The sequence below is a fragment of the Gavia stellata genome, unplaced genomic scaffold, assembly GCF_030936135.1.
Source record: "Gavia stellata isolate bGavSte3 unplaced genomic scaffold, bGavSte3.hap2 HAP2_SCAFFOLD_134, whole genome shotgun sequence".
Lineage (NCBI taxonomy): Eukaryota > Metazoa > Chordata > Aves > Gaviiformes > Gaviidae > Gavia > Gavia stellata.
The window spans coordinates 1-67,718 of NW_026776641.1; the positions used below are offsets into that span (position 1 = coordinate 1).

Genomic DNA, 67,718 nt, shown 5'->3' on the forward strand with positions numbered 1-67,718 from the left:
GTACTAAAGTACACAAGAGGTAATCCTCAATTCTCAGTCCTGCAAAGCCACATATCATTATAATTACAGTTAGATTTTATTGTGTCTTTGAAAACTTAAGTCTCAAAAAGTTACCTCTAAACTCCATATTGGGAACAATAACCTTTTCACAAATGCTTGTCAATGTATTCTGGTCTTCAAACAGATGCTTGTAATGTGGTCTCTCACAAACTGAGGCCAGAAACTGGACTGCATTACTAACCAGCTAGAACAACATAAACAGAACACATACAGTTTTAGCATGACTGACCAATTTATAATTCATTATTAAACTTGACAAGATCAGTTTATAACAACTTACCAAGTCATATTTCACTTCCTGGCCTGTTGTGACTAACAGATTCCAGATTGCTGTTACAAAGCGTGGCAGGTAGGGCTGGAATTCTTCATCATATTTTTGAGCATATAAAGCAGCATTATCGCAAATTTGTGATTTCAAGAGCTCCAGTAATCCGGCTTCCTCTTCATCCTCACATAAAACAAAACTAAGAACTTAAACATCCAAACTTCAACACTACTTAAATATTAAAAGTATCAGCATATTTGAAGGAAATAGTTACACTATTAATTTACCATGTTCTAAACAGAAAGAAATCCCTCTCACGTCCCTAGAATTACTGTATTTTGCTGATTTGTACTGGAACTGCACTGCAAGTTATAAATCATACCTACATTTCAAATTAAAGCACCATGCACTTTAAATCATTTCGATCTGACAAAGTTTGACATGAAGTTAATTTACAAATGTCATAGGAAAAAGACAAGACAAGGTGTTGAAAAAAATATGCTTAGAAGACCTCATATCTTGCTACTTTAAATCGGGATAGTTGTAAAAGTAGTTCCCTCCCCTTCCCCATACCAGCACAGATGCTTGGGAAGCCACAAAGCAAAGTGAATTGGGAAATTAAGCTGGAATTAAAAACAAAACAGAAAAACAACAACCAAAAACCACCACCCAGTTCCATCTCCGCCACCCCCCCCCCCAGTCCCCACCTTTCAGTTTTAACGCATATCACTTCCTGACTCAGTTCAGCACACAGCTGCATGAATGTCTGTGCTGGGCTATGGCCCACAGACACAAGAGAAGAGAAAAGAACAGCAAAGCTTCTTTTAGCAGCAGCGTTAGCCTAAAACAACTGTGAAACTATAGCACAGGATACAGTTCATATGCCTCCCTATGTATTGTAAAGAAATTTATATAGTTGCTTTGGCTCCATCATGCGGCAAACTATTGTACTGTATCCGGAAGACAGCATTTAAAACGCAGAAAGCATGCACAAAATTGATTTGAGCTTTGATGACTTGGTGTTATTTTTCACCTGTGAAACTACGAATTCTTATAATTAGACAAAGACAGCAAATGCTAAACTAAAGCACTTAGGGATGTCATGCCTTCTATGTTCAACTGGTTTAAGTTCTTTAAGATACCCTGTTTTCTAAAACATAGTGCGTGAACTAGCTGAAAGGTATAGAAAACCCGAGCACTGTGATTCTAATGATCAGGTTACTTCAGCAGATGTCCTCGAAAGAATCTACTCATTGGTGATTATCTGTAATTTGTTTTCTGTGCACAGCTGGGTATACCCGTATCTGAGATACAACTTCAAGAACCGGACATCAAATTTCTTAGACCATGGGGCAACTTCTCTTAAACCCCATTTCCTTACAGTCATTCTATTCCTTTGTTTACCCAACAAAGGAAACATTGCATTGTTCAGAGTTAGACCTAAGTTCTCAATCAACTCTCTCCACTACACAGAGGCAAACCAGGAGATTTACACAGTACTCACATCAGTCTGCAAAAGTTTATTATCTAAAGTTAAAAGACTATGAAAATTTGTCATCCACGTTTCCATGTTATCTTCAAAAAACTCGGGAAGATCCTGTGAAGGAAAAGCATAAATCTACATTTTAATTTCTGACTGCACTGTTTAGATAACATACCTACATCGTAAGTAGTATGTATCCACCTTATAATCTACTGAGGGACAACAAAGTATGGAAAACAATCTTCAAAATGAAACACTACCCCCTCTTCCTCCCCAGTGAAAACCCTCCAGACAGAGGCTTTGGAATACACTATTTCCAAATAAACTAGTTACTTACACTCTATACAGCCTACAGTTTTATAAAGAAGGAATCTTATTGCTTCTTACCCTCAGAGCAAGAGAGCACATGCCTCCCTTTTAACTCCAGCTTGCTCTTTTGCCCAATATGGAGTAACAGCCCAAGCAATCAAGGCATGATCATCACACTTCACAGACTTCTGTTCATGTTGAGACACTAAATACATGTCGCCTCAGTATCTTTTTACCATTTTTCATATAGTGCATTAATTTAATCATGTTAGAAATCTAGATCTGATTTCAAAACTAAAAACCCCACACTGCTACCAGAATAACTTGCTACCATAGTGCTATAGAACTACTAGTTTTGACTGACTTTTATCTACATGACTGAGTTAATGTCAGCACAGACATATTTATAAAGGAGCACGGTGAGTACAAACTCAGGCATTTGACTCGTGTCTTTCACAGCTCATACTCAGACAGCTACCCATACAATACCTCCTTGCTATGACAAGAGCTTAGACTCCCTTGAACTGTTGCTTAGATAGGGCCAAGCTAACATGTTAATTAACCCCATCCTTACTGTGCCTTTACTCCAGCATTGATGCAGACTGTCAACTTTTATTTTTGCAATAAAGCATGGCCTTAAAGGCTGCCTCAAATGAATCCTATAAATAAAAGCATAATAGCTTTGTGAGATCAAAGTGAAACTATTAGAAGAACAAGGAGATTCACCTGAAAATTTAAACTGTAGAACAGCTTCGCAATTAGAATGAGAGAAGAAAAGAGAACCTTCAAAGCACTAGCATCATTTGCATGTGTGCTGCAAAGTTCAATAGTTGCCTAGAAAAAGACAGAAGATTCAGTCAAGTAACACACACACAAACCGCATTAACAAGAGGTATTGAAAAGTGTCATGTAACTTTTTTTTAAACCAGAAAATACAGTTCCTTTTCCTCCCCTTATCGATCCTGTCAGGTCTCACTTCATTACTTTAGTTTGAATCTCATTAACAGTTTCAAAGCAACTATTCTTAAGTTTTTGTTTTGCAGGCATTCACAACAAGCAATTCAGAATGCTAAGCTTGTTTTCGAAATGATTAGAAAAGAAATACCTTAAAGAGATTGGTCAAGGGCAAAGCAAAGGCATCAAGGACAAGTTTGATCTCTGTCCATAATTCATTTGACTTAAATTCATGGCGGTACCTGCCAAGTGAAAGAGAAATACATGAAAAATAGAATACAGTCTTCACATTTATTACCAAATTAACTTGCATACAATTATTTTTTGTGCTGAACCTTGAAACAAATACTGTCAAGTAAACAAGAACTAAACGACCTGGTTCAATACCATGCAAGGTGTACAATTTGACAACCACTTAAATTCTTATTAAAAAGTCAGTAAGCATAAGTAGGAACCACAACTGCAGACTTTGTAAATCTAAAAAATTAAGTCTAACAGTAAAAATTTCGAGTTGAACAGAAATTTACAATCCATATACTAAGTCCCTTATTTCCAATACCTTTTAAATAAAGAGTGAGCAGTGCGAAGGACGCCATTAATGACATGAAAATCTCCACTTTGAAAGCGATTCACCATTTCTGTCAGTAAGTCTGGCCATTTCTGAGGAAAGTCTTCCCGACCAATAATACTAATAGCATCACTTAACTGGAAAGGAAACATAACCATTACATGATATAATAGCAGGCTCCTCATTACAAAAACCACAGTAGTCATGACAGATATTGCAAATATTTAAAGAAAAATGCTTATTATTCTTGTCAGATTAAAAAAAATCCTTGGGTTAAATATCTACTAGTTTTCACCACAAATAAATGAATCTCACTTTAAATCCAACGTATAAATAAGTCTCACTTTCTGGAAGTACTATATTTAACTGCCTAATGCTAGAACTTAGCTATAACATTATACAGTAATTGCCTTTTAAAAAATAGAAATTAAAATTAAAGTAGGCAAAAGTAGCTGTGACAATATATTCCAAGCTACTTGGATTGGGATGGCCTCCTTGGTAAAGAAACTGACTCTGCCAATAACCAGAGCCTCTAGACACACTTAAGATACTCCAGAAATCTCATGGACATAACCAGGAATTGACATATTACCTGCTTTTGAATTTGTTCTGGGCTGCTAAGCATCAAGGGCACTATGTTGGCTTTAATGGCTATCCTGTCTGATTCACATATTTTGTTCGGTTCATCCTCAACCTAAGATTAAAACAATAGTTAAGTCATGGGCATATCAGTATACTCTAGGCAACAAGTGAATATCAGCATTTCAGAAACCAATCGCTTATGCTGGTTTACAGTTAAAGAAACTAAGAAGATCCGTTAAAGATATTGCCTACAATGAATCTGTAACAGTAGTACCTGAAAAAAGCTGAAAGAAATTACATCTTTCTGTAAAACCTTGAACTAGTTTTCTCCTTCTCGAATGGTGAATTTTCAAACCAGCAATTCAGCCATAATAAGGGTGGATGCATATGCCAATAACATATCTAAGTTTAATCAATAGTCTCCTCTTCCACCACACCAAACCACATCTCTGCCCTCACTTCCGCCAACCTCAAAGGTTTACTTTGTGCAAGCTGCCTCAAGCCATACTTTCTAGAAACTACATGAAAATGGGTGCAGGTTACACCAGCAAAACCATAAGACTGAATTTAAGAGTTATCTAATCAGTTCAAAGTATCAATCAGTTCAAGGTCCAGTCAGTCAATAGTGCCAAGTGGTAGTAAATTACAAAATTTCTACTAAACAAATAAAATAATAAAGAGGCTTGTCACCAACCAGTGACAGCAGTGATAGTCACACTATCTGTGATGACAGCACCGAAGTCAGAAACCTAGAAATTATCCAGCAATTAAAAGAGGTAGCCACCTCCAGAGATTCATTCAATGATCTTAAGATGCTTAAACCAGGTGGCACTACCACCCTCCTCTTTACCTCCCTTTCACCATCCTCCCATAAACGTAAAAGAAAGTTTAGTAATTTCAAAATTTCAAGAGTTATGTTTAGCTATGAACAAGCAGTTACAAAAATAAGCACAAAGAACTTGCTTTTCCACTTCTATCACATTGCACTGAATCAGAAGAATGTACAGAATCACTATATATACACATGAAAAACCACAAAAAGGTGGTGACCTTTAAAACCTGAGCTTTATAAGTTTATATGATGTGAAAGGCAGCAATAACTGTACTAGGCAAGCTCCAAGTAGGGAGGCAGGGCTCACTGCTATGCATTTAGATAGATGAGGACAAAGATGGTGGAGAGATCAGCAACAACAAATCCTTCTATGGAGTTATTTTTGAGATTTTTTCAAAGAAACGAGACCTTTTTACAAGATGTGAGAGGCAGCACATAGGTTAGTATTCTGTAGATACTTCAAAAATTAATTAAAAAAAAGCAAACCCTTCCGTCTCTCCAGAAGGGCCCTGTATATCTAGCTCTCCAGGCTCTACCAAATCGAAGTCCTTGAGTAGGCAAAACCCTCTTACTTCCACTGAGCTTTGTATCAGTCAAGTCCAAGGCTGGTAAATTAAACCATGTGATCTAGGTAAGCTAGCCTTAGGGCTGTATTTTCTGTTGATACAGCTGCTCTTGAAATGAAAGCTCCAATTTTGGGCAAAACAATGTGCTTGAAGCCACACAGCAATCGTAACAGTCCTCTGGATGCACTTACTGCATAGCATCTCCACCTACTCCAAAACAAAATCTCATGCTGAATTACCTCCACAATCCATAAAAAGGAAGACACTTACAAATTTTTCCATAACAGAACATTATTTCTACTTACAATATACTATAGATAAAGATGCAATTTGCGAGAAATGACAGAGAATACAATATTACAGAAACAAAGTTCTAGAAATTTCATGCCAGACTGAATGCACTGATCTTACCAAACATAACAGATCTAGAACTGCTATAGCTTCTTAATATTAGTATGGGGGGGAGGGGAGAAATAAAATGCAAATTTGTAAATAGGTACCAGCTAAGATGCAATGATGAAATACTTACCAGTTTCCCTGTAGTAAAGCAACATCATACATTTGATATTTTTCAGATACAAACAGTGCTTTCAGCGAGACAAAAGTGTAAACAGTATCAATTAAAACCTCTCATTGGTGAAGGAGTTGAGCTCTCAAATGTAATACTTTCTACCATAAATTAAAATTTATGAATGCTGAAAGCCCTGAATCAAAAATGTTTCTGACCTCTTCAAAACAAAGGATAAAACACAATTAAACAAGAATATTTCTATCTGATGTCTGCAAATACTTCCAAGTGTTAAACTGGTAAGGCCACTAAAATAAACTGTCCCACACTGTTCTATGCCCCAGAAGCATTTACATGAAAGAGAAGCTAGTATCATCACTTTCAGCTGCAGTGCTGGCTTGAAATGTTTCTAACATGATGACAATAGATGCAGGCCAAATTGGCCAGCTCGTGTGTATAGACACTTCACCATCATTTCAGTTTAAGTAATATTACTGTCAGTTAAATGAGCTTTATATATTTCGCTTCTGCAAAATGTGCATATAATATTAGAGAAAACTATTTGTTCATCATTTTATCACCCAGCTCTAGTGCTTTTTAAGGAAATGGACTCCAATGGTCCAGGTTTTAGTCCCTCACCAGTAAATTATGCCTTGTGTTTGTTCTCCGAATGATCTACTTTCTTTCACAGAGTACAGACATACACACATTCTCCAATATTACTGTAGAATATCTTATTGTACCTTAAAAGGATCATTAACTCTTAGCACAACTACGCACTAGGATACCTACAATTCTCCAGTTCCTTTTAATATAATTCTTGAACGTTACAGATGCACAAACTTTGATGACATTTTCCTGTGATTTCTCCAGCAGTGTTAAGAGTAACAACGGATAATTCTGGCTTCCTTCAACTGACTCAAGAAACTTTTCCGCTGTAAGAGAATATACTAAGGTTAGCAAAAGCTGAACTGATTTTTCTAATGGGAGTCTTATGATTCCTCAAGTATCTATTTTATTGTGAACGGCAGCACTGTTTTAAATAACAACAATTAAAAAAAAATCAGGAATACAGGAAAATAACATTACAAAAAGCAAACAAAATAAATTGATATTTATATCCATCCTTCATTAGGTTTTTGTTTTAAAAGGTCACTGAGAACTTCTGCAAAGAGGTTATTGCATAAACATCCACTGAAGTTTGCTATACACAGACAGAAGAGCCAAAAAGAAACTAAGCTTTTTTGGTCACTCATGAGAATCACTTACCAGGACGCCTTATGGCAGGATCTGGATCTAGTGTTTTCTTTAGATACTCAGTTAAAGTCTGTAAATTGGCATCACTCAGCTCCATTTTGGCAGAACCTAAAACCCACAAGTAGTTTTGTTATAAATACAGATCAGAAAATCTATCCTATAAGCTACACATATATAAAAAGAGATTCCACAGAAGACACACAGCTCTTTTTGACTATACCTCATAAAGCATGGTCCTATCTTATATGTCTCACACAATAAAACAACAGCTAGTGTGCACCAAGCACAAAACAGAAAACATTCCATTTCTTCAACTACGTGCAACTGTTACTGTCTAGTTTATTGAAACTAAACGCCTAAAACCGGATCACTCATCCAGCAAACCATGAACTAGGTACAGCCAAAAGATGATCTCTTGCCCTTTCAGGACAACAGGAGTTTGTTTTTGCTTTTGAGAACATCTGTCAGCCCCAGAAACATTTTCCTAATTGAAAAAGCTGAATACTCTTGTCCTACATAATTGTAAATAGAACAATTCAAAGTGTATTGGAGAGTCAAGGCTCGTTTAAAAATAAATACTCATTATCAAAGAAAACTCTCAACAGAAAATTAGTTTTTCATAAAGAGACAAAAGACTGTGCAAAGCCAGAGGGTTCGTCCACCCTGTAAAATTAACTTAGATTAGGGTGGGAGTTAATTTAAACTGCAATACTTATTACAGAATAACTCTGTGCAATAAGTCTAAATCACTCCTCTCTAGTAATCCTCCCACATGCATTCTCATGTTTACCACAGTGCTATATTAACTTCATAGCTTTGATTGGAATAATTAAAATTACAGTAACACTAAAACAGCAACAAGACATGCTTTAGTGGACATGTTGTTGCTCAGGGTATCATCATCAATTCTGCCCATCTTTCTTACTACAGAAGTAATGAGGAAGCAAAGACTTCCATTTTTTCTCTGGAGTTTCTAATTAGTAATACATACTGAAATTACTCTGTCCCACTTTGGATTTGTTTTATGTTGAGTATCAGTGCAATATAGTTTCTGTTTAAGCACGCTTGCAAAGGCAGTGAGTTTTAATGTAAGTAAAAAGTAAAATTTTTACTTTAACTATGGCATCTATATCATTAAAAGATTAATTGAGATACCAACATATTTTGCAAGAAATAAAAATCCACTTAAAGAGTCCTGCCTCCCATGTTTCACCCCCCTTCCCTTTTGGGGGTTTACTTGTCTCTAGTCTTGTTCACCAATTCACATCAACCAAGAAAATCCCAATAAAGTGCAGCATAAACAAACAGCACAACTAATAGCTGGCTCATCTGTTCTACAAAATGGCCTCACACATCATTACTATGATGTTGCAACCGATATTTAAATTCTTCATAATTAAAAAAATGTAAGTTATCTGCTCCAGGGAAGTTTGTAAGGCTGAGGTGCAAACCCATGCAGAAATCATTTATGAAGGCTAAACTTGACTCAAGCGGGAAACCAAACTGAAAGAGGAGATTGACAATCCTGAATGGCCTTTTACAAATACCTCACATACGTATGTAATGTAGGGGCCCATAGAGAAAATATATACCTCAAGCTGACTGTGAGTTTACTTCGAAGGCCAAACGTGAAGATTTGAATCCATTACTCAATCCCTTACACAAAAGGATAAATATTTTCACCTGCTCACTGTTTACTCTTATTTCCTTCCCTTCCTCCAGCTGTTTTTTTGTTGTTTTCCACTATAAAAAAAATAGTGGTACTTGCTAGAGTGATATGATGCTTTTTGCTATGTTGCGACATATGCCTCCTGAAAATTAGAATATTTTCAGACCACCTCTCCAGAAGAAAGCCCGTAAAATGTGCTTAACTCATTAACTACTTTAGTTAAATTAATGACAGACCACTTATGGAAAAAAAAAAAATCCCAAAGCATCTGTCCTCCGAGTCTTACACCATGAAGAACTTCAGAGAACTCTGTTCCTGCGTTCACTCACCACAGCACTTACAAACACCATCTACGCGCCTAAGGATGTTTATGGTCTGGACTTTATGGGAAAGATTATCTTCACACCAAACTGCTGCGGAGGATCTTTACACTCACTTTCCACTTCACCAAACCGCGGGGGTCGGGAGACAAGCACCCACCGGCCACGGGAGCAGGAGCGAGGACCCACCACGCCCCCCGACAGCCCACTCACGCCGTTTCCCTGCGGACCAAAAGGCGAGGCCACCCGTGACGCGGGGCGGCCGCCCGGGAGCCCTTCAGCAGGGACGGGGAGAGGAGCCCTCCAGGCCCGGCCACGGCCCGGCCACCAGCGGGGCTGTCTCTGCTCTTGCTACCGCGGCGGTGGCCCAGCCCCCTCCCACCGCCTCGACCCAGCACAGGCCGGCGCTTCCCCGGTCCCATCCCCGCCGCGTGCCCGGCCTGGAGCCGCCGGGCGGTTTATCCGAGGGACGGGGACGCTCCGTCCCGCCCGCCGCCGCCAGACTGCCCTCCCCCGCAGCGGCGCTCTCGCTGCCTCATGCGGCGGCGGCCCGGCTCGGCCGCGGCCCCCGCAAGGCGGGCCCAGCGGCAGGCCTGCTTGCCCGCCCCCGCCGGGCCGGGCCAGGGGCAGCGCGGGCTGGCGGCCGCGGCGGGGGAGCCCCGAACAGCACCGACCGCCCTCAGACTAACTTGCTCCCCTCCCCCTCCCCCTCCCCCTCCCCGCCACCTCCAGACTGGCAGCAGCGGAAGCCAACGAGGGGAGCACACTGCTCAGCCCCAGAGGCCGCGGGCCAATCGCGAGCTACGAGAGGCGGGCCGAAGCACCCCAGCAGGGCGATCTGCGCCTCTCGCTGCGCCGCGGGCCCAGCGCTCGGGCCCAGCGCTCGAGCCCAGCGCGGAGCGCAGCGGCAGCCGGCTACGGGCCATGCGGGCCGCCGGGCTGTGGGGCCGCCCCATCGCCAGCATCGCCGCCCGGCGCGGCCCAGCCTCACCTGGCGACTCCCCCCGGCGGTAGCGCCAGCAACGGCGGCTCCGAGCGCTCCGGCTGCGCTTCACATTCAAACCGCGGTGCGAGGGCGCGGCGGCGGCACCGTGACCGCATCACGCAGGGCGGTGACACCGTTCGGCCGCCAGGCCAATCAGCGGCCTCTCCTTGCCCGACGCGCTCCGCTGCGAGCCAATCCTTGCCGCGCTTCCCAGGGGGGGCGGCCGACCAATGGCTCGGCACTTCCCACAACGCCCTGGGGCGCCTCTCGGAGCCGCTGGGGCGCCGCGGAACCGGCTCGGGCCTGAGGGGACTCGGGCTCTGCGGCCCCGGCTGCCCGCGGGGAGGGTGCGCGGCTCCTGAGGGACACGGCGGGCGGAAGCCGGGCCGCGGGTGCGAGGAGGCGGCCCTGGGCCCGGCGGGACGGGGCTGGGCATGGGCTGCGGAGCCCAGAAAGCAGGGGCGGCCGAAGAGCAGGAGCCCCTTTTATTAATTAAGGGGACGTTCCCACGGAGGAAAAGAGCAGGCAGAAGGAGCGAGGAAGGGGCGGAGTGGTGCATTAATAAAAAAAGAAAGCCTAGCAAAACCAAGTAAAGGCCCCATAATCATCATCAGTGATAGAATAGAGCAGGCTGGAGGTTCACAAGCCTTCTAATAAACTAGATGAAAAAAAACTACACAACACTTCTTAAAACTTTATTGATTTACCACTTGATTAAAGCATGGAATATTATAACAGTATTATACATTATATCTTCATGTAGAAAACTTTACATAGTTTTTCATATTATATAATTTTGGTATTCTCTCAAAAATGTATACATCCATTGGGCAAGGAATGCTCTTTTAAATTACTGATATTAAATGCACTTCATATGGAGATACTAAAAAAACTTAGGCATTTTAAATATATGGAAACGTACATTTTACACAAAAATAACATTAAAGGCGCTGAACAAACTGAATTTACATATTAAAGGGAGCTGCACTTGTGACAAAAAAAAAAACCTTAGTAACTTAGTCTGAAGTACAACTATTTTTAATCTTTCTCATTCTGAATAGTAAGACGGAGCTAAAATTTGGGGGGTATTTGCTTGTATTAGGGGACATCGTTTTAGATTGTTCTGTTTACAGTTTAGAAAGTGAGATATGAGACATGGATAACAAACCACTGTAAAAATAATATTTTCTTGTACTGTAAGACACAATAGAATCCACATGAAAGGGAATTTTTAGGGTTTTCCTCATTAGCATCCTCCCCCTGCCTACCTATTTCCTAGAGGGTTCCAAAATAACAAGTAGTACCAAATATCATGCAGTCTCCATACTTACACCATTACAGGTAAATCAGTTTATAGTTTAATTTGTTGCCTAACACTACTTTAAAAGTCTAAGAGGTTACTTTTTATTACTCCATGTATTGCACAGATGTCTCGATCTCGACCAGGATATGCTGGCACAGAACCTTGTTCTCATCCATAGTTCCACTAAAGCCAATAAAACCACCAGAGGCAGATAAAAGTCTGTGTCAGCAGAGTCAGAACAAGATCGGAACCAGCAGTGACTACTGCGGGAGTTTTGGCTCAGCATTTTTAGCTTCGTTAAGATGTCTATGGGTTATGATCTTTCTGACTGTATAAGGGAAACCAAAACAGCTGATGTGAATACAACCATTTCAGGTATTACACTTAACATACTATTCTTACTGCTTTAACATGTACAACCAATTCCAGAAAATTGACAGGATTAAGGCTGTTATAATCCAATTGCATTCCAGTCCCCTTTCTCCTTCAAGCACTACAGTCTAGGATGTTTTGACGTCACATACCTAATTTCAGCAGTTTATAAATGTATAAATACAATAAAAGCTTTAGTTAAGTAAAAGAACAGTCTCTCAGAACTAAGGCTGAAGGAAAGAACTGATTGAAGGCCCTTATTCTATATGCAGACAGTACAAATGTTGCGCATTACAGTAAAGAAAGCCCACAATGCAACTGTAAAGTAATTTAAGATCTGAAAATTAAGAGACGTGTTTCAAGACATGAGTTGTAAGGCTTTCAAAACTGTAAAATACAGAAGAAGCATGCAACATTAAAAAGTTTGTGTTTTGACTGGAGATAAGGGTATACATTCAATGAGGCAGTGACACATTCAAAAATCTGAAAAAAAAAGTTTCAAATATTTTCTTTAGCACTATCTAGAACCTGAAGAAAAGGAATAGCCTATTCTTACAGATTTAAATAGAATTAAAATAAATACTTCATTTTTACTGTAACTGATGAAGTGACATTACCAAGGAATGAGCAACTATACTAAATGCAACACAAAAGGACATTTTAAATGCAGCAAGTATCAGCATTGCTTATTTTTCAGTCTTTTCTTATTGTAAAATATAGCCATATATTCCTTTCTACTAAATATTAGTGTATAGATTTAATCTAATGGGCATTTAAAGAGCCACAACCAGCATTTATTTTTCTTTGGTTAAAAATAAAAAGTAAAAATAAAAAAGTCAAAGCCTTACCACTACTATTGACTGCAAAACCATTCCCAAACAATGCTCATGTAGAACAAGCCGATATACTGAAAAGCACCATATGAACCCTTTGGAAATAGCTCACAAGAAAAAGAAAGAATCCCAACAGCTCTGAGAGTGGAATATCCCAAGACAACCTCAACTACAGCCACCCTACCAGGAAACTCAACTTAAAAAGCAAAATAAACAGGTTAAACACTTAATACCATTCAAGTAGGTTGTTGGTTTGGTGCTTTTTTTTTTTTAATACTGTTGTATTTTAGGTTTGGCTAATATGGATAGCACAGCAGTTAATACAACACCTTTGTTTACATTATTTTAGGAAGTGGAACCTCTCCTCCCATCCTGCCACACTCTTCCAGTTTAGAGAAGTCTTAAAGCTTGAAATTAAAATTAGTTCAAAGGACAGACCTCAGTCCTGCAGTACTTCAGCTGTAAACTGGTATTCTATCATGGAAACAGCTGTCTTTGAAACGCATCAGTTTTGTGAAAGAAAGAAAAAGCTCTAGGGCAAGCAAAGCTGCAGTGTTAAGTCACATTTGCTTCACAGATACCTTCAAAGCACAGAAATGTATTGGTAACTGTTACAGGACATGAATGAACTTAAGTTCAATTTTCTTTTAGATCACAATAGGAACTAATAGTTGGGAACAAAAATCATTTGCACACAAAGACAAATCAGAAGTTGCAGATCTGCAGTAAAAAGAGACAGAACCTGGTATATATTAAGGACAAGAGTTCTTGCTGAACAGACACAATTACTACTAAATACATTATAGTCAAGGGTAAAAAAAGGTGGTTTTATTTGTTGTGAACCTTGCTTTTAACATTACTCTATATGCTCTGTCCATGATCTGGCAATGTATGAAAGTAAATGGAAAGTTTAAAAGTCTTTCTTTTTTTTTTTTAAATGCCTTTAACTCAAGACTAACAAGCTAAATAGAGTAACAGCTATTGCGTGCTCCTGATGTAAAACCTAAAACCTTCCATAAAACCAAAAATAAGTCTCAGAAGATGAAGCACTGGTATTAAAAAAGGCTTTAAAATTTACTTGCTAAACAGGAGGAAAACCCTTTCCCCAAATATTCCGCAGGCTGTCCACTTCAAAAACCATAACACGCTGCCTGGCTTAGTCATGTACACACAAAGAAAAACCCAGAATGATCTTAGGTGGTCATTAGCCACTGCAGTATAGTTTATTATGAACACATGTGCTAACATCACAAGGCTATACAACTATATTCATTATTCCCAAGGGGCATAACTTCTATGGAGGAATCCAGCTGATTTATCAGATTTAGCTGGGATGCAAGACTGAACAATTGATCAAAGGCTAGAAGAGAGACTTGATCATAAGGATGACTAGCATTGAAACAAAGAGACTTTACATCTACTGTATTAACTCTGTAAGCAATAATTTAAATAAAACTGCTGATAGTTTTGTAGGATGGACAGAACAGGATTTTTTTTCCTCCTCCCCAAATGCCATTGTGGTAAGAGTAACTTGCTGCTGTGTTGATACACCAGGGTCCCATTTTTTCCCATCCAATTTAATCCATCTCTGGAACATAGCTTTATGTACAAGCAGGAGTAACCAACCCTACTTAGGGCTACCACGAAGGCAAGTTCATCCCAGTTGTCCGTATCTGCTCCTCTGTTAGGCAGATTTTGAACACAACACCTATACGCAGGAAGAACTTCCGTAGCACAGCTCGAAGCTCAGGAATCAGGTCAAATTGCATTATTTCACACAAATATGGATAATATGTTGAAGCATGTGCCCTAAACTATCAAAGATACAAAAAGAGAATGTTATTCTCTATTACTACAGGAAAGTGCAGAGTTTTTCACATTCATGAGTACACCAACTTGTTAAAACACAAGGTCTCACCTGATCAAAGGCCCCCTTGGATGGCCAAAGGGCCATCAAGCCCAGTGTCTGTTTTCCACAGCAGCCTTAGCAGATGCTCTCAGGAAACCGTACACAGAGCATGCATTTGGCATTACTTCTCTAAAATAGAGTCAGACTATTTTGTGGCTCAGGGATTTCTCAGGCTAGAGGTGGGTATTGGGGCTACCTGTAGAAACACCCGCCTCTAATGTGAATTTGTCCAGTTGCTTCTCCAGTCTCTTTAAAATATCATCCACAATACATAACAAAGCCTTCCACAGCTGAACCAGTGTGTGAAGAAGTACCTCCATTATATGTCTGTTGGGGTTTTCTTCCCCTCCAGTGACTTGCCATCTCCAAAACTCTCATTCACCATCTCTTCCAGTATAAGAATTATCAGTCCTTTCCCTATGTTCATGCTAATAATGACTTTATGCACCCCTCCTTTTTATTTCTTTTCTGGATAAAAGATAACTGAGTAAAAGTCTAACCTACATACAGTTCCATGTATGGGAGCCAGTCTATATCCCTTATCCCTGTTACACTCTCTCAACCCTTTTGCAGCTCCATTACACCCCTTTCGATATGGGGGATCAGAACTGCAAACAGTATTCAAGATGCAAATCTGACACGAATTTACACAACAAGAAACATGTTTTGCTCTCTCTTCCTTTCCTAATAATGCTCAGTATTAGAGGGAACACTTTCACCACAGAACTTTTTTATTATAAAAAGATATTGGGATTGTGTACTAAGGAATGGCCAAGTCACCATTTTATCTACAAAGAGTTAAGACTATTCTCACAACACCATAACCCCAGGGACATCACTGAATTGCTGCTACATGGAGAAGCCAAGCCACCACTACTACCAATTTCTTAAAATGTTGGTAAATTGCAATAAAACATCCCAAACTACACAAGAGTGAAGTGAAATTACACACTTTGCAATACAGAAAAAAACCAAACATATACCAGGAAAAAAAAATAATACAGTCCTAAACAAGATGAAGCTCAACAGTACTGGAAAGCTTAAAAAAAAGTAAGCAAATTCCAGAAGTTTCTCTGCATGTTCTGATGTAGTGAATATTTGCATTCACCTTTTCCTCTAAAGGGCCGAGATCCTGAGAATTATTTTTTGCCACTCTCAAGGAACCAGAATTCCAATTTTACAGTGGTGAAATTTACCTCTACCATTCTTGTGCAGCTATAATACAGTACAAGCCCATGCTTTATTGCACACTCATTGTGCTTTTATATGAAAGCTCTGCAGCAATTCTATCAGTATTTCTATAGAACTGTGAATTTCATGGATGCAGTCTGATTTTTTACAGTGTGGAATACTTGCAAAAAATGGAGCTGTAATGATTACTGTATTTCAAGCAGAGTACGTGCTATGTGAGTAAGTGAGCCACCTTGCAATACGGATGATAATAAAGACTGAATCCAACAGAAGCAGAAATGAAAAAATACCTGAAAGCAAAGGGACATAACTTCCAGCCTATTCTTACCTTTTCATCACTGATTTTTAGTGTTTTTGTTAAAAGCAAGAGCAGGAGATTAGTCCAAGCTTCTCTGTGGCTTTCTGAGTTCACAGTAGTAAAATATGCCAGGGCTTCACTGCATACACTAAAGAGATGACACAGTTCAGACAAATCATAAAGAAAACCCACAAAATATTTTTATAACATGCACTATTTGTCCTCTCATAGTGTATTTTGTTTTCAAGTAAGATGCATTTCCACGGGAAAGTTTTCAATCACATGCAACAACTTTAATTACACAAATTGGTCTCAATGATTTTTCTGTTACAGTAGTAGTTATTACAGATAACTGAACTGAAATAGTTTTCATGTTGTCAACAAAGAACCATGGAGTCAGAAGGGGAAGAGTCTAATTTTCCTCATAAGCATTCTGTAATTCAAGTGTTGTCACCTTCAACCTGCAAACATAATTTCCTGATCCTTATATTGGGACAGTTTAGGCAACAGCAACATGAAAGAGTTCTCCCTCCAAATCTAGACAGCTTTAATAAAGATCTGCAGAGCTCAGCACCACGGATTGAAGAGGGATTACAATTGTATTAATAAATTTTTGGTCCTTGCTGTACACTGTCAACACATGGTACAAACTGTACTACTTACTAGGGCTCTTTTGGGGACGCTATTTTAATTAAAGAAGGAATAGAACCTCCTCTCTTATACACTAAAAAGATTAGTATGTCTATAGATGCTGATAAATCAGAATGCTACTGAAATCCACTGCATTAGTGCCAACAGCAAGTTTAAGAGTTATTTACATTTAATTAGAGATCAATACTCTGAACTTTTATGTACCAACAACTCACTTTTCAAATAAGGGGAACACAATACCTTTTTGTATTTATTTAGCATGATTATCTCTGTTTATTTAAGTTCCAGGTATACAGCAGCTTATACTGCGCTTTGTTTAGATCCTATTGTACCTCTGAATATCATTATGTACTCAGATATGAAAAGTATTCATGCGCCACCACTTTTGTAAAGAAAAGATTATGTCAGGCAAGAAGGTGCTTCATTTATTCCAAGTAGATTGCTTCCTTGTTGCTAAATTAACTTTTAACATGCTTCCTTGTTGCTAAATTAACTTTTAATAAAGAGTGGTATGTATATATATGTGTATCTTCATATAATTTGCGTGCTTTGCTCAGCAACTTAAAACAGAACATTTGTATCCAGGGATGTACCATACTGTCTGAAAACAGAACATACCAGAACCAAGCTGATACTCTTACCTAAGCAGTCGTTGTTGTATAGCATCCCAGGAGTCTCGGCGGTTTTCATCCACATACATTCGAAAGAGTATTCTCAAGCAACAAGCCAAGCTACTGGTCTCTTGTTTTAAGAGATTGGGTTTTGATTTACCCTTGAACCCTAGAAATAAGTTACACATAGGGAGAAAGGGAACATTCACGTTTGAGGTTACTAGCCAAGAGGTAAAGTTTATCAACAATACCTCCACTAGTGAACAGCAATGATTTCTTGTCCAGATAGTATTTCCTCCTCCTTGATTTTGATTGAGACCTAATCTATTCATAAAGATATTTAACTACAGTAGTACCAACTGTGTAGCTCTACTTTAATCAAAAAAGCAGATATTTTAGCAAAGAGAATTATTCAAGTCATCAGGAAGGAGACAAGTAATAAAAGCATGCAACACTGTCAGATTAACTGTAGAGATTATTGCAATGGTATACTTTTGTATCTCAATAGCTAAAGCTATAAACAGAGCTCACTATTTTTACCAAACTAAAAATAAAAGCCTCACCTGCTCTCCATAACACAGTTCGCTGTTCATAATTTGAATTAAAGGCTTTTGAAAATGAATGAGACTCTTGCAGACAATCTAGTAACTTAAAGAGGTGATGTGAAGACATATATTTATACATTCCTTGGTCTTCTGTGTCAATGTGGATATCTGCATCCAATGCATCTCGCTAAAGGAGGAGAGAGAGGGAGAGTGTCGGTAACATACTCTTTTTAGATATGCTTAAGAAACTTTGAAACTTCACAGACCATATACCACTAACTCTAGATTCCATTTCTAGGTGCAAGTGAAATATTAGTGCAGTACAACACAGTAGAATGGTCCTGTCAAATATCAGAGTTGCAGTCTTTTCAGTAGGATAATTTAAAAGAGAGAAGTTATGATCTCTCCTAGTTATCAATAAGAAAAAAAAATAATCAAGAACAAGGGAAGAACCTCCCTTATCAATGCATAAAAAAAGTCATAGCAATACAATATAGAACATTTCCTCTCTCCTAGGAGATGAATAGGTCTGCTGAATTCTGGAAAAACATCAAAATGAACCACAAAAATACTGCAAGTTTAAATGTTGCATAGTGTAGGAACTCCTCATTTTCGGCTAATGTCAAGTTTCATTAAAATTGGTCCATATTTTTAGCTAATTTCACTACGAATTTAACTACACCATCCCCCAAACACTACCTGAATACACTAGCCCAAACTTCTAGCCTACAGCTTTATTAACATAGCTAAGCAAGAGCTATCTTGCACTATTCCCTAGAATCAGGATTTTCAGGGACAAGGACCTCTCTGAGGCGGGTAATGAGTTAAATCTTGACCATTAACCTTGCTAAAGTTCAACTTCTGCATCTCCTCCTGTGTAAACACCAGAGGCTGAGCAAAGCCTCAACTGTGGCTAAATGAAGACACTCAGGCTAAACAGGACAGAATGCTCTCCCCGAAACAAACAAAGAAAAAACATTCTTGATGAGTATGTATTCATTATAAAACCAATGATAATATATTATATTGATAATAAAAATAATGAAAGAATTAAAAAAAATAATCACAGCTTAAGAGTAATAACACACACATTCAGGGTAGTGCTGAGAGTTAGAAAAAGGAAGAGACTATATACACTCTATTTTGTAAATGCATGTGAGAGCATTCACTAGTCTTTATACTTTACTGCCACAACAAGGTTATAAATAAGTCTGATGGTACCTGAGCTGCAGCCATGTGCTCAGCATCTTCCTTCTTGCTTGTTGCTGGATAGAACACTATATTATCAATGGTCTGTATCAATTCCAGCTGTACCACACATTTTATAAGGAGCCCAGCAAATAGTTTCTGGTCTGATGAGATGGAGTAACACAAGTTTCAGAAACAACTTAGGACAATTCATTTACAACAGGCTAGCAAAACACTACATGACCACTAGCATTTTGATATTTAGTGATGCTGTGAATTATCTTATAAAGAGAAAATTTCTCTGCATGGCATAAAGACAGGTTGTAAAGATGTACTCCAAGTTTAAGTGCCGAAAAAACTTTCTCTGCAGGACTGCAGAAGTGGACTAAGAGAGGCTGTAAAAGTTCATTTAATAAACTTGCATGTTTTCCTTACTTGTATAAGGAACACCTTTCCAGCTCTCATCTGTTGGATTTGAAAACTGACTTTGTCCTCTTTCTGAAGCATTTTTATCCATGCTGCTTAAAGACTGGTGATCTAGGTCTAAATCCTAGAAAAGAAGGCAGAACAATTCTAGTAATCCAAAATACTAACTACCAACCAGCTATCAGTTTTCAGATGACTTCACTAATCTTAGATTCAAAGGTATCCCGCGTCCATTCTTTATATCTTATTTTACAATGACACCAAATACAAGCTAATGTCAATTCCACTATTTGTTGGTCGAGTGTACTTACTACAATAAAATATTCCGAAAGCTGACCTAACACACAACCCTTCAAGTTAGTTTGCTGCACTGAATTAACTCTTACCAAGTGTTTTTCAGCTGAATCTTCCTCCATTCCTGCAGGCCTCCATGTCAGCAAGCTTCACAAAGTAAACAAACAAATGGTAAATATTGTTGCTCTGGTATCAGGTGTTACTATGAGAATTAAATTTATGAACTTACACATGAGGAATAGTAGTTTTGAAGATTTCTAGCATGCAATTGCATGTCTGGCCCCAGACTTCAGGGCTGAATTTCTGTCCGTTTAGTATTACCAGGTTTTCTAAGCAGTTTGTACCTGATCGAGCCAGCTGCTCATTATCTATGAAAGAAACGTTTCATATTTATCAACTTGTACAATATCAATGAAAAATTAAGCATTCTGTATTACTGCTCCATTGAACGTTTTTACCAATATTGTGAAATGCATGGTATCTTAGCTCAAAGCCTACTTAAAGTATATTACAATATCAAGCTTAGGAACCTGCTGAACAAAAAAGTGTTTAAAAATAGACTTAACGAGATTGAAATCGAAACAGGGAAGACAAAGGACAGGAGAGAAGCAGAAAGGAAGCATACAGTGAAACAAAGGAAGGAAAAGCACCAGTTAGAAACTTAGTTCTTGCAAGGCAGTCCCCCCACATTCCATGCTAACAATATGCACGATTTCTTTTGGTCTCCAACTCTTATGCCTGAGAACACATTCTTTAGAAAGTTGTATCTGAAAGTACTGGGGGGGGTGGGGAGCAGGGAGAGAGACAAAAATCAGAATGCAGAGAGATATATATATGTGTGTGTGTGTGTATATGATTTTTTTTTATATTTGTGTCTGTGTGTAAATAAATGAGGTATTTTATCCATGCAGCCAAATGGAGAAAGGTTGTTGGCAGAAGATTAACACAACTCTTTAAAAGCTTTTGCTCTGTCACAATAGCACAATAAACACATTATAAACACATTAACAGAAGAGCTGCCTAACTGATAAAATAGAATGATGCTCGAATATTTAAGATACTGCATCCATCTATTACATAACATACTGTCCTAATGGTACTTTTTATTCTTCCAAAACTCAGTTAGCTTTCCTTCTTAAGTAATGAGCATTTAAAAAATACATTAATCAAAAGATACAAGTAAATAAGCTACCTTGTTTTACACACCAGTGTAACTGTGCAAGTATGTCAGGAAGAAGGATCTCATTTAAAGCTTCATAAAATTGCGTAAATACATCACAGATTGCATAAAGTGCATGGTTGCATGTAGTGGTCATCCATTCGGATTTCTATGAGAAAAAAATGAAAAGTCTTTGGTTTTATGTGGGGGGTTCTATGATGATAGCATTTGGCTTATGCATGGCTAGTCAACAAAGGACGTGGCCTCTGAGAGGAATAGAATTTAGATAAAACTAAAAAGCCTCACTACTGCAGATGTCAGAAGCATTTAGTTGGCCACATGAATACTGTTCAGAAAACTATACATTTTCACAATGAAGTGTGAATATTCTCCTTGAAAATATTCAGACGGAACAGACAGATAGGTCACTGGATACTATGACAGATTTCATACATACCACAGAATACAACAACGTACCCTTATATTTGGGGCAGTATGGGGTGGAAATACACTGACAAGACAAACAATACAAACTGCTGCCTTGATTGTTTAAGTTCTTAAAAAATAACTCTAATGTTTGCTTGATTTTTGTTTTTACCTCTGTTTGTTGTTCAGGGAGTTTCATATTATCAAAAATTCGAAACACAATTCTGAACAGATCTTGCCACCAGTGCTTTTCAAAGGTATGGCCGTAACTCTTCATTATTTCAAACATCACTGTTAAGCCTCTATAAACAAGCCCAAACAAATAAAGGAAGAGATGTTAAAATGCATATCTGTGATCTCTTCACTAACTGAATAAAGAAAAGATTTGTTACCTCGTTCGAACATCTAATTTGCAACGATTGATGATACAAGAAAGTTCAAATAAAATGGGAAACCATCCTCTGACCCATACTCTGTCCCCAGGAGCAACATTCATGTCATCACTCGTGTATTCTCTTAATACCTTGGAGATGGGCAGGAAGAAAAAACATTAAAAAAAAAGAATATCTCAAAAATCTTTAATTCTGACAGATTTAGATACTACTAGTGGCACAGGCAGACTTGAAAAGTTAGCTTAGTTTCTACCATAACACTCAAATCCTGTAAAATATAATTATAAACCTGAGACATCTGTTTGTGAAAAGACTGGAAAAAAATATGGAAAATAAATACTTAAATCCGTTTTACTTAAGTCCTGCTAACAGCTTTACAAGTTGCAGAGGTTTGGACTTTAGGAAGCAAGTTTAACAGTGACAGGCAACAATTATATAAATATAGGTAATAAGGAAATCTAAGTTGGGTATAAACCAGTTCTACACTTTCCCGGTGTACTGGATACAGCGTGCACATCTTGCAGTGGTAACATGCAGCTGCAATCTAACTCCAGGCTCTTTTCACCAAAGTGATTATTACATTAAGTATTCACACAATAGACTGATGTAAAGAAATACGCATGTTTGTAACCAATTTAACTAGATATAATTAGGGTGACAGAAGTATTGTTTTCCAGGTCATCCTAACACTATAAAAAGAGACGGGCTATTTCATGCCATTATTTCCAATTTGGACTGATGAGACTTAAAATTTTTTAATTAGTCCTAGTTTACTGCTTACATAATACCAAAAGGACTCCTAATTCTGAATAAGCTTTTCATACAAACACTTGCTGCTGGGAGACTGAAGTTTGAGTCTGAAAGCTCTTTCTTAGTTACAAGATTAGTCTCAGTTTAACAGTAGAAGATAGTAGAAGAATACACAAGGGTAAAAATTAAAAGAAAATACCTGTGGTCTCTCTGAAACATATTTTGCACAATACCGAATAAGTCTAATAGCTTCCATGCTGGTGTCCGGAAATGCAACATTACAGGCAAACTCAGAAAGACATTTTACTGCATCCTGAAATGAGTCAATTGCTGCTGGAAAATGCTGCTGGAAAATATTTGCTGTGAAGAGCAAACAAATACACCTCTTAAAATTTACTGATATTGAAATCCATAGATAAACTAGCATTGATCTACAATGTCAGCCATGGTATACCACTACCAAATGGAAAAACATGAAAGGACCAGATCTTCTGGTTCTCCATCTTCCCTTGCATTCTTCCCCATCCCACCCCATCACCCAAATTTGTCAGCATCACATTTTCTCAGGTTGGATAATTACCAATTTTATAACCTAGGATTATTTCATGGCTTCTTATATGGTTCCGTTTTCTCCCACAGCATATGCAAGCCAAAGCTCTTAAAATATTTTGAGAAATAACAGAAGTAGAGCTTAGTGTTACCTTCCCTGCTGCATATGAAGTTACCTAAATTTACCTAAATTATCTTAAGCCTGTAATTATACATATTCTGTAGCAAGAGAGGAAAAAGCAGTTAGATTTCAGACTGAAGGGACAGACTAAATACAAAACAAATCCAACACGTACAAGCTTTTGAACAAACTACAACTCCCAAGACCTATGCCATTCAAGTTAGCAAAAAAAGTTTTGTTACTATTTGCATTTGTTAAAACTGTCCATAGTTTTGCTTCCCCCATGCTACTTAATGGAAAGAGTGCAGTTTCAGGACATTTAAGAATATTGAAGGTCCATTTCAAGACTATTTGAGTTGGTTGTCTTCCTTTGAAAGTGCCAGCAGTATGTTGTTCAAATATACTTTTAGAGCAGGCAGGCTGTATGAACTAAACTCTACAAGCAGTCACATATCAGTATCACAAGCCTTATGATCCTCACTATACGATACTGAATCAGCATGGAAGTTTGTAAAATGTGTTCCTTAATCCAAAACAACTTATTGTGACAGATGGAGCAACGTACAAACTTATTGAATCTATTCCAAACTTGAGGATTTCTACAGCAGGATATCTATATCTAGTTTTTCCTGTCCATAGCAATCAGGAGACTTAACGGTAAGACCTAGCTGCAGAGTTTAAACAGTCTGGCTGCAAGATCTTGTGTTTATTTACCTGGAAATACAAAAGTCTTATTCAGATGGGCCTTTTCAAGACAATCACAGCAGCTAAGATAATTTGGGTACTCACATCTGTTGAGCATTACTTACTAACTATGTGTGCTGTAGTTTGAAAGGCCAGCTCCACAATATTCCCATCATGCTCTGACGCTGCTTGATGAAAGACTGCAAAGATATTCTTCCAGCCTGAACGAATATTACCAGCCTGAGAGTTCACCATCTGAGCAATACAGCGTATTACCATGTCCCGAATAGTTGGAGATCTTAAAAAAAAAAAAAAAATCACCAGTGGCACAATTTTACACTGGCATAAAGTAACTGTGCCACTTCCATGTACATGACAATCTAACCCACACCAAGTAACATCTTTAAGTAGGACTAAAGCAAGCTAACAGAAATTTCAGTGCATCACACCTGTTTTTCTTCATAATATGCTCAAAAGGCCTTAGGAAGTCTTTCTGGAAACGAAAGTTGGCTAACTCTCCCTTTTCAAGAAATTTCATTGACAGCTGCCTTAATGAGTCTACTGCAAAGATGGCAACATCTTCATTAGGGTTACATCCAACCTAGAAGAAAAGCATATTTTCAAACCCTTACTCATATAAGTAATACGTTAGCTGGTAACAAATTCATGGTTCAAGTTTCATGTCAGTCCCTTAAAAATCGCTAGCATGTTCTAGTTTTCAGGTATTTAGAAGATAGGGGGTTACTTGCAGAGAGGGCTTTCTCAGTCATTTGATCCAACCAAACAAACCCATGGATTTTGTATGCAACAAGTGCAGAACTATAATAGCCAGCTAGACACTATAAAAAAAATAATAAAAATCTTAGGTTAAAAGACCCCCACCCAAACATGGTCCAGTCTCATAAGGAAAATAACTTTGTTGTTCCAGGACCATCTGTATATATTTTAGAGGAAAACTAACTTAGCATTTGATCAGAAAGATAAGACAATGGCATGAAGAAAAATTTCAAATACAAAATTATATAATGAAGTTATTAAAGATCATTCCCATAAACATTTCCATTTCTATTTATATACTTTAGATTTTTAAATAGGTTTTTCCTTTAGTCACCTGCTATTCATGCATGTTCTGTAACTTGATTTTACAAAATACCTTATTGAAGTGATCTCCAATCACGTGCCAAATCCTTGACCACTGCAGCCTAATGCGATTCATGTTGTAATACGATATCTCCACTATCTTCTGCAGGCTGAACATGCGTGGATGGTGTGGGGAAGCCAGCTCATCCATGGAAACAGCACACAGCCATCGGACAAAGTCAACTGAACATTAAAACACGCTACTGTAAGTTCAGGATGTTACGTTGCAAGAGTTCCTGTAACCCACCAAATGGTCAGCGTACATACCTATTGCATTTCCATCCAGCCTAGTTGATCCTGTAAATATCCTACAGAACAAAGAAGTAAGTTGCAGTTTTAGCTGCGCATCCACAAGAGTCAATCACATCTTCATGCTGTAGGCAAATGTCAACACATGTCCTGGAGGTACTTTACAGTCCCCACACCATGAACTCTGCAACTGTTTCATTCTTACTCCTTGGCAGCAGTTCATGTGCTTCTCCCAGTCTAAGCATTCTCTTCCCTGCTACAAGTCACAGTCTACTATGCTCCTTCCCTACTGCAGGAAACAGGCACAGGCTCACGTTGTTATCCAGAGCAAGTAGTGCTGGAACACTCATTTGGGTGACAGTGTGTTAAATTTCACAGGGAGAATAAAGAGACATTAAGAAAGCTTTGCTGCAGGACTTTACTGGATGCCAGCCACCTGCTTGATCTTTACACAGTTCAAGAACACTGTAAGTCGTGGCCATCAAAACAGCAGAAGGACTATGGATGCACCATTGTCCCTTCTGCCCCTTCAGTTTTTCAGAGTTTTGAGAGGACTTCAGACCACCAGATGGTGGTTCATACAGAACACTGGTAAGTGGAGAATGTTCCCAAAGCTTTTAGACTTTGACGTGTTAATAGACACATTTATGTTACAATAAATACAAGTCTGAATGTATGATTCTACAGACTTGCCCAATAGTTTCAATAATTATAAAGAACTCCCCTTCCAACACATGGTTTATGATAGAAGCATCTCTTTAGACAACACTTTAGAAGGACAGATGAGAAAGATAATGATTTGGACAAGAATGTAGTGACTAATGAATAAAGAGCTGAAGAACAGCAACTAAAGAAATGCTGAAATACTGAAGTTTACAAGACCAAAAGAAAATCGCATCATTTAACAGAATAAGGGCATTTATTCATTTTGGATACCTGTCCTGTTCAGGCTAAATCAAAAGAAAAAAGAGAAAAAAAAGGAGACCCAAATACACGGAATACACACACATAAGTAAAAGACAATTATCAGACAGATTTGTAAAACAAAAATAGCTAAATACTGTAACACCAACCTAATTCTGGTCTTCACTGGCTTACTCCAAAGAAAAGGCAGAAAAACACATGCATACACACAGTGTCCCTTCTCACAATACACTACATTAGTCATACTGCTATTTAATGACAGTCTTTCTTTTGTGAATATTACATGCCTAAAGAGATAAACTTATTGGGTCCAGAGAAAGCATCTAAGTATCAGCATCTTTCTCACAAGAGAAATAGGCTTCAAGAACAAAAGTCCCTGTCAGAGTCTGCAAATAAAGTGAGGATGGTCAGTAACTTCAAGTCACATTTTCCCTAGAAAGAGATTATATTCTCAGTACCTGTCTACTGCTACCACTACACTCTGCGAACTGGTCTCTCCCACAGACTCTTGAATGCTTGCCATATGGCGTTTATCAGCTCCGCTTCCAACAAGGTTACCTGCAATAAAAGCCATTTAAAACCAGTATTTAGCATCATGAAATCGTGGCTTTATATTAACCTTAACTTTATACAAGTAGGCAAAGAAAAGTGACTACTGCTTCCAATTAGCTTGTAATTTACATGGAGCAGATGGTGCCTTTGCCAGACTGGTACAAAATTAAACATCCAGTAACAAGTATGTTTTTTTTTTTCCTTAGGGCATTGTGTTTTGACCATCATGTTTATTAAGTTAAGATGATTTAATGCTGTTAATAAAAATTGGAAATGATAAAATATTTTTTTAAAATATTAACTCTAAGTCAGATACAAACAGTTAATGCCGGGCACAGTTCAGTTATATTCAACATGATCATTATGTATAGCATGAACTCCAGAGCATGTTCAAATTAGAAGGTTTCCTTGATGGTTTTCCAAAGATTAAGGCAACTTGTCTTGTCCCTCTAATTTACAGCTTAAAATCTAAGGTTTGGTTTTTTTGCACATAATGCAGGAACAATAGGAACTGGAACGGCAAGCCCAACATGCAGAGATAAGAAATTCCATTGGAAAACCAATTATCAATCATTGAAGCCATTTATCTTTAGGAACTAATATATGTTTATGTTTTTACTATTAAAAACAAAGTGTAAAAAGAAAGAACTAATAATACTGGTAACAAAACCATGACTTAGTAAGTACGGTAAAACAGTTTTGACAACAACACGTTCCAGCAAATAAATCTGGAGGAGTTTTGTTAAATAGCTTAACCCAATTAGTAAGTTAGAACATATTTGTTAATTACTAATACATCTTGAAATATACAATTCAATTTTTTTTAGTTTCATTAATCCAATACAGCTTCCCCTGGAATCAAGTAAATATATTTTAATAATTTATAACATTGTGCTTTCTTAGCCATCATACTTCACTTACATGTGCACCTCTGAAGTCCAAGATTATTAATCTTACCTAATCCCAGGCCCATAAACTCCTCCCCTCCAGATGCATAGCCTTTAATGCTTCCTTCCCTTTCACGCCCAGAGCCAGATAAATACCGAGTTTTCACCCCAGTTCCTATAAGTTGTGCTAGTTCCAGCTGGCTAATACATTTCAAGATCTAAAACCAAAAGATGTTTAAACATTGTGTTACTGGATACCATTACATTTTTATTCTTAACATATAAATATATTTAATATTTATAACCTTCCCACGTTCTCTAACCTTTAAAACAACTTTGACAACAATAACAGTTTTGATGTAGCTGAAACATTACTAATACAACTGGAAATACAGTTCAGTGATTCATTCAAGATCACCAGCTGCCACGAATCATTCTAACATGAGAAAAAATAAACAGTACCCAAAAATCTAACTTGGATCTCTAACTACTAGAGGGAACCTTTTTATTACTTCTCACAGCATCAACCTTCAAAACTACAAACAACTGGAGCAGATCTTTTAGAGAGTTCATTGTCCCAGAGAGATGAAAAGACTGGAATATTGCAGCTACCACTTTGAGTAACAATGTTCCAACATAGACAGTGAAAATGCCAAAATTGTGCCTTGCCATCAGCACAAAATTGACTATCTCTTCTTTCTTACTCCCCCACTGCAACGTCCCTTGGACTGGCACAAGCATTTGTGAGGGTATGCTGTAAGCCAGGTCCAAGTAATTTGTCAGTTAGAGTACCTTTTGGCACATATTATCATGTACCCAAAGACTATTGCCAGAGAGCATAATGCAGCAGGAATGCCCCTTTTAGCAACACCACAGATTTAGATCTGATTAAAGAACTCCTGGAAAATATGCTTTCAGAAAATACCCATGATCCTGACAGCCTACGCTTAACTATCGCCCACCAACTTATTTTAGCCCTAATTTTTCATGTGATCGTGGTATAAATGTTGCCAAACACTGCACAGACAAGTCTGGCCCTGTGAGCTAGAATATTTTTGTTTACATGAACAAGAACGCAACAGTTTCTGTGCAGAATTCTCTGAAGTCAAATGAGATTTCAATATGTTTTTAATTCCGTATCAAAAGCACCTACAAAAATTACAATACTGGTTACACAGTGTCTATAGGGTCTGCCAAAAAATGCAGTGCATTATTTTATATATATACATACATACATACACACAGACATAAAAATCTCCACTTGCATCCACATTTTAAACAGGGTTCTGACACATGCTAGAAGCTAAATGCAGTTACTAAAGACTGAAAGTAGCAGAAGAACAAAATCCTGCAAGTTTTCAGAGGATAATGCAGTTGCACTATTTAAACGAATCAAGTTTTTACCTCATGCCAAGAGTTCCCAAGATAGTTGCCATCTGTGTGAGCAACTGTAATAAGTGTCTTAATGGTATCTATGTTCTTCTGTTTCATTTCTGTAATACTGGAACTGGCAGTCAACAAGGAAAAACGAGCAAGGGCCTGTACATAAGCATCTCGTTCAAGCTACAAGACAGAGAAACAAGCATCGTAATGAAGTCCCTGAAGAGCTAGAGAAAGCTACTTGCCCAGCATGCCTACACTATTTTCCTTCCATGTATAGTTGGCACTATTAGAGCACTTTCCAGCTGAAGGAGAGTAGGAGGCATGTTAGGAAACACTCTTATTAGAAGACTCAGCAATAAAAGGAAACCAGAATTGAAGAAAAGCTTGACAATATCAAGATGTTAAACTGAACTAAAGACAAGATGGCAATATTTTATTTTACCATTTCAAGAAAGTAGATGAGATGCTTCATTTTCTAAGTAGTCTGTAATTCTTCACCTCCCTCCCAGAGCCTACACTGCCCTTAGCAAGCCCCATGCTACGTCTTATACAAACCTGCATTCCAAAGATACAGGCTATTCTAATTGCACATCGTATTCCTTCCAAACAAAGGGATGCAACTTCTGTGTCATCACCGTTCTGCAAGCCAACACTGTAAGCTGCCAGCAATGGAGTCCATACAAGCTAAAGAAAGGAAGAAACTAAGTTCAGAAGTCTGTTACGATTTTAGCCCAAAACACTAGGTAACTGAAACCAAATATATCCAAAGAGTCCACCTGTTGCATTACCTAACTCTTCAGAGTAATTTTCCCTTTTTCCATGCTTAAAACTTTTAACAATGAGGAGACAAAGAGAACTTCACACTTACTTTGAACATGGGTCTGACATGATCCAGGTGAGTGGCACTAGTAAAAGGAGCCTTTGCGTGGCTTACGGCCTCCATGAGGGCTTTAGCTGTTTTAGCCATTTGTTCCATCTCCAAGTTGTACAACAACCTCCGCTGCTTCTCATTAGCTACACCTAAGGGGAACACCACACAGTTGCATTGTTTTCTTTTTTATAGGAACATATTCCACATCTTCGCGTTGAGCATCACAAAATATTAAATAAAGGTACTGCAAATGAAATCTAAAGATAAAAATCTTCCAGAACATTAGAATTCAGGAGGCTATCATAGGTTGCAAGCAAGGAACTCCAGCACTAAGACCCACACCCCAACTTAAGACTTTATTCTATACAAAATAACTAATTTAGCCCTTTACTTATGCCACATGTTATGACCTATTCACTGGAAGTCAAAGCAGCATACTCTATTAAGTCACTTTGCCTGTAAAAATGGATGGAAAATCCTTCATGTTCTCAGGCTGACATCCTCAAAACAAAACTAGCCCTCACCAACTTGATAAATTAATAACTTACTGTTTCTTTATCCTTATACTAAAGGTTGCAACTTCAATTTTCAGGCAAATCAATTTTGTTCCTATTTTGATCTAGGAAACTTGCAAATAGCACGGAAAACGCTGAAAACACCCCCACTGTGCTGAAGATTGAGAATTCACTAATTTAATTCAAATTAATACCAGCTATTCTGAGTAAAAGCAGAGTACAGCTGGGGATACTGGTTTCTAGTGTGCACTACACACAGAAGTCCTCATTTGGTCTAAATGAGGATAGGTGACTATAGATCATGACAAACTCTCTGATCTCTCTCTTTTTCAAACATTATCACAAGGACTGTGGCATTTACCAGCCTCTGAACTATGGCATGCTACTTGATAGGGTGACAAAACATAAACCAACCCAAAACAAAAACCCACCTGTTGTTTAGCACATAAACCCAAGAATTTAACTTGAAAAGTAAGTGCCACCTTCAGTTATTCTACTATTTTCCCCCCACACTTCTGTTTCAAAAAATCCAAAATCTAGTTTCCAGTGCTGCTCTGCAATGGTGCCAGATGCATTTACACAGCTATGTTTCCATCACAGAAGTATCAGTATTAAGTAATAACTGAGCCAGTTTCATTCCAAATATCTATATTAGCGATTCTAAATGTAATTCATGAATTGCACAAAGATGTTTTCAAAAAGGGATCTGAACTCCACTATTCCATCCTGAAAGTTACTGCAATAGTTCAAGAGCACTGTGATCTTTCCAGTTTCTAGTTCCTTCTTACTTGGTTTACTACACTTGGTTGCAATTGCATATTCTTTTGTCTCCTTCATTGCAATTTTCTTTCCTTCTATTTCTTCATAGATTGTGGATAAATACTCTACTGGCAGGTCTTTACTGTCATTGATTCCTCGATTCATTTTAATGTATTGCTCCTTTGTCATTTTATTCTTTACCTGTAAAAAAGAATGGAAGTTGGGTATCAGATTTTGAATGCAAGTTCCAGGGAACTTTGAACTTCTACAAGTTTGGGTTTTTAATTTATACCTGTGGACTGTGCAAGTCTGTAGTCAGCATTATAATAAGAGTACACCAAAACATAGGCGGTGTCAGCACTAGCAAATAGTGTTTGCCTAAGGGAGGAAAAAAAAACAAAACAGGCTTTTAGAGCCCTAATTCCTCAATCCGTTAGCTCTATTTCTACATGCAAGAAAAATACCCAGAAGGGCTATGCATTCAACTAAAGAGCTAACAGAGCCTGAAATTATTTAGAAGCGCATGAAGCCCCAAGTGTTTTAAAATGCAAAGAAAAAGGGAAAGAGTATAAAAGCATCTTCTTCTCAATGTTGAAAACTAGCAATGACCGGAACTTTCAAGTACATTCCCAAAAAATTATACGTTATCCTTCTTTGGGTAATCCTACAAAAGCTAAAGAACACCTTATTTTTTACTCCCAGGGTTTCATGAAGAATTATACAAAACCAACCCAGTGATGCACCAACAGGACTAAGGAATGGGAATGAATTAAGCCTTAACACCTAGCTAAACTTCACTGCTAGTTAATTGCATTAGAAACAATAGCAACACTGCCTGCTTGATGTCAACTAACATATACATGTTTTGTTCAACATCTAATGGGCAAGCAAAAACACATGTAACATCTTATTAGCTATTTATGCCATGTATGTTTAATTTTAGCAATTGCTACTGCTTATTACTGTTGTTTACACTTGACTGATCTACATTTGTTTAAAAACAGAACAGCTAATACAGAGACAATTTAACATACATTAGGGGCTTCCCTCTTCCAATAATTCCTTCTAGCAAGTATTTGGGATTTAATGAAATGTCAGCATCAGTATACTTTTCATCCAAAGTTTCCATTTTGCCTAGCTGCTGAAGAGGTTCAGCACCAATATTAGCAACGAGATCTGCTTCTCACACAAGCCTGTAGAAGTTCCTGACCTGATATGAGTGTGAGTTGCACCTTGTCCCTAAGGGCCACAAACTACACTGCCATTCTTCAAGCACTTATCCAATACAAGGTTTTGAATTACCGTTGGTTGCATTCAATATATCTAGCAGCAAACTTCTCCATTAATCTATCAATCTTCTGGGCTTCACCTGGCAGACGAAAACCTTCCAGGAATATACGTAGAGCAGAGACAAAGTCTTTTCCACAGAAATCAAGCTGGTCTACATAGGCATACATCACTTCCTTGTTAAACTTGTTGCTTTCCCCAAGAAATTCCCCTACTTGAGTCTAAAAACACAAGAGACAGTTATTACTGTGTAATCCAACTGCCAGATTTGCAAGACAGTTTATAGTACAAGAATTGCACAGCTGTCACTTTTGTAAGACTGATATACTTCACTGAGCAGGCAGAGCAACCATTAGAAGGATAAGAAACCAGTCTCATTAGAAAATGCCTTTAGTCTGCATATTCTTGCTTCCCTCACTCCCCAAAGCGAGATCTGCATTACTGTAGAGCCAAAGAAAGCTGAATTGTGCCCAATTTCACATGTAGTGGAGAATGCTTTGCCACTGCAGTAACATGATATTCCTTTGCTGGCAAGATACTGTTAATGCAAATAAAACGCATGTTCCCACTTACGGGAAAATCCCTTCAGCACTTTATTGTAAACACAGCTACTTTACTAAAAAGCCTGGGACAGCAAGTAAATGAAAAGTAGCATTGGTATTAAGTACCTTCATTAGAACCCTTGCACTTTCAGTTATCTATTAATGAAATATGAATTAAAGAGAGCGTGCACACAGACATCAGAAGACAGGGGAGAAGATGATAGAGGCAAGAGTATTAATTATCTTATAATACATGTAGTCTTACAGAACAGAGGCGCTCTTCTTGGTGCAAAAATTGTGCAATGTCCTCTGCTGTAGTGCCAAGCATTCCCTGCTCCTGTAGATACTGTATTCCTCTCTTTGGTTTTTTATTAAACCTACTCAGACAAAAACATGGGGAAACTGAGACATACAATTGGAAAATATCATAGCCTATAGAATTTCAGTTTTACAGAGCCCTTCTAAACCAAAGATTCTGTGCTGTAGCTCTATGTCTTTTTTCCAACTAGAAAAGAGTAGAGTCAAAGAACATGCAAAAAATGTTTTAACTATATCACACCATAGGCTACATCTCAAAAGGTACATTCAGTTGCTGATAAGCTTAAAAGTTATTGCTGGAAAAACTCACTTAAAAACTGACCCTTTTGAAATATTAAAAATTAGAGAGTTTCCATGAAACGTTAAAAATTTTGCTGTTAAAGACCTTTTTATAGCATTTACAGACATAACGATCTTCAAATTAATGAAAAAGTAGTAAATGGACAATGATTTAATTCTCCAAAAACTCTATTTCAACAAAAGACAACAAATGGTTTAAGAGCTGTAAGACAACACTAAGCCTGCCTGCTCAAATCAATTTCTCTCTAGGTGTACACACACTTTCCTCTCTTGTGCAGTTGAACCAACACAAAGGAAAGCTGTGAAACCACCCTCCTCTCCATCCAAGATTTTACTGAATTCCTTTTAACTACTACAGCCTCCAGCATTAGCTCTTGAGAACAGCAGGCAAGAGTCTTCAGCATTAAGATCAATTTGTAAGTGTCCCTGCAGGTTTGACTGTGTAAGACCATAACTAACAATATGGTTGTACTCATAGTTTTTTTTACTAGTGAAATTTTCCTGTCATACTGGACTTACAGTTCTATCCCATGTTCAATCATTTCCTTTTGTTGCTTCATGACTTCAGATTGCTCAGGATCATCTGGGACAGCAGTCTGGGTACCAACACTTCCAACTCCTGATGACACAGTGGAGTCCAAGGAACTGACACTACTCCGTCTCCCTCCACTCTCAAGGCATTTACCTTCAGCCATTTCCTGTTCAGATGGTTTATATGAACCTATTTATAAAGAAGGCAGGACTTAAAGTTATCCTGTTCAGTCAAAAGCTTTTAGTTGTAAAATTTTAGTAGAAATTTATGAGTCAATATTCATGTTTTACCATGTATACTTTTTGACAGTCTCCACTACATGAAGATGCTGTATCGATGCAATTCTAAAATAATCATTCAAAAGACAGAAGAGCAGCAGAAGCTATGGAGAAATTATTGCACTTCAACTTAGTAACTGCAAGATTTGCCACGTCTTGTTCTATACAAGCCAGCTTTTATACTGTAGACAATGTCCCGGCTAAAGCTCTTAAAAGAGAACCTGGTTATTTGAACCAGACACCTGGAGAGTAGGTTCCTGCAACAACATTAACAATTGTTTGTAAATACGTCATTTGTATTAAAAAAATTGTTATGTAAAAACCTAGCATCAACACTTCCAAATAGCTTCTAAACACTGAATAAATACAAGGACAAACTTATTAAACGAATTAGTCTCTCCATAAGGAAACAACCTTACCCAAGCTAGCCTGATGATTGGGGTTCACATAAAGGTCTTTGCTCCATTCTACCATACATTTTAAAATAGAAACCAAACATTCAAGTCCTTTTTTCCTCAGGCTTAGTTCCTAAAAAAAAAAAAAACACCAAACACAAAACCAACCAGAAACAAACACCAAAACCACAAACCAATATATGTATATCTACAAGTTTTTAGAAGGAAGGCATTACATCACACCATTCAAATCTTAAAGTTCGTCAGTTTGGGGAAGTCTATTGGTTATACAAAGTTTCTGCCCCTTGACTACTTAGGTTGGATACATCCAGGCCAAGGGCAACCATAACCAGACAGACAACAGAAGACATTCCAGCTGCTTTAAGCAGATTGTCTATTGACAACTGATGAGTACAACCAAGGGGCAATATACACCAAATCCTAAATGCAGCTTTGTTGTATGAATGATTATGACCATCCAGTAAGCCTCTACAGTGTCAGATCTCTCCACAAGCAAGACAAGTGTCTCGCTACCTCAGGTGTACAGTAAACAGTTCTATTCAAAGTCTGAAACAAAGGTCTCCTGGTTTTCACTTCCATTTTCTGGTCAAAGGACCACAGGGGAAAAAAAGAAAACAAAAAACCAACAATCAAGCAAGCATTGATACAATTCTAATCGAAGGTGTGAGGTGCACTCAGCTCTGACACCAACACTGGCACCAAGTTCACTTCAGCCCTGAAAGCCATTAGGCTGGGCTAGAAAAACAGTGCTATAGGCAAGGCCAAATGTCAGAAATACATGCTCTTACTGAAAGCAGTCTATACTTTACTCTCCCTCTAAGGACTGGGAAAGTACAATTTTAAAAATAAAATACTTGTGGTGGAGATAGGGCATAAAAAATTTGCAAAGCAAACACAAGACAAAGGTACTGCTGGTTCATAAGTCCCAGAAGGAAAGCCACTTGAGTAAGGCAGAGGAAAGCTCATTTGATTCTCTCTTCCATGGCAGCCCAACAGAAGAGCCCAGAGCAAGCCTCGTGTCACAACGCAAAAATGCGGCAAAATCACAAAGTAAATTAATCGTACTGCTTCAGCATCCAACTGCAAATGAGCTAACTAATAAAAAGTAAGTAACATCAGTAGGTTACAAACAATATGAATTATCAATAACTATGCAGAGACAGCACCATTTATGAAAAAATAGTACCTTATCTTCAAGGCTGTTTTTCTTACCTGTAAAGGCGTCATTCCCAACTCATGCCCACTTCCTCCCTGTGCGATTTTGGACAAATCATTTACAAGGCATTCAAATATATTAGCAGCGTTTAAATCACAGTCATAGTTAACATAAATATCCACTACACACTGGGCATCTTGAAAATAAAAGAAAGTGCAAGTATTAGGATTCAGTGCAACAGCATTTTTAAAAAGAATCAGCCAGTTGAAGGAGGCAATGGGGATGAGTCCAGACATTTAACCTAAGCACTATGGGATCAAATTCAATTTTTCACACTTAAACATTGTACGTGGCATTTGTCTTCAGAATCATTTTCATCTGCTGCCAGAGGAAGTGACTGCTTTTCACAATAATGGAAATACCTGCACAAATTCTTGTTAAAGTCTGAATCACCATCCATTTGTGTTCAAAGGAGCTTGAAGAAGTCTCTAGAATATTCAGGAAGATCTCTTTGAAGAACACCTGTAAAATAAATGAGGTAAAGGACCTGATGATCTGAAACTTACTAGAACCATATCAAACGTACAAATTAATTTCTATTCAATAATTTCTCTTGAAGAATATAATCTCATGCATATTAGCATTTGAACACAGTAGAAATATACTAGTTTAGTAAGCAAACAAAACTAAGACATTAAGTTCCAGCTGTCTTTTTATCATTGCAGTATTTTTATTTGATAAGTACAGCATCATCCAAATGATAGATAAAAAGTCTCTCACCTCAATCTGCATCTTTAAATGGGTCTTAAAATTCGAAAGCAGAGTGAGAAAGATGGCAAGCGAGAGCTCAAATACATCAGGAACAGAAGATACTCCATTTTTAGATAATGCTACACAAAGATATTGCTTGATTGCGTTGATGAACATTTCATGTGTCCTGAAAACTGGCCCAGCATTCTGCAGTACTGAGAGAAGAAGCTGGAGAGACACTATCTTAGAACGCAATTCATGGGATCTAGAAAAAAATTCAACATTATTTATATTTTTATTGTATTTCTGAATACATACTTCTATTCAACATGAGCACTATAGCATTTTTTCCATGTCAGGAAGAAATGACTGCTATTCCAATTCATTTCGACACGGGGAGCAGAAGGGGTAGAAATCAGCCTGGAAGTGATTTTGGACAACATCTACCATCTTAACTTGGATATTTTCCAGGAGTATTAACATCTTCGATTAGGATATTAAATGCAACTCGGTGCTACTAAGAAGCATTTTGCCACTCCCCCATCTAAAGCTTCACAAATACTATAGTCAAGGCCACTTCAACCAATAAGATTAATAAGCCCATTACAGAAAAAAAACCCCAAACCCCTCAAGTATTACAGTTTTGATAATTTGAAGTAAGTTTTAACCCTAGATTCATCAAGCTAATGAAACAAGGGCCTGACAGGTGAATTTTGAATACCTGCTTTACTCTACAGCAGCTACTTAACTGTCTCCAAAAGCTACCTGAAGAAGACAGTGTAATAAATACAATCTCATTACTTGGGATCTGGTGGTCCATCACCAAGTGGTTTCATGGACAGCTTGCACAATGACCTGAACACAAGGAAAGCACCCTTTTGTAGAACATGGGAAAATTTGGCAGCAGCTTGATGTCCAGATACATCTGTTTCCTTGAGAGCAAGAAAGGCAACATTAGATCCTTAGTGAGACAAAGGAACAGAGTAATTAGGAAGATTCCACAGCTCCTCTGAGAATTAGCTACAGATTAAAAGAACAGTACATTTGGCAAAGTTCAAACTAAACCTGAACAGGACTACAAGTGATCTGGATCTTTTCACACATGTTGACTGACTCCTCCCTTCCTCCCCTACCCTGTATTAAAATACAACTATCATAATAAATTTTAGAACAGTTGTTTTCAATATCTACTTAAATTGCAGTTGCTGCTTTGTTTTCAAACCTGAGCAGGACACATACATTAAAGCTTCTGTCCCTTCCTTCCCCAAAATCCCACTGTATTAGTTGGCACAGTAAAAACATTTCTCCTTTCCTAAATATACATTAGCATCCAGTGAAGTTATTTACCAGATTATCAGTGGAGGAAACAGATTGCCCATCGTCTGGTATCCCATTTGTTTGTACATTTTCGTTACTAGAGCCAGAAAGAGCAATATCTGCAGTCTCTAATGCAGGTAGAGCCTTAACTGTTTCTGTTATCTGCTTTTCTTCAGCCACTAAAGGGGAAAAAGGAAAACCGATTAAAGTCACCCATTGAGCTTTTTTATCCCATGACTTTGTGAAGCTCTACAGTCAAGTGGGACAGAAGCAGCACTGGTAAACTAGAAAGTTTCTCAGCTACCAGCAAAAGAATAATATTGTGAGACAATAAAAACCTGTTCTTACTGCCTTAGTAGGTGTTCTGGACAGATACTTAGTAACTAAAAATAACTCACTCCTGTGATTATAAAAGCATGGAAAAGTTTGGCAATACACATGCATCTGTTTTACTTTAGAAGATTCTGCTACCTTTCACAGCTGACTTGACCACATCTTCCAAGATGCCTTTAACCATTTCCTTTCCTCCATCAGTTGTTTCCTCTAATGAAACACACAAAGAGATAATTTTGATTTTAGTACTTTTGTTTAGGAAGATGATTAAAAGGAGAAACATGACCGAGGCAGAAGGGTTAAAAATGACAGATTTTCTTCAGTAGGTCTCCTCTAAAGCCATTTCCAAGAAGTCATGCAAAAATACTCACTGATGTTATTTCCATTGTTTAAATCAAAGCATTGGTATTTTTAATGCAGTGATTTTGTCATTTGTACTTATCAACTGTTAAAAACTTTTAGTTTTGGAATCTCCTACGTTCCTAATTTAGATACAGTATATGCTTATGATAAGGTCTTCATAATACACATTATTTTTACCACAGGAATTCAATTACCTCAAAGTGATTCTGTCACTCCCCACGTACCATGATTATTCTCTTCCTTTTCTTCCCCTTTACCAACCTAATCAAGTCAAATTCCATTATAATTCTATATACATAAACTTTATATATAGTTTTACTAGAATTCTAGGGAAAACATGAGCCTTTCTTCAACGGTTATAACGGTGCAGACAGAAGCCAAGGATGGCCTGTATACTCTGAATAACTACTGAGAAAATGCAAGCGTGATTTGAGCCAATAACCCCAGTCACTTCTCCCCAAAACAGCCTAAAAGAGAATTTTCCAACAGAAACTTTGTAACTGAAAGCAATAGACACAACCTATTCTTGTTCACCTGATGCTGAAAGAGTCAGATCCTGCTCCAACTTCACGTGTCCATTTTCTGCCCTCTCAGGCTCACCGTTCGTTAACTCCACACTTACAGGAGCACTGGCTTTGCCTTCCTGATAGCTGTGCTTCAGCTGACCCATTTTTGGAGACCTGGTCACCACTTGAATTGCAGGAGATTGGGATTTTTACTGATTTGGTTTTTCTACTTCTCTGGATTCTTGTATCTTAAAAAACCAATATGAAAAAGTTAATCTAAGGCACAAAACATGATAAGCGAAAACAGATTTCTATGATGACTGATGTTCCTTTGTGAATTCACATGTTAACAAGAAAGAAACAGTGAAAATATAATCACTTGGCCAGTCAAATTAAAAAGATGCGCTTCGAGCTTATTTTAAAAGCATCCCATCATTTGTTTATACAAAGCCATTTGGCAGAAACTACAATGTGAAACCTTGTTATGAGCAATAAGCTTCATATTTTATTTTTAATCAGTCAGTATGCTACACTGCAGGATTTGACAGTTTTTTTAAAAATTACAAATCGATATCCAACTACAATGACAGGCCCATAAAAATAATAAAGTTTTCTGTTCATTTGTCAAGCCTAAACATTTGAGATGAGCAAAAGTAATAGTTACATACAGCTCGATTTTCCATCCGTGTAAAAATGACATTTAACATCTGCGTGAGGGTAGCTTTGGCAGTTGTCTGATTAATAAGATTTTTACTGGCCAGATGGATGTTGTAACAGGTTCTAACAGTCTGAAGAATTGTTCCTTCATGAATTTCTATATACGGACATGTTACTGCAGTGAGGAGAGCCTGAAAAAGTCCATAACACAGTAAAAATGAAATCTGAGTAAGTAGGCAGCAATAAACTTCATGCAGATCTTCCATAATAATCAGTGGGTTTGTTATGAAACACATTAGCTGATTATAAGACATCATAAGGAACTTCTAGTTCTTATCATTTCTTTGACATTTCAAATCAAAGAAAGTTTAACAGAACTTCCATTTCTGTTCTCTCCTGAGCTGTTAAAGTGTTTTATCACAACTAGTTTTCCACTAAAGGAGATATTCCACCTCCAAACAAAACAGTTATCATGATATTCTACAGCTTCATTTCTGTGAAAGGGCCAATTGGTCTATACCACCATCAGATTAGATTACTAGAAGGTTCACCAACTTCTAACATCAGCTATGTTAGCCCACTGGGACTATTATGCCTTGTTGAGAAGATACGCTCCAGATCTCTCTGGAAAAACGGACATAAGAGCAGACAGACTAGAGCAGCAGGCCATGATACTGCATCACAGTTACAATGCCTTCAGTTGAAGGCTGATAGCAATTCATTGGCCTAATGAATATGGGCATTACTAGCCTAGAAGATGAACATCGAGCTGTCTGCAAGATAAAGTATCCAGGCCATGGCTCATCCCAGAAAGAAGGACAAACATTTATAAAGTAGTCCCTTATGTTCTGCTTCGCCAAGAAGAAATACATTTCACACACCAATTCCGACGTGGTGACAGCCTCCCTGAATTCAATGACACATCTAACAGCGTGAGAAATGAAGAAACTGGGCCCTAAGTAGTGCTTTGCATAAAATCTTTTTCAGTTACAAAATCAAAGACAGAGAAAGCAAATTAACATTGCACCAGAATGAACCAAATAAAATACCTTAATTATCTGCAGCTGTACTCCTTCATCTGTTTGAGGACCCTGAAAGCAATTGCAAATGGTTTCAACTATTCGGTCAATCAGTCGTTTTCCAGGAGCTCCACTGTCTGGAGCATTGCCAGTGATACGTCCATATGCAATGAGTTTCTAGGTAGAAAGAATGCAGGTTAGACAATTATATGCTATTAAGTAAAAGACAGTTAAGTACAGCATAAAAAGGGGGTTTTAGTCAGCATACCTCACTTAACCAGTTATAACACAAAAATTTAACACCATCAGTAGTCTGGCTACCAAATACTTGGACTGTTCACACATCAGGACAAAACAGATTCAGTAAGTGATAATACAAGCTTTTTCCACCCAGACCACTTCTTCCTATGGTAAGCAGACGAAGTTTTTTAACATCAATCTTTGTACCTATTCACAACAGAAAGGTTCTGTTCTTAAGATGCATTTGTTTTTTCTGTAAGAATCTAAGGAGGAAGAAGGTAGACAGATTCCAGAGTCTGACCTCCCATCACATCAGCACTACAAGAAACAGCATGGTAAATATTCCTTTTGGAGCACCACAGGTGAAACATGTTTACTGAATAATGGAAGCATTCATGACCTTCAATAAAGGCTTGCTTCACTACAGAACAACAGAGACACACTTCTGACTTTGACAAGATGCACTTTCAGCCAAGCCTGATAATAACCCATTTTGCATGGTTTATGCATCTAAGTAGGCATAGTGGGTATCTGCCCAGCTGTATGTACTCAGGACAGTATTACTTCTTCACTCTAAGAATGCCAACAGCACACAAGATTTTTGCAACTGCATGTTTGTCCACTTCACTCTGTCCAAGTTTAAACAGAACACTTACCTGCAAACAATCCAGGGAAGTACTGACAATGCGTGGAGACTTTGACTGGCAGGCCAGTTCAAATGGAAGGAAATACTTACCTGCTTCAATGAAGTTTGCTTTTGGTGGAGCAGCAGTGCCTTCTCTAGGTCAGATAAGAAGAGTTATTATTTTTTCTAAACATGTATATCACAGCAAACTACACTTCCTCCTTTTCTAAATTTAAAGCTGAACAGTACATAGCAGCATACAAATGTAACGCAAGTTTCTCGCACACATACTTTCTTAAAGTTCCATTTTCTTTAAAAATCACGCAAAAAACACTTTACATTTATTTATATTGCATCTGATCTTTTTCATATATTCTTCAACTTAACTCTTCCCTCACTACACTCTAACGCTGTCCCACTACCTGAAACACTGGGAAACTCCTACACAACTTAATGATAGAGCGATCGAAGTTATTCTGAATTAAACAGGGCCCATATGAGGAATACTAAGCAAAGAGAAACACATTTGGGTTCTCATTTTAAATCATAGCACAGTGCTGGAAAATTGTTTTAAAATTTGGATTTAAGTAATATTTCAATTGATATTCTTGATCTAGGTAGTTAAGAGCATATACTATCAAATAGAGGATACCTACTGCTCTTTATGATTTCCTATCAGGCTATATTAAACCCAGTAAAAGGATCTGAAAAACTAGCACCTTTTAGAAGTTCTGCAATTTTTTCATAGTGAAATTCGGAGGCAGTTATGGCTTGAGTACCCATAGCCACAAACATCGTGTAATTGGAACACATGGGCCATATCTTGTTTTTGGCAGAAAGGTGTGTAACTGGGTATTCACAAACTCATTGCCATGATGTATATACATTCTTACATTTCCACTATTAAATTATTCCACTTGCTGTTTTCTGGCATAGTTTACAACAGTTAATAATTTACCTTTGCTTTTCCAGCTCAGTTTTTATTTCATCTGGAAGAAAGAAAAAAAAAAAATCAAAGCATTTAACACCCAACATAAACTATCATTAACACAAATAAGGAAAATGTAACAAAGCAAAACTGTTTCAAACCAGAAGTCTTACACTTCAGTATTTGTTATTCCTTTCCTCTAACATCTTCAGCTTCAGAAATTGTAGACAGTTACACCATTTATTGGAAGGCATATCTCTCAACTTCTACATGAAAAAGCTAATTTTTCCAAATATTTTTAACAAAAGATGTCTTTAGAAAACACAGGTATAGTATGCAATTTTTTTTCAAGAGTAGGTCTACATCATAGAGAGCTCAGGTCTGCAGAAGTCTTTAAGCCACTGCATAAGCCGTAAGCTCAATGCATTAGACCTTCCTGTTAACTACAATGATAGTTAGCCGCTTTTGTTAAATGTCACAATATGACATCAGCTGAACAAACAAACTCTCCGAGAGAGAAGGAATCTTAAATGCATGCTGTCATTTTGCCAGCAGAGCTTTTTTTTTTAATTACAATTTTTAGGGAGCTTTTCATAAAAATCAAATACAGGGAAAAAAGTATTTCTTTCATTTCTATTGTATACAGGAGCAAATCCGAAAGATCCTAGTATGGCTTTTTGAGGATTTCTAACATATCACCATGATGCACAACACAGACCAGAACTGCACTACACCAGACACCGCAGAAGCACATACTTTGAACACTGACAAAAAATATCAAAAATAGCACACATAGTAAGGCTGCACAGCTACAACCATGTGGAATCCTGTCCATGCCACCCCATCTCACATGCCTGCAAATTATCATGCCCACAAAACTTGTTTCAATTGCAAAGCTACCAGAAACAGATCCTTCACTCAGTACTTGTTCTCCACAACTCTGGAGGGGCATCATTGTTTGGTATTAGATGTTCAGAGCTCAGATGATTTCAGCCCTGTCTGTGAACCTCCATAATTTCTTCTCTCTCAGAAGCATCAATACACAAAACATACCAATGAACAAGGACTGCAACAAACACATATTACAGTTTTTTGCACAATCCTGTTATTCAATGAATGTTACAAGAATTAATCCTTGCGGAGTATGCCTATTTTGTAACATTACTACCCCTATTTTATTGAGAAAATGGAAGCAAAATGCAGAGGAAACCTGTATAACTACAAGCTGTGAGTGATATCAACTACATCCAGGATGGGGACTTGCTATTCTGTCTGCCATCTCTCTCATTAATGAAAGCCAACACAGGCAGCAGTCACGAAAAAGGCAGTATGACATCCATTAGCAATAAATGATATAACAAGAACTGAAGGAACATTAGCCACCCTATAGTCAACAAAAGAATAGACAACAGAAAAATTGAAGAGTCACAGGCCCACAATGCATCATGGCTCTGCTCAGAAGCCCACCATTTTCTAATCAAGTCCATCATGCAAACAACCATGCCCAGTAGCTGTAAAGGAGAGACAATTTTCACTTTCCAATATTGCACAAGCCAGTGGCAAGGCAACAAGCTGAGCCAAGCGCAAAGCCCCAGTGCCTGAGATTTCAGAATTAGAAGTAACTGCAGCTCTGCAACACTGCAAACCCAGCATCGTCATCCCCTAATACTTCAGGCTTCAGCTGGTAAGGAGAGTCCACAGAATGGAGACTGTTGATAAGAAATAACCACGGGTCCCCATGCCAAACAGATAGACAATGCGAATCTTAACACAGCACCACTTCTTGGATCGCTGTTTTCTTCATTCCAGTATCCAGGATGGCTAGTGAGAAGTTCAAGTCAGCAAAATTTGAATTCAGTCCTCTTGATTTTATTGATTTCCCATCTTTAACACCATATTATGATCCACAGAGCTACTGAGGATAACATATACGAAAGGACCCACCAATTTATCGTGTCCCTATTTAGATCTGTCTTCCTATTAGAGCAGTGTACTCCTGTCACCTACAGGAGCTGGTTACTTAAAACAGAGTTTTCTGGGTAGCTTTACACATTCAGAATGCTTAGTCCTGCCTCCAGGTCTTGGCAGAGAAAGGCATATTTTAGCTACAGCCAGAATCCCAAGTACAGCAGGATGCCACCAAGGTGGTCAGCTATACCACAGTTAATGCTGTATTTCAGAAACCTTGCAGAACTAGGGTTTACAGTTTTTTCTCTTTTTTTTTTTTTTTTAACAATTGCAAAAACTCCACACTTTCTGAACTAAGTTTATTTTTTCCAAAGCAGAAAGACTGCCCAAGTTGGCCAAGTGGACCTCCTTGCACTAAAAATGATAATTTGTCTAGTTTGGAAATAAAAGGCTTGCTTAATTTGATAATGTTTTGGTCAGGTCAGACCAGACACCTTTTGAATACTCACAGGTATTTCTATAGCATATGAAATAGAAAGCTATTTTACCTATTAAAAAGTTGCTGCCAATTTTTTTCACCATTGGCAGATCAATAATGTGAATATCATCAGAGATACAGTAAAAAAATCCATATTTGATACATCTAGCTCAGTGAATGTGAGTTTTCTTTAGGGGTTTTCTTGTTTGGACAGTCACCCACTTCCCACTCCTCCTCAGCAGCTGCCACTTCAGAAGTTGTGGCAAAGCCTAACTTTTGTGATCCTTGAGCGGAAACTGAAACCTGTTCAGTGTCCACTAGTCTGGCCAGCTTATTACTCAAAACTTGTCTCAGTTAATCCAGCTCAGTTTTGGCATCCTTATTCCCACTGCACCCAGCCGATGGCAGAAGGAAAATTGAAGGTCATATACACCATCTTCATTCTATCATACTATTTGTGGGAGGTGGACAGCGAGGACCTGTTGGGTGGGGGGGTCCCTTGGAGGGGGGTCTCTTGGACAATTTGACTCTCAGAAATACTCCATACATTTAAAAAAAAAAAATCTAACCAAGGCCTGACCAAGCTCCCCACAATTTTATTATATAAAGGTTTTTCTAAAGCCATATAAAACCATCTGCACCACAACAGTATTTTAATAAATAATGCTGGCCAAAAAGAATAAATGAAAGGACAAAAGCAAGTTACAGGCATGCCTCTGCTACTGATTGCATCAAAATAGTTTGGAAATCTCCACACTTGAAGCACTCATTTGGTGGTCTGACCACCAAAAGTGAGTGAAACAGAAATTGTTGCCTAATTGAAGTCTGTTGCCAAGCCCTGACCAGGCACAGTTAGCTTCCAGAATCCTACTGCCACTGTCACTCTCCTCTTCCAGTCACAGAATTAAGGGGCACAGCTCAATTCCCTTCCACAGCTACAGAACGCAGCCTGAATTTTGGTCAACGTTTGGTTATCACAGCACAACACTGACGCCTCACTTGGTGCTTTCAGTACTAAAGCTAAGGCCAGAATGTGTCGGCACACATCACATCTACTTCAGTCAGAAACACCTTCAACTCTGGGCACTACGTGTGCTGCCCACTCGACACAAGCCTTTCAGCATTCCTACCAGGCAACACAACTGGAACAACAAGCAAGGCCTTGCAACAATTTCTTCCAGAGCTTCTGGCCATAATAAAAGCAGGATGAAGCTCATGCTGAGAGTAACTACCATTCTGTATTAGATGGGTGGTTTGCTTGTATTCAAAACTATATATTAAAATGGAGGAAATAATTGCCTGCCTGCAATTAGATGCAACCTAATGTACAGTCAAGTTTGTCTCAGTGGAAGAAAACTCTTTCCTGTGCAGAAAAATGGCATAGCTTGTGTTAGCACAAGGGCACAAGCAATGTCTTTCCATAGCTTGTCAGAACACCAGACAGCAGTGCCAATACAAACACATGGAACAGCAGCAAAAGCTTCCCTCCCCCCAACCCGGTAAAGTCTACTGCATTGCCTAATTCCAGGCTGCCTTAAACTTAAATCAAAAAAAAAAAAAACCCAACACCCCGCATTTATTGATTCTATCGATCTATAAAGAACCCTTTAGAAAAGGCTGCCACAATGAAGCCAGATTAGCTCCTCTTTGACCCAGTGTTCTCAAAACATGCTAGCCAAAAGGCTACTGAACTCAGAAACACAGGCTCATTTTAGACGTGACATTTATACTCAGAGACTTCTTAAAACGCACAACTAGCTTCTTAAGTGAAGGCATGGTTTAAGAGATTATTATTTTTAAACTCATTAACAAGCTAACTAAACAAATTATGCTGTTTACAAACTTCAAAGATATGCACGTGGAGGTGCCTAGGCAAGCAAAGAAGGTCACATAACCAGGCAGGCTGCACAGTATATCATTAAAAACAATCCTAATAGTTTATGTGAGAGACCCAGGTGCACAATTAGCATTAGACCAATATGAACTGCTGTGATACACACTGTCTGTGTTCCACTGTAAATTTTTCAGGACAGAGATTATTTCAGTAGATTTACTAAGAACCATGTATACACAGAGCTCAATGCAAATGCTTATTAAGCAACTATTTTTATACAATACACTCGCTGTCTGTTGAAAACAACTTTTCTTAAAAACACAGTTTTCTAAAGCAGAGCAGAACAGCTTCTCTGTTTAAAAACCTCCATTTCTTCCACTCTCTCCTGGGGCTTACTGGCACTAAGAGTACAGGATACAACCGTTACACCTACCGATGAAGCAAGAGACTGAATGAAGGAATCTATTCAAACTGTACTTACTCAACATTAACACTGTATATTTCAAAGGAGGGGGTGGACAGAGAAAAAAAAACACCAAAAAACCACCACTGGGAACTGGTTTTGTTCCTTTTCTTCCACACTTCTCGTGTTTAGGTCCTACATGAGCCTATGTTACTTCTCATTTCTACAAAGTCATGAAGATATTTTGCAGTCCAAAACTGTACAGTATTAGTCCAGTGAAAGGTGTATTACTGGGAAAGGATGAGAAAAAAGGGTAAGAACAGTTTAAAGTTAGAACGATTAAAATTATTAGAACAGATTAAAATTAGAATGAAAGAATACCTTATTTCCTATATAAGAACAACAACAATTTTCAGTAGTAATTTACTTAATTTCTTAGGAGTTGAACACACTCAAAACAATAAAGAACTCGTAAAAGAAAACAAGGGTATCATTCCCACAGTTAGAAATATATTCCTCTGTCTCACTAAACAAAAAATTTAAAGCATATACAGACACACTACTGCAGTAACGCTACAGCAGAAATTGTAGAAATAGCTGCAGGTTAATTTACATTAGGCAGTTGTAGAATACACCAGTTCCTCTCTAGTCAGAAAAAAGATGCATCGCAGACTTCCCTAGTACCAAGAGCAGGTATCACTTACACATGACCTGTGCCTATGTTGACTGGTTTATAAATGGTACAATACCTCGAGGCTCCATTAAAAAGACCGTTGTATAAATAAGATGGCACAGCAAATGGAATTTAGTAAGAGGTAGAAAGGGATTATTCGAAGTGTGACATGGCGAAAAGAAAAACCAGAAGACAACAGCTGACACAATTACCAGTTTCATAAAGTTAACTTCGCATTTCTCTCAAACTGAATTAATTATAGAGTTAACTGGACTTTGTTATGGATGAAAGGATCTTCAGTGTTTTGAAGAATAATAATAATAATAATAATAGTTTGTGTAGATTACGAAGTTCGGTCTGAATTCCTCAGACTGCAGTAATGTTCTTCCCATGTTTCCTAGCACATTTACTGTTGCACAGGTCTTGATAATTAAGTTAACACTTTTGAAACTGAAGTCACAGTCTTAGTTAATATAAAGTATAAGTTCAATTAAACCTAAGTATATGTAAACAAAACTTATTTTTTCATTTGAGTAAAAAAGAGCTTAACCTAAACAGAATGAAATTTGGGAAAAAAAAAAAAATCACACCTAAGTAAAAGAAACCACATTCATATTGGTAGCTTAAAATGGTGCAAAAACATTCACTAAATATAACAGAGATCCTTTAGTACAGTAATCAAGGCCCTGCTAGGGCAGGACAGTTGGGCAACAGGAGGTTATCTATTCATGCTGACCTCTGCTTTAGCCCAGGAAAGCACATGGACTTTTTTTTCCAAGCAAGGCTAGCAAAAAAAAAGTCCATCATCACAAGCATTAGCTACCCTGAAATGTACTGTACCTTAAAATATGCAGACATAGAATAGTTATAACCCAACATGCAAATGCTAATAGGTGGCTATTGCACAATACCCCTCTCCCAAAATCATAGTCTTTGATGTGTTAACAAAGATAAAGACCTTCACTAATCTTTCAAGGAAGTTCCCTTTCTCACCCGCTAAATATAATTACATAGCAGCAAAACAGGTTCCCAGTCCTGTAAATGGGTTGGGTGCATGTTGGGGTTGTTGGGGAAGAAATCAGGAAAAGGAAGCAAGTAGGAAAAGTAGTCTCTAATCGCTGGAGCACACGTGTTAATACTATTGCTCACAATGTCAACTTCAAATAATAATAAAAAAATACCCTTCTATCTGGTTACCTTTCTCTGGATCTACTATCACTACAATTAGCTCCTACAAATTTCTTGAAGATAAGGATTGTGGGAAGGAAGATAGAAATGACAGCTATTTTTCAAGCTAGCTTTCACTGCGCATTGGACAGAATTTGCATCTGCCCAGTCTCCTTACATATCCAAGCTGTCTTTTCTTCTGTTCTGGACACAGCAAATGTTCCCAAATTAAAGGAAAAATATTGGTGCAAAGCAACCAAAACTCTAAGAGACATGTCACTTTTGCAAATTAAGAAAGGCCACTGAGAACTCCAACCGTAAGAGCTATACTGCTTTGCCCAGCTTACTTCTTCCGCTTCATGACACACCATATGTTTTCATAACTTTAACACAGAGACGTATATCATCAATTTGTACTTGCAGAAAATTTCAGGACCAGTCCACCAACTTCACAAAAAGTATTTTCAGTTCTGCAAGACACCACAGACATTGCGTATATTTGGCTATGCTGCTAACAGCTTTTAGCCAGTCCAACCACGAGTTGGAGATAAGATGTCAGATTACTAGCCTTGGGAGATTTGAGACTCCGCAAGTCGAGGGCCTTAAACAGCCTGTTTCCTATAAAAGCTTATAATCAATTTTCTCAAAATTGGTTCTAAAGTGACAAACCCAAGCCCCTTTTGTTTCATATCGAGACCAGAACTTAATTAAAGAGATATTTGGGGGTTCCCCCTCGTATTTGCGGGTCTCGTGTTGGAGAGAGAACTTTCCCCCCACTCCAAAGTCCCGAGCTCAGCCGGGGCCCCGGCCGGCAGCCTCGCAGCTGGGGGCCCGGGACTCGCTCGCACCCCGCCGGGGATCCGACGTGGCAGAGGACACCACCCGGGGCGGTAGCACGGCCTCCTGCCCCCGCCGGACAGGGCGAGCAGGGATTCTTCCCCCCCCCCCCCCCCCCCCCCCCGCCGCCAGCGGTGCCCTCTGCCATCCCCCCAGGCCGGGGAGGGGTCGCGGCTCCCAGCCCGGCGCCCGGCAGAGGCGGGGGAGTCCCGCGGGCTGTGCCGTGCCGTGCCGTGCCGTGCCGGGCGGACTCACCCAGCGCCACCTGGCAGGCTCTCCGCAGCTGTCCGTGCGGGGGCCGCTTCGCTTCCTTCTCTGCCAGGATCTTCTCCAGGGCCCGCGACACAAACATGCTCTTGGTGCGGGCGTCCTGCTCGCGGGCCGGGGGCTGCATGGCGGGGCGGCCCCGCCGCGGGGCAGGCAGGGGGTCGCCGGGGCCGGCGCTCAGAGTCTGCGGCCGCGCCGCGGCCCCATCATCCGGAAGAGACGCACCTCCCTCAGCGGCCGCCACCGCGCCACCGCCACGGCGCCGCCATATTGGCACCGTCACGTGACTCGGGCTACCACCCCGCCTTCCCGCGAAGACCTCCGACCCCTTCCGCGGTGCGGATAGTGACAGGCGGCGAGGGATGGGCGGGGCTTGCGCAGGGGGCGGGGCCCGAGGCGGCCTGCTGCCTCCCCGGGGCTGGGCTGCGGCGGCCGCAGCAGTCCCGGCACGGTCAGCGCGTCTCGCTGCTGAACAACGAACCACGGCTGTGATGAACTAAAACTAACGCCGCCTCCCCGCAGCTTCGGGCTTCTGGCGAGCTGCTAACCTCTTAGTGGCGATCAGCGCGCTTCTCTGCGCGGCTGTCTGCAGGCGGGGCCTGCCCGGCATCACCAGCTTCCCCGGGAAACGGGGCTCCCGCACACCACGCGCGGGGCTCCTCCCCGCTTTTTTAAAAAAAATTGGCCCCTTTTCTTGTCCCTGCACTTTCTGGGGGCAAAACCCGACTACCTTCCTTGCTGTAATGCAAAACGCTGAAGTGGAAATTGGTCTGTTGGGTCTTGGGTACGAATTTCAGTATCAGAACTGCAAGTACAGTTACTGCTGCAAATATTTGTGTTGATTAAGTTATAATTCCTGAAAGGGAAGTCACTTTAATATAATACTCATCATACTTCTAATCTAAGCATCTCAACATTTGCATTGTCACCACCAACTTTCACAGAACGAGTCGTGTAAAGAAGCAGTGAGAAAGTACATGTGAAACACACAAAGTCGTACATTAAAGAAGAATCACTAAAAATTAAATTTCAAGTCCCAGAAATTGAGTCTCCTCTTATAACCTTATGCCCAATTGCATCTTCTCCCTTTACCCTTTGGCCTGTGTGGTAGGGTACCTTACACCCAAAATCAAATTGTGGACTCTGAAAGCATTTGCTTTCATCATTGCGCCCAGCCAGAGAGAAGAAAGCAGGATTATTGGACATTTTAATGTTTCACAGCATAATACTGCTATCATAGTGGGAACAGCAAGGCACTGAGGAGATTGCCCTTTTTTTATGGCCTTCAAGCTCAGATGGGAATCAGTCTTGTTATATTCCTCAGACCCAGTAGACAGAGCCCAGGATGAGCAGAGCTTTCCCAAGCTTCCTGGCAATTATGCTATTTCAGTGGCTGAGTGACACGCCACCAAGCACACCACGCATCTCTAAGCTCCACAATCCCTTCATCTATTTATTACTGCTTTTCAGAAAGACCACTGTGAAGCCCAAGTGTATGGGGGAAACCTCTTCATCAACAGTGCTTTCAATGGGCCCTTTGTGGGTGCATGGCTGTCCAGGACACAGCTGGGGAGCTGAGTTCTGCTTTTGGCACGATTTGTTGGGTGTCCTTGGGCAAGTCCCTTTTTCCCTGGGTCACCTGCATAAAGGATCATAATACTAGCTCACATGAAACATTCCGAGACCACTTTTAAGGAGCTAGATCCTATTGTATAAGAAAACACCAGCAGATGTTAAGGATAATGTCCCATCTATTTTTATTTGGAAAAATATAGAATCATTAAAATCCATTAGCCTTTATCCTTCCCTCTGAAAAGCTTTTTTGTATACATAGTTTTGCTGTCCATAGCTGGGGAGATTTAACAAGGCAAGTTTGAACCCAAAAAAAGTCACACTGTACTGAAATGTGCTGTCAGCTATCCACAGGTGCACACCATATGGCAAAAATGTGGTTATGAGAAGGTATAGCTCCAAACCGTAAATACATTCATGTCAATATGCTCTGATACACAAGCTGGGTCACTGGGATTTTTTCTAGTCTCGGCTTTTGTCAGATGGCTAAAGCTTGCTTGCCTCAATGCCTGTTAAATCAGAGAAGCTCAGTACGTGCAAACACGGAGGTTCAGACTAGTCTGAGCAAACCAGCAGAGATAGAAAGAACAAGTATCTCTGGAATCAGTCACCCGGCTTAGCAACCACTACTACCCTCCTTGTTTCTTGCCTCTCCACGTTAAAATTCCTTGGAGTGGGAAAGCACTTTGTTGTATTTGCAAATTAATATACTACAGCCATGTTCCTTGTACATATTAAAAAAACCTGCAATTAACTACCAAGCTGGCTAGCCAATTGAAGAATAGATTTGATTCTGTTTTTTCACGTTACCAAGCCTATTTAATTTAAGGTTTGCAAAAAGTAGACTTGATGACTCCTGCTTTGTTCTCTCCAATATTCAAACCATTGCAAACAGTAGTGTAAAATATTACCAAACTATGTGCAAAATAAATATACTATATTCGCTACATAATAAATAGGATGAAAACCTACAGGGAATCAGATAGCCTTTTGATGTGGACTTTGGGACCAGAGTGACATAGACGACTTCAAAACCTGAAGCTCAACCCCATTTTGTGTCAAAAACTTCAAGGAGAAAATTTACGGATTGTTGGCCTCTCATTCCAAAAAGGCTGGGGTTTTTTAGATGTATAGGGCTTTTTTTTTTTTTTTTTTTTTTAAATATTTGCTACAAATGAGTTGTTTCCAGTTTAATGGGGGGGAAAGAAATGAGGGAAAGCTGCACTGAAAATTAGGAGACAAAACTGGGCAGAGTAACTCTTGAGGCACACTGCCAAAAAAAAAAATCCAGGAGAGAGAGTATTTCTGAAATACTAGTCACAGACCAGGCAGAGAGGTGGTTCTCTATTTCCACAGCTTATATGAACAGAAATGACACCTGGATATCACTGGTAAAGAACTGACAGGAAGACGGAATTTCAAAAGCACTGAAAATTGGTCTTATTGCTCCCAATGCCGTCCATTATCGTAAACCAAGCTGGATCAGCACCGGATATTTTGCAACTCTAATAAGCTCCACTGAAAACACAGATTTGATTAAAGTCAATAGTTTGGGAACAATGAATGCATACTAACACTTTGATGTTATTTTAATAGAATTTTGCTGGCTCTATTCATCCACTCTCCTGGGCTAACTCGCTTTTTTTAAGCAAGTGAAAGGGATTGAATTTTATTCAGGACATGTGTGTCACAAAGAAGAAGCAAGTATCTTTTAGAATCCTGCTTTGAAAATGGTAACAAGGATGGGTTAGTTACTGATATTGGTTTCTAAAGTATATATATTAGCATTGTGTTTCAAACAGTTTTACTGCTTTCAAACATTACTCTTCATCTCCCTCACATTTAAAATGTCCCTGACACATGAGTTTTTCTTCTGCTTTGTCAAATTATTTATCTTTTGACATTTTGTTTTTGTATTTCATGAAGGCCCCCAAAGCAGTAGTCTGTGTGAACTAAAAAATTAGCATTATTCTATAGGTGAAAACCTATCTTTTGTTTTGCTATTTCATATCACTCAATAACATGAAATGCCAACTTGTCTTGTTGATTCTTAGCCTTTTTTACTTCAACTATTTAAATGGTTTAAAGACTCGCACAATAAAGTCTCATAAGGTCTCGATTATTCTTCATTCATCTATACTAAACTGTTTTAGTCAACAATTGACCTTGATCTATTACAAGTCTCATTGTATCTGGTTACATTTGCTCTTGGAATTTATTGCTCTTCTTTCATCCACGCTTTTGACCAACACTAATCTACTCTGTTTTTCATTTTCTAAGCATCCCACATAGTTCAGAACCTTATTGATATTCTGGATTCATATGTTCTGATTTATTTGAGTTTCTCCTAACTATCACTGCAGACAAAGGCAGCTTTATTGTAGAACACTAACTGGAAATGGAAAAGTGCTACTTTGTTAGACTGTATTATGAATTCCTCTCCCATCTCCCCAAAGCAAAGTGGTTCTATTATGTGTTTTGGATTACAGACCCCAGACTAAAACCTGCGCATATTCAAGTCTCACCAAGCAACAGCACAAATCCCAAGCAGAGACCAGAAAAGTCACAATTGGCAGCTGTTGAATTTGTATCAGCTGGTAACTGAGGTAAACCACATCATTGCCAAGCATGGTTTATCTTTCAGTGCAGCCACCAAGATCTGAATTAAACAAGACCAATTTTTTTTCTAATTAGAAATGAGGAGGATGCAATGAGCATCCATTCTAGACACTTTTCTGAGGGGGCATCACATGGAAGCAAATATGTAAACACACAAAGCAGGCCAGCTTGCCAGAGACATTGTAGAAGTTCGAGCAATTGAAACATTGATTACAAGATATTAAAAAAGAAAGGGTTTTTTTTTTGTTTTTTTAATCCATTAGGCCCCTGTGTGGGAGAAGATGGGGTCACGGAACCAATCCTCTGCTCTAGCACAAAACCCATATGGCTCAGCAGGGGAGGGACTGCTGGTTTCCACACATCCATCTTCCATCCTGTTAGAAAGCAAGTTGGGATTAAATCCATCCTCCTGCACAAGCACTGCGTGAGGGCAGAGTTTGAACTCTGTCATCTCTGCAGCCTTGGGCGGGATGGGGTAAGGGGGTGGGAGCCTAATTTTTTACCAGCAGACCACAACAGAACAGTAAACTTCTAGGGAAATGTTTCTTTAACAATAAATGTCAGCTCATTACTACAGCTGACATTATTATCAGCATCATTATTAGAAAAGTATAAATTCTGGTGAAATCCTGATTTAGGGAAAAGTCTTTGAAACACTGATTTTTCCTTTTAGAAAAATAATTTAATTTTATACTATATTTTTAATTCAGAGTTCCACAGCAATCCACATGTACTTACTTTAACCTATATCTCTCTATAGGTTCTTTTTTTCTAAAATAGGGGTTTAGAAAAAATACAAGTTAATTTGCTTTGCTTTTTCCATTACGAGGAAAAATTCCCATCTAGCTCTAATTGATGTTTATCTTCATAGATTTCTTTATCACCATCAACCTCCAGACAAATCATGCTCCAGCTGAAGGTGAAGTGGTTTCTATAGGGTGTTATATCATATCAGTATGCCACATTGAAGATGTGCTGGGTATGTGTAGCATCAATCCAATGTGGTGCTCCTGCTCTATCACATTTCGCTAACATAACAACTAAAAAAGAAAAGGTAAATGTAAATGAAATATCCAGCTAACACAATTTGGAAATCAATGGTCGTTCATAACTTCTCCATTTGTTCTGGGTTTGAATGTGAGGTATTGTGGTTGAAGTTCTTATTTTTAATTAGCTTAAGCAGGAATGTGTTCATTACTTGTAAAACATGCTCTGGAAGCTAGGCAGTATGCAGAGCTGAAAAGTAAACCCTCATCAGAGAATGTTCTGAGGGCCCCACAAGCTGTACCACGCACTTTTCAGAGTACTAGAAGTTGGGAAACTATTTGTCAAAATCGATGAAATACTGCCCTCTTCGGATTAAATTTGGTCTAGAGGTAGCTGCACTTGCAAGGAAAGAAAAGAGATCTGAAGAAAGAATAAAGGGACAAAAGATGCGGCTTGGCAACTGGGTGAACCTTCTACAGCGGTTGTTCATTGGGGAACCTTCATAATTTCTGAGTGGCAAATACAGTGACCCCCATCAAAGCGAGAGATATGGGTAGCCTGAATAAGAGCAACACGCAATGTACCGGTGTATTTTAGGATAATAGCGTAATGAAAAGAAAGGTGCCATGAAATGCAAGCAGCAGATGGATGCCTGACAGTAAGCAGGCGGTGGTTCTTGGTGTAATTAAGCAATGGAACTTCTTGCTGCTCAGTTTTGTGCATACTAACCTTTTGAACCGTTCAAAACCAAGGAATCCAAGCCCCCAAAAGAAAAGCCCATTGGAGAGCTTTCACACACAAAAACACATTCAGGAAGTCTCTGAGCTGCAAACTGCTGGGTGAGCGTGCTGCAAAAGTACCACCATTTGCTTGCCTCTGTCTTATGCCCTTTCCTAGGTATTCTCCCCTGGCAGCTCTCACTGACTCACTTCTAGTACCTTCAGTGCTCACCTTAGTGAAGTATTCCTCCCTTAATGGCAAAACTGACTTGCACACTAGCCACTAGGTAAGGCATTTTGCAGACCTACAAGCAGAAGAGGGTTCAAAAATAACATGAGTAAGATGCGCTCATACAGAAATTTGTACACGCTGAACCATTTGTCTGATTAGTTTGACTGTTTTTATGATAACTTCCTCACGCAGAGTTGCACACAACATTGTTCCAGCTGTAAGTCACCACACACTCTGAAAATCTGATTGCTTTTCAGACCTTTTACGAGAAAGATGGGCACAGCAGGATCTGAACCTTCATTGAGCATCTGCACAGCTGAGGGTCCAGGACATCGCTTTACCCTTTCACAAGATGAGGCCTAATCCTTCTCGCACGTCCTGCAACTTCTGCTGCAGAGATGAAAAGTGCTCTTGTTCATCCCTTCCTTTTTTTGACCCTTTGAGACTCCCGTGGAGAGAACTGAGGAAGTAATCCTTATGCTCCCATCCTGGTAAAACCCACAACTCCATTCAGCTTTCACACGTCTCAAACAAAATGGAAATCACCATCTAAGGAAACTGCTGCTTTCTCTCCACCATGGTGGACTGACGTGGATGCCACTTCCATTTTGACACAGTTTTACAAGTGAAAGAGTTCTTTAAAAGGCTGTAATTCCTTCAAATGCATTGTAAAATACTTCTGGTATAGAACATCTTTAAATACGTTCAGTGTATGAACAACACAAATCTTTTTGTACTGAAATATTTTATTTGTATTTCTTTAATGTTGAATTGTAAAAATACTTTTACGTAACAAAATTTAAAAATGTAGAAATTGTGTCACATTTTAATACCTGTCAATTGCAGTGCGTTTTTGTGCAGAATGCATATAACAAGATGATCTAGTATTAATGTACACAGTTCTTAATTGTATGCTATAAATTTAAGTGTATGCAAAACTCTTCACACTAGAAAGAAAAAAAAAATAAAGGAAGATTTTTTGGCAAGTAACATTGCAAGTTACATGCTGCATTCTGTCCTTAGGTAGGTACCCTGTTGCAAGTGAGAGCAGAATCTACATCCCAGAATTTTTAGAGTAGACTTGGTATAAAAGCGTACTTGCAAAGGAGCCAACCTCAGTGGCATGGTTTGGATCACTGACAGTGACTGCTACACTCATTTATTAATATGACCTACAAGAAAGAAATACTACCTTGCACTTAGCTACATTTCTTCATGAAGTGGGCACTTAAGAAGGTCTTCTATGGCATGTTAGAATGACTAGTTCCAAAAGCATGAACAAGACGTTTTGTGGCCAAATATTGTCAGGCTAAACCAAAACATCAAGCAGTTTGGTTTGCTTTTGTACTGTGGCGTGAGCTGCTATGCTTATAGACTACACTGGAATATTGAGACGTTACATTATGGAACGTATATGTAGATGACATGTGGCTGCCTAAAATGTTCCACAAAATATTCCAGCACTAGCTGCTAGGGGAGATGGGAAGAAGAAAGTGTCCATGTTTCTAAAGGCCATTCCTGAAATATATGCCATGCAATTCAAGTGGCTGTCTTATTCTTTAAGGACGTCAGCTTTGCGATTTTTCATTTGGGAACATCTGCACTTTTGAAGTTCTGACCACTATCGGATATCATAGGAAACTCAGAGGCCAAAATTCACCCTCACCAGAGTTTCATGGGGCCCAGATGAGTTGCTGGCACGTATGGTGCCTTGTGGCAGCTCCCCTGAAACCAGGGAGGAACAGTATTAAAAACCAGTACTTGGTCTCTCAGCATTTCATCGGACGCCATGCTGAGAACAGAATTGCACTGGCTCAGGGCAGGGTCGACAATGAATATAGATCTGGATGCTCTGGGTTGTGGCCACTCAGGTCTTGAAGGCTGATTTGCAGGCTCAGGGATCCAACCTCGTCTCTGGGCAACCCACTCCAGTGCTTCATGATCCTCACAGGGATTTTGGTTTTGATCCCTTACCTCCAGCCTGAACCTCTCTAGTTTCAGGAGGTGCCGCCGTCTCTCACCCTCCCACCAGGCAGTGCTGGGAAGAGCCTGTCCCCATCCCCTTGATACCTTCCCCATAGGCACCGGGGTGTGCTGTGAGGTGCCCCGATGCCTCCTCTGCTCCATGCTGAACCAGCCCCAGCCCCACAGACCCTCCTTGCCTCCCCTGAGCCTCTCTGCTCTGTCAACGTGTCTCCGGGACCCCACGTGGGATGTAGTGCCCGCATGAGGCCTGGTGGGTGCTGAGCAAAGGGGATCACCCTTGTGCCCTCCAGCTAGGGCAGAAAGAGAGGAGAAAACCCTGATGTCACCGAGTCCCCGAGCGATGGGTTCTGTTGTCAGCGACGGATGGGCTGTGTCACCTAGCGATGGTGACCAGGCGACCCTCGCTGCTCCTATGCGGGCACTGAGTCCCACTGAGCTGGCTCATGCCCACACTCCAGCTGAGCAGCTTGTGAGGCTGGAGTGCTGAGCGAGGCCTTGGAGCTGGTGTCCTGACTGGGGAGCTGTTGCTTGCAGCTCTCTGTGCCCGACCCCAGAGCCGTCAGCAGATTATCCCCGGCCCTGCCAGCTTTAGGCAGCCGGGGCACCCAGGAGGCGCGCTCGAAGCAGCAGCGGTGAGCTGGGTGGGGAAACCTCACCCTGGGGAGCTGGGAGGGTTTCCTTCTTGAGGGACCTGGGCATTTCTTCCACCCCTCGCCGGGCCACCCAATGACCGTGGCCTCTCTTCCTTTTCCAGCACAACACCCGCTGCTGCAGCGCCAAAGGGAGGGAGCAGTTCATCACCCCCGGCTCCCCCCGCCCACCGCAGTGAGTGGAGAGCATGGCCATGGAGGTAGGCGACCGCTGTCCAGTATGCCTGGACAGCTGGGATGATGCTGCCTACGTGATGCCGTGCCTCCACCAATTCTGTTACGGGTGCATCCTGCGGTGGGCTCAGAGCAAGCCCGAGTGCCCCCTCTGCAAGAGGAGAGTGCAGTCCATCGTGCACTCGGTGCGGGCGGACGATAACTTTGAAGAGGTCGTCCTGAGACCATCTGGGTTGGCATCAGCGTCGACTGGGACCCGCCAGGCAAGAGGAGCGCCCAGGCAGCCAGCCACCCAGAGCCCCCCGCGCCCTGTCACACCCCAGCCGCGGGTGGTGGAGTCGGGGCCCAGGCCTCCAGTGAGCGGCCTCCAGCCCGACACCTGGGCCTCCCTCTTCGACGAGCACCCAGCTCTCCTCCAGCGCTTTCTGCCCTGGCTGCAACAGCAGCTGGGGCTGATCTTTAAGGAGGAGCCTTCAACGGCAGCTGTGCTGGAGGACCTCATCCTGTCTGTCCTGGGCTTCTTTGGGCTGGACGAAGGGGTCCTGGTCCGGCTGCTGCAGGCCAGCCTCCAGGATCGCGCGGCGACGTTCGTACGGCAGCTGATCAACGTCGCCGTGCAGCGCTGCAGCAGGGAGGCCCACCGCCTGCTGGGCCTCGAGGACGGCCATGCCGTCGAGGAGCGGGAGGGCAGCCCTGCGGCTGCCCCTCGGCCTGCTGCCTCCCGAAGGGGGTCTCCTGCCCCTGGCCCAGGCCCCTCCGGCAGCCCTGCGGGAGCCGGCGAAGAGGAGCGCCCCGGCACCTCAAGCGCTGCTCTTCGTGGGGGTCCCAGCAGCCCCCCCGACGCCCCCGTTCCCACCCACGGGGAGCAGGAAGAGCCGCAGGAGGATGCGTGTGAGGCTGGGGCAGGTCCCTCCACTCCCAGCCGGGGCAGGGACCGCTCCCCTGGAGGGCCTCGGCGAGCCCCGAAGAGGAGGGCCGGCAGCTCCCCGGACTCTTGCCAGCCACCCAAGAGGCCACCCCACCGGCCCAACTAGGACCAGGCCCCAGGAGCTGCCGAAACCAGGGCCGGGCCAGCAGCTGGGGCGCCAGCCGGCCTGCAAGTCCATCAGAAGGCCCCAGATCTATCAATCCAAATAAACTGCCCGCAGGCAAGTGCGGCCCAGCTCCAGGCCTGCATCTCTGCAGCTGGTCCCCGGACAGATGTTTCCAGCCGGGGGGTCTCCAGGGCCAGCCCGTGCCCCATCGCTCATCACCCCAGGCCCGTCCTCCTCCTCACCGCACCCTCTGCCCCACGTTGCGGGGCTCCGCTCTCCTACCAGCCTGCGCTGCCCGGGGCAGCCTCCCTACGGCGGCACCCAAACCCTCCTCCTGCGCCGAGTCACCAATGGTGCTGCTCTCTGCATCAACCTGGGGTCGTACCCTGCCAAGGCATCAGCCCCAAGAACTGCAGCACGGGGAAGCCCAAAGCCCTGCACCTGGGGAGGGACAACCCCCGGCACCAGCACTGCGGCAGGCTGCCTGGCTGGAAAGCAGAAACAGCCCTGGAGGTCCTGGGGGCACCTACTTTTTTGGAAGTAAAAAGATTTCCTTCAAGCTCAAGCTCTGAACACCCAGAGATGCTTAAGAATCTCAGTTTTCATTACGAGGAAATGTTTTTGATCCTTGTGACTGCAGAGGAAAAGCTGAAAAGAAACAAAGAGGAGCAAAGCAGAGAGAGTAAGTAAACAAAACTCCGGGTTTCCCCACTTTCTGACTGTATAGCACCAAGAAACCCCGACAAACCAAAGCCAGGGAGTTTGGTGACCAATTTTCTTGAATTCAATTGCAATTTTGCAAATTTTGCAACTTGCAATTTGCAAATTTTCCAAATTTCAGAGCAGAGGTTATGTAGCACCTGTTCAAAACACTAAGGCTATTAAAAGGCTATTAAAAGGCTAGCTCTGCCCTGAAAATATTTTTTTTTTCCCACAGTAGACATTTGGGCAGCCTGATGGATCACTATTCAAAGTCTGCATGAGAGATCCTTGGTCTTGTACGCACTTCTAGGCTCGTTGTAATACTAACTACATGGGCAATTACCTAAAGGCTATGTACCTCAGGTATCTCAGGGACATCTCAGGTACCTCAGAGAAGTAGGACATGAACTTGACGTCGGGGCCAACACACACAGGGCTGTTTACATTTCCCTGGGACTGCAGAACATTTCTGGAGAGTCTTACCTGCTCTTTAACTGACTGAATGCTTCATGTGTTCTTTCTCTCTCCAGGACTTCCCCTGCCTCCCTGCCTTCAGGGAAAGTACACCAGAGTCTACCGACTCATTGGAACAAGTAAGTTTATTTCTGACCACGCAGAGATACAAATCTGGATACACGTGCAGCAAAATGCCCCTTTGTGAAACCTGGTGAAAAGAACGCAAAGGAGAAGTAACACAGTCACATCGCAAGCAGTTACCTCTTACTTTGACAGAGGGCCTTGGCAAAAAAAACCCAAACCAAACCATGCCAAAACTGGACCGTTAGTCGATACTGTAAGAAGAATACAAAGGCTTTGCTGAGACTGCCAATTAAGCATGCACTGGGTAAGATGGGGAACAACTGAGTTGTATGCATTTACAGCTAAATCCCAAGTTATTCATCAGTATATGAATAATTATTTTCTCCAGCGTGCCTTGAGTTTGTCTAGATTTAAGAAAATGCTTCGCTGTCCTGAGCAGCTCCTTCTTATGGAGTGTGTTATAAATTCCTGGGCACGTAGCCTTTGTGAATGTTTTGGAGAATCCTGAAGTCCAGTAATCAGAAGCAAGCGAGGTGGTACCGCCAGGATACTGCAGCCAAAAGCAGGTATCAAGCTTGTCATTCCAGGCATAGGGGAGGTCATGGCAGTATGGCTTCTGGACTGCAGCTGACTGTATGCCTGTAGTCTCACTCAGAGAGACGCATACTCTTTCTTAGGAGTCACTCTTTCCTAATATTCCCTCCTTTTCTTCTCCATCTATATATTCTACGTTTTTCCTTTCATCTCCTCTCTTTGGCTTGTATTTAATGTTTCTGCCCCATAGACAGTACCTCGCTCAAACAATTCTGAAACAAGGAATTGGTGGGCCTTCCTGTGCACATTCAAGTGTGAAAAGGGCCAACCTAAATTAATCCTGAAACAACTCTGAAGACCAAAACTCTTTCATGTAGCCTGCTTTAGTCTTTTGTCTGTTTTAGAACAGGGAGTTTTACTTACTACAATTAAATCCACAAGATAAATAGAGGGAGATTAAACCATGATTTTTTTTTCCCCACTGTCGAATAGATGGGTTAGTTCTGCTGTACGCAGGTTCACTGTACGCAGCAGTAGTGTCTATCATTCCAATGCAGCTTATCGGGTCTGTAGTTGTTCTTATTTTAATAATAAGCATATAAATTCTTTAACTTGGCAGATTGTTTGGGATCAACAGAGAAAGACTTTCTTTTTCATCTCTTGGAAAATAATGTTGCTGTCTGGCTGATGAGCACTAGCTCTCCTTTCCAGCATCTTCACACTACGCCAGACAAATTAGACAAGGTGCCACATCACCCCGTTCCATCTCACCGTAAAGTTTTCAGTAACACAAGAAACACTGCTTCGTGTATCTTCACATCGGGAAGTACAGGTGCGGATGTGTGCTAACAAAGTACAACTGCAGCTCTCTGAAAATTTAGCTGGTATAAATTTAGCAACAAAACAGGCGCACAAAAAGACAGAACTTGAATTTTTAAGCCAAGATAGGGAGAAATTCATTTAGTTAAAAGCATAGTACACTTTAAACCATTTTTGTCTTGGCATAACAAGGGCGTAATTCCAGTTAGTGACCTTTCACATAGCTATTCCATGGCTGAACTTTATTTCTTAAACATAAGGCCAATAAAGTCAGTCTCTAACAGCTGCTCAGATTCCATAGTGACAGAATTTCACAGGTCTATACTAAAAAGAAATATGGGCAGTACAAGTGCTTGGGCCTTGGGAGAAAAGTGTTCCCCTGAGACTGACCTGAATAATGAAGCTTCACCTTACTTCCCTGGGAAGCAAAGGGGAATCCTTCCTCTTGTCAAGCCAATCAACTTTGTAAAAGTTTTTCCTATTGCAAATAGCAGCCGAGCAGCACAGCGGCTCTTCAGAAGCTTTCCCATTCTCGCTTTGTGGCGAGGGAACACTGTGTGCGCGGTCGGTCTGCACTCGCCTGTGAAGGGTATGGACTTTCTCCCACAGACACAGCAGATGAGAGGATTTAATAGCCTTACAGGCAGAAAGACTAAAGAAGCTGAGAGACTAAGGAGATGTACTCATGAGGTAAAGACTAAAGGAGGGGACAGACAAAGACTCAGAAGAAAAGACAATTCTCCCTCTACCTTCCAAACATAATTCTGTTTGCAGCAAAATTATTAATGCAAGCAGTACATTTATAATTATTTGCTTTTCTCCCATTGACAGGTTTCCCAAAAGCCGCTATCATCACTCATCTAAGAGCTCTATCTGCCTGCTTAGCATTTACTCAGTGTGGTGCAGTTTCTCAGCATATTCTGAAGCTCACTCTTCCCTTGTACCACATGAGTGCTTCTCGGCATCAGTGGATGCACTGAATTAGGCAATCTTTGCCTTCTAGTGAATTTTCATTAACTTGAGAATGCTGTAACATTCTGTTGTTTGGCAAGTATCTCCGTTTGGTGAGTAACTCAAATATTATGTCTACCAATAGACTTGTGTCATTTTCTCATTTTTATCACCTTCTACGGTCTGCAAACAATATCTAAGATACATGCCTAGTTTTTGAAGCTTAGAACAGATGCCAATCGTTACACAGATCCACCATAACATGACTTGAGGTCTGCGTATTGCTCATACCACTGCGTATGTTCTGCAGGTTTAACTTAGAATCATATTTGTATCCTGTACCAAAAGTCTAAAAGGGCATTCACATAGGCATCTCGGCAGTCAGGCTTGATTTTTAGTGTCAGAAGGTACAAATGCATTGCGGAAGCTTTAACTAACCTTCAGAAGAAGGTCAACTAAATCTGTGTTGGAGCTTTTTGAGTCACATATTTGAGTAACACCTACAGAATTGGATTCTTTATATTAAAGGGAAGGAAAGGAAGAACTACGGAGCCTCCCCTTTTGATTCTGATAAGGGGGGTTATTTGTAGAGAGCTAGCAACCAGGTGTTTTTTCAGGTATGTCCTCCTGTCCTGTCCTTAGAGTCTTGCCCAGATGCTGGTTTTTGGTATGCTAAGTATACACCTGGACTGTTTTAAAAGCCATTTCAGTGCTTTGTTTCTTAGGGAACAGCATGGGCAGGCATGCTGGGCTACAGCAACTGATCCCAAGACTGCTGCTGCCGAACCAAAACACAAAAGGGATGGGAAAAGGCACCTTAAAAGTGCAAGGAATACACCCCTCGTGTACTCCCCACAGGACGACCTTCTGCAACAGGACAGGAGAGCATCATCTGCAAAGAGCAGGAAAGGGCCCCACATTACATCTTCTGAAAGTTTGAGCAGACCGTTTTGTGCTGTTAGGGGATGCCGAGAGGCATTCGGCAGTTTTGCCTCTCCCTAAATACTGACAAATTGCCTGAAAGGCACAAATTTGACTGCGAACAAGATGGGAACCTAACGGAGAAAGCACACAGAGAGAGTATACATTTAGAGAGAAGTGTAATTTTTAGATAGTTTAAAGAATTGAGGAAAGCTATTTTTTCACTAATAGGTTACTGTACTAAGTAAATGTATCTTCAAATGCAGTTAGCATAGGTTATCTACGGTGCCTCAGGACAGCAGTGCCCTCTTCTCGGAAAAACCTTTGGAACAGACTTGTCTTTATGGTTCCATTAGATGGAGAAAATCTATATGGAGCTCTAGGGTCTATATATCTGGAACTGATTAAACCTGTTTGCATTTATGTGTTCTCTGACTAAAGCTTTTTTTAGCTAGCTTACTACCAAAGATACTATCAGTACTAACTGATGAACATCTACACATGTGTAAATTCTTATTAAAGCAGATAAAAACAATCTTAGAAAAAACCCTCAAAATTACAAAAAACATATCGTTACTTTAAAAAACATCTTAGGGGAGGATAATAGGATGAATGCTGAACTCACAATTTTCTGAGTGGACAGATAATTCAGTCCCTTCTGAAAAAAACAGATGTGTCTTGAGAAAGAGTTCATCCTAATCAAGAGTGACAAACAAAAATATGAAATTCTCATGCAAAATTGGATTTAAGATCAAATCAATCTTGAAAATTTTTCAGCAGTCCATATGTAGGCTCTTTCCAATATAACTTGCAACCATGGTTGACTGATTTTGTGAAAACCAGACAGGCTGAGAGTTGTTCTTCTCAACCTCCCTGACTTGACTCTAGAAGAAGAGCAGGGGCCCAGGGACAATGATGCATAGAACCAGTGTACTCCGAGGCTCTGAGATAGTAGGTTTTTCACTTGACTTTTGCTAGCTTTATTTGTTGTTTGCAGAAGGATATTAGGAAGAGGTTTCTAAGAGCATGCAGGGAGTGATTTCAGTTTTGCATTATTTGTGCTCTGGTTTGGTTTGAGGTTTTTAGGGTTTTTTTGGTTTTGGGTTTTTTTTTTTTCCAAAACTCGTCTTTCCATGTAGAAAAATCTGACTTTATTAAAATACCATCAAGGGATCATTTAAACAGAAAATCTCAGCAATCTGTATTCATAATACACATTTAAAATATTTAGTACCTGTGTTTATTGAACTTTTAATCTTATCATTACAACTTTTTAAATAATTACCAAGACAAATTCATGCTAGCTATTCAGTTTGGAGCAATCCCACCTGGTAATGACTGAACATTATTACCATCTGGCAGCTATTCGGTGCCTGTGTGAAATGACTTGGTGGTCTAAGCGTGGATCCTGTCCTAAGTGCTGCCAAAAGAGAGAAGGAGCTGGCAAACTTATTAGCAGTCTCAGCTCAGAAGCCAAAGACTAAATGATCTGGGAGCTGTGGAAATGGAGTAGCAGTGTGAAGAGGAAATCAGGCATGTTACAGATCACGTTACAGATCAAGACGGAAAAACAAGAACTGAAAAGTGGCCTGTTTCAGCAAGAGAAGTGAAAGAAAATGTTGGCTACATTGAAAACACCGTACAAGTAATAACAGTGCTTGAAAACAGTGTGTTTTGAGCTTTTCCCTTAATGTAAGCCACCTTTTTAATGAGATTATTTTATATACCACTTCTGCTCTCGTACACTGACTATCGTGTGTAGACCAACTTGTTCATGAATTGGCATTTGAGTCACTGCTGTACAGCAAATGCTTACACAGAAAAATAACACAGGAAGGCGTTTAGCGTATTTGTATTTAATGTCTTAAATGAAGTTTAACAGCTGGAAATGAGAGGAGAGCCAGTACCATAAAATCAGCCAGCTCTCTGCAGAGCATTGCCAAGTGTCCCATGAACTAGAGATTTTGTGATCAGCTGCACCAATGAAAGTTAAAGAAAATTCTTATTTTGAAACAGAAACTTCCAAGCTCGCATGTGGCTTTGATAGAGAAATGAGTAAGAAATAAATGCTGCATTTAGACTGAGATTTCACTGTACCTGTGAATCAGATCATTCTGTCTAACTGAAGACATTCCATAGTAAAATGGTATGATTCATTTTAGTCAGTAATTGCATCCAATTTTCACTGACACAGGCTGAAATGGAACATTGCATTTTACTTGAATTACTTCTTTGTTAGGATGTTATGCAAATCACTGCAACTTCCAAGCATCAGAAAATGCATCTGGTGAATGAAGGATTTAATCCAGAAATTATAGCTGAACCTCTGTACTTCATGCATCAGCCTGCACATTCCGATATTCCTTGGACAAGAGAGCTATACAAGAATGGGGTTTCCGGTGAAATACGTTTATAAAGCATACAAATAAAACTACAATACAGAAAGTAAATGTCAAGTATACTCCTGCAATCATTTCAACAAAAGCCAGGATGCACTATTTGTTCTAAAAACACAAGATAATTTGTTCTAAAAACACAAGATAATCAAATTAGTCTTAATGTGATAGAATTTACCTCTTCATAAGACAGAGCCACAATAGTTACGTGCATTGTGTAAGCTGCGCTGCATCTGCTCATATTACTTCCAGTGCTCACACACGCAAATTTTTATTTTACACTTCTCACCGATTCAAATTATTTTTGCCTAAGCCACCAGTATCTTACCTTAGCTGAATATTTCACTCCTTTAGATCATCATACTGATTCTGCTTTTAGAACGCATAAATGAGTAGATGAATAATGTC

The 67,718-nt window shown here is 40.0% G+C and overlaps 1 protein-coding gene and 1 pseudogene across 1 annotated transcript; both read right to left on the reverse strand.

Moving 5' to 3' along the window:
- Positions 1–114: 114 nt before the first annotated feature.
- LOC132321187 (exportin-2-like) lies at positions 115–10,369 on the reverse strand (the record flags this gene model as incomplete). Its single annotated transcript, XM_059834760.1, has 10 exons — positions 10,365–10,369; positions 7,397–7,492; positions 6,920–7,062; positions 4,232–4,333; positions 3,631–3,776; positions 3,223–3,313; positions 2,844–2,951; positions 1,830–1,922; positions 341–508; positions 115–244 (listed from the first exon to the last, which is right to left on the reverse strand). Coding segments are annotated over exons 2-10 (1,066 nt in total), but the record flags the coding sequence as incomplete, so codon positions are not given.
- Positions 10,370–13,753: 3,384 nt separating this feature from the next.
- Positions 13,754–50,601, reverse strand: LOC132321189 (brefeldin A-inhibited guanine nucleotide-exchange protein 2-like; annotated as a pseudogene).
- Positions 50,602–67,718: the final 17,117 nt, after the last annotated feature.